At 40.0% G+C, this 72,089-nt stretch overlaps 1 long non-coding RNA gene across 1 annotated transcript; it reads left to right on the top strand.

The window, feature by feature from the left end:
- The first annotated feature begins 23,450 nt into the window (after positions 1-23,450).
- LOC140822337 (uncharacterized) lies at positions 23,451-58,606 on the top strand. Its single transcript, XR_012115954.1, has 3 exons — positions 23,451-23,567; positions 23,708-23,747; positions 57,851-58,606. It is a non-coding gene; the product is annotated as an uncharacterized lncRNA (long non-coding RNA).
- The last annotated feature ends 13,483 nt before the right edge of the window (positions 58,607-72,089 follow it).

Here is a 72,089-nt window from a genome sequence, read left to right as displayed (position 1 = left end):
AACCTAACGACTTCTCTAAAGAACAAATCCGCAATGTTTGAAGCATCATCGGTTTTATGGCAAGCTAGAAAATGTGCCATCTTAGAGAATCTATCCACAACAACAAAAATAGAATCCCTCCCCTTCTTAGTCCAAGGCAACCCCAAAATAAAGTCCACAGAAATGTCAATCCAAGTTCTTTTTAAGAATAGCACGCAAAAGTGTTCCCAAAGTTCTATTGACAACTTCAGTTTGTCCATCCGTTTGAGGATGAAAAGTAGTAGAAAACAACAATTTTGTGCCAAGTATAGCCCATAAAGTCTTCCAAAAGTAACTCAAGAATATAACATCGCGATCAGAAACAATAGTCCTAGGCGTGCCACGCAACCTAACGACTTCTCTAAAGAACAAATCCGCAATGTTTGAAGCATCATCGGTTTTATGGCAAGCTAGAAAATGTGCCATCTTAGAGAATCTATCCACAACAACAAAAATAGAATCCCTCCCCTTCTTAGTCCAAGGCAACCCCAAAATAAAGTCCACAGAAATGTCAATCCAAGTTCTTTTTAAGAATAGCACGCAAAAGTGTTCCCAAAGTTCTATTGACAACTTCAGTTTGTCCATCCGTTTGAGGATGAAAAGTAGTAGAAAACAACAATTTTGTGCCAAGTTTAGCCCATAAAGTCTTCCAAAAGTAACTCAAGAATTTAACATCGCGACCAGAAACAATAGTCCTAGACATTCCATGCAACGTAACGACTTCTCTAAAGAACAAATCCGCAATGTTTGAAGCATCATCGGTTTTATGACAAGCTATAAAATGTGCCATCTTAGAGAATCTATCCACAACAACAAAAATAGAATCCCTCCCCTTCTTAGTCCTAGGCAACCCCAAAATAAAGTCCATAGAAATGTCAATCTAAGTTCTTTTTAAGAATAGCACGCAAAAGTGTTCCCAAAGTTCTATTGACAACTTCAGTTTGTCCATCCGTTTGAGGATGACAAGTAGTAGAAAACAACAATTTTGTGCCAAGTATAGCCCATAAAGTCTTCCAAAAGTAACTCAAGAATATAACATCGCGATCAGAAACAATAGTCCTAGGCAGTGCCACGCAACCTAACGACTTCTCTAAAGAACAAATCCGCAATGTTTGAAGCATCATCGGTTTTATGGCAAGCTATAAAATGTGCCATCTTAGAGAATCTATCCACAACAACAAAAATAGAATCCCTCCCCTTCTTAGTCCAAGGCAACCCCAAAATAAAGTCCACAGAAATGTCAATCCAAGTTCTTTTTAAGAATAGCACGCAAAAGTGTTCCCAAAGTTCTATTGACAACTTCAGTTTGTCCATCCGTTTGAGGATGAAAAGTAGTAGAAAACAACAATTTTGTGCCAAGTTTAGCCCATAAAGTCTTCCAAAAGTAACTCAAGAATTTAACATCGCGACCAGAAACAATAGTCCTAGGCATTCCATGCAACGTAACGACTTCTCTAAAGAACAAATCCGCAATGTTTGAAGCATCATCGGTTTTATGACAAGCTATAAAATGTGCCATCTTAGAGAATCTATCCACAACAACAAAAATAGAATCCCTCCCCTTCTTAGTCCAAGGCAACCCCAAAATAAAGTCCACAGAAATGTCAATCCAAGTTCTTTTTAAGAATAGCACGCAAAAGTGTTCCCAAAGTTCTATTGACAACTTCAGTTTGTCCATCCGTTTGAGGATGAAAAGTAGTAGAAAACAACAATTTTGTGCCAAGTTTAGCCCATAAAGTCTTCCAAAAGTAACTCAAGAATTTAACATCGCGACCAGAAACAATAGTCCTAGACATTCCATGCAACGTAACGACTTCTCTAAAGAACAAATCCGCAATGTTTGAAGCATCATCGGTTTTATGACAAGCTATAAAATGTGCCATCTTAGAGAATCTATCCACAACAACAAAAATAGAATCCCTCCCCTTCTTAGTCCTAGGCAACCCCAAAATAAAGTCCATAGAAATGTCAATCCAAGTTCTTTTTAAGAATAGCACGCAAAAGTGTTCCCAAAGTTCTATTGACAACTTCAGTTTGTCCATCCGTTTGAGGATGACAAGTAGTAGAAAACAACAATTTTGTGCCAAGTATAGCCCATAAAGTCTTCCAAAAGTAACTCAAGAATATAACATCGCGATCAGAAACAATAGTCCTAGGCATGCCACGCAACCTAACGACTTCTCTAAAGAACAAATCCGCAATGTTTGAAGCATCATCGGTTTTATGGCAAGCTATAAAATGTGCCATCTTAGAGAATCTATCCACAACAACAAAAATAGAATCCCTCCCCTTCTTAGTCCTAGGCAACCCCAAAATAAAGTCCATAGAAATGTCAATCCAAGTTCTTTTTAAGAATAGCACGCAAAAGTGTTCCCAAAGTTCTATTGACAACTTCAGTTTGTCCATCCGTTTGAGGATGAAAAGTAGTAGAAAACAACAATTTTGTGCCAAGTTTAGCCCATAAAGTCTTCCAAAAGTAACTCAAGAATTTAACATCGCGATCAGAAACAATAGTCCTAGGCATGCCACGCAACCTAACGACTTCTCTAAAGAACAAATCCGCAATGTTTGAAGCATCATCGGTTTTATGACAAGCTATAAAATGTGCCATCTTAGAGAATCTATCCACAACAACAAAAATAGAATCCCTCCCCTTCTTAGTCCTAGGCAACCCCAAAATAAAGTCCATAGAAATGTCAATCCAAGTTCTTTTTAAGAATAGCACGCAAAAGTGTTCCCAAAGTTCTATTGACAACTTCAGTTTGTCCATCCGTTTGAGGATGACAAGTAGTAGAAAACAACAATTTTGTGCCAAGTTTAGCCCATAAAGTCTTCCAAAAGTAACTCAAGAATTTAACATCGCGACCAGAAACAATAGTCCTAGGCATTCCATGCAACGTAACGACTTCTCTAAAGAACAAATCCGCAATGTTTGAAGCATCATCGGTTTTATGGCAAGCTATAAAATGTGCCATCTTAGAGAATCTATCCACAACAACAAAAATAGAATCCCTCCCCTTCTTAGTCCTAGGCAACCCCAAAATAAAGTCCATAGAAATGTCAATCCAAGTTCTTTTTAAGAATAGCACGCAAAAGTGTTCCCAAAGTTCTATTGACAACTTCAGTTTGTCCATCCGTTTGAGGATGACAAGTAGTAGAAAACAACAATTTTGTGCCAAGTTTAGCCCATAAAGTCTTCCAAAAGTAACTCAAGAATTTAACATCGCGATCAGAAACAATAGTCCTAGGCATTCCATGCAACGTAACGACTTCTCTAAAGAACAAATCCGCAATGTTTGAAGCATCATCGGTTTTATGACAAGCTATAAAATGTGCCATCTTAGAGAATCTATCCACAACAACAAAAATAGAATCCCTCCCCTTCTTAGTCCTAGGCAACCCCAAAATAAAGTCCATAGAAATGTCAATCCAAGTTCTTTTTAAGAATAGCACGCAAAAGTGTTCCCAAAGTTCTATTGACAACTTCAGTTTGTCCATCCGTTTGAGGATGAAAAGTAGTAGAAAACAACAATTTTGTGCCAAGTTTAGCCCATAAAGTCTTCCAAAAGTAACTCAAGAATTTAACATCGCGATCAGAAACAATAGTCCTAGGCATGCCATGCAACGTAACGACTTCTCTAAAGAACAAATCCGCAATGTTTGAAGCATCATCGGTTTATGACAAGCTATAAAATGTGCCATCTTAGAGAATCTATCCACAACAACAAAAATAGAATCCCTCCCCTTCTTAGTCCTAGGCAACCCCAAAATAAAGTCCATAGAAATGTCAATCCAAGTTCTTTTTAAGAATAGCACGCAAAAGTGTTCCCAAAGTTCTATTGACAACTTCAGTTTGTCCATCCGTTTGAGGATGAAAAGTAGTAGAAAACAACAATTTTGTGCCAAGTTTAGCCCATAAAGTCTTCCAAAAGTAACTCAAGAATTTAACATCGCGATCAGAAACAATAGTCCTAGGCATGCCACGCAACCGTAACGACTTCTCTAAAGAACAAATCCGCAATGTTTGAAGCATCATCGGTTTTATGACAAGCTATAAAATGTGCCATCTTAGAGAATCTATCCACAACAACAAAAATAGAATCCCTCCCCTTCTTAGTCCTAGGCAACCCCAAAATAAAGTCCACAGAAATGTCAATCCAAGTTCTTTTTAAGAATAGCACGCAAAAGTGTTCCCAAAGTTCTATTGACAACTTCAGTTTGTCCATCCGTTTGAGGATGAAAAGTAGTAGAAAACAACAATTTTGTGCCAAGTTTAGCCCATAAAGTCTTCCAAAAGTAACTCAAGAATTTAACATCGCGACCAGAAACAATAGTCCTAGGCATTCCATGCAACGTAACGACTTCTCTAAAGAACAAATCCGCAATGTTTGAAGCATCATCGGTTTTATGACAAGCTATAAAATGTGCCATCTTAGAGAATCTATCCACAACAACAAAAATAGAATCCCTCCCCTTCTTAGTCCTAGGCAACCCCAAAATAAAGTCCATAGAAATGTCAATCCAAGTTCTTTTTAAGAATAGCACGCAAAAGTGTTCCCAAAGTTCTATTGACAACTTCAGTTTGTCCATCCGTTTGAGGATGAAAAGTAGTAGAAAACAACAATTTTGTGCCAAGTTTAGCCCATAAAGTCTTCCAAAAGTAACTCAAGAATTTAACATCGCGACCAGAAACAATAGTCCTAGGCATTCCATGCAACGTAACGACTTCTCTAAAGAACAAATCCGCAATGTTTGAAGCATCATCGGTTTTATGGCAAGCTATAAAATGTGCCATCTTAGAGAATCTATCCACAACAACAAAAATAGAATCCCTCCCCTTCTTAGTCCTAGGCAACCCCAAAATAAAGTCCATAGAAATGTCAATCCAAGTTCTTTTTAAGAATAGCACGCAAAAGTGTTCCCAAAGTTCTATTGACAACTTCAGTTTGTCCATCCGTTTGAGGATGACAAGTAGTAGAAAACAACAATTTTGTGCCAAGTATAGCCCATAAAGTCTTCCAAAAGTAACTCAAGAATATAACATCGCGATCAGAAACAATAGTCCTAGGCATGCCACGCAACCTAACGACTTCTCTAAAGAACAAATCCGCAATGTTTGAAGCATCATCGGTTTTATGGCAAGCTATAAAATGTGCCATCTTAGAGAATCTATCCACAACAACAAAAATAGAATCCCTCCCCTTCTTAGTCCTAGGCAACCCCAAAATAAAGTCCATAGAAATGTCAATCCAAGTTCTTTTTAAGAATAGCACGCAAAAGTGTTCCCAAAGTTCTATTGACAACTTCAGTTTGTCCATCCGTTTGAGGATGACAAGTAGTAGAAAACAACAATTTTGTGCCAAGTATAGCCCATAAAGTCTTCCAAAAGTAACTCAAGAATATAACATCGCGATCAGAAACAATAGTCCTAGGCATGCCACGCAACCTAACGACTTCTCTAAAGAACAAATCCGCAATGTTTGAAGCATCATCGGTTTTATGGCAAGCTATAAAATGTGCCATCTTAGAGAATCTATCCACAACAACAAAAATAGAATCCCTCCCCTTCTTAGTCCTAGGCAACCCCAAAATAAAGTCCACAGAAATGTCAATCCAAGTTCTTTTTAAGAATAGCACGCAAAAGTGTTCCCAAAGTTCTATTGACAACTTCAGTTTGTCCATCCGTTTGAGGATGAAAAGTAGTAGAAAACAACAATTTTGTGCCAAGTTTAGCCCATAAAGTCTTCCAAAAGTAACTCAAGAATTTAACATCGCGACCAGAAACAATAGTCCTAGGACATTCCATGCAACGTAACGACTTCTCTAAAGAACAAATCCGCAATGTTTGAAGCATCATCGGTTTTATGACAAGCTATAAAATGTGCCATCTTAGAGAATCTATCCACAACAACAAAAATAGAATCCCTCCCCTTCTTAGTCCTAGGCAACCCCAAAATAAAGTCCATAGAAATGTCAATCCAAGTTCTTTTTAAGAATAGCACGCAAAAGTGTTCCCAAAGTTCTATTGACAACTTCAGTTTGTCCATCCGTTTGAGGATGACAAGTAGTAGAAAACAACAATTTTGTGCCAAGTTTAGCCCATAAAGTCTTCCAAAAGTAACTCAAGAATATAACATCGCGATCAGAAACAATAGTCCTAGGCATGCCACGCAACCTAACGACTTCTCTAAAGAACAAATCCGCAATGTTTGAAGCATCATCGGTTTTATGACAAGCTATAAAATGTGCCATCTTAGAGAATCTATCCACAACAACAAAAATAGAATCCCTCCCCTTCTTAGTCCTAGGCAACCCCAAAATAAAGTCCATAGAAATGTCAATCCAAGTTCTTTTTAAGAATAGCACGCAAAAGTGTTCCCAAAGTTCTATTGACAACTTCAGTTTGTCCATCCGTTTGAGGATGAAAAGTAGTAGAAAACAACAATTTTGTGCCAAGTTTAGCCCATAAAGTCTTCCAAAAGTAACTCAAGAATTTAACATCGCGACCAGAAACAATAGTCCTAGGCATTCCATGCAACGTAACGACTTCTCTAAAGAACAAATCCGCAATGTTTGAAGCATCATCGGTTTTATGACAAGCTATAAAATGTGCCATCTTAGAGAATCTATCCACAACAACAAAAATAGAATCCCTCCCCTTCTTAGTCCTAGGCAACCCCAAAATAAAGTCCACTAGAAATGTCAATCCAAGTTCTTTTTAAGAATAGCACGCAAAAGTGTTCCCAAAGTTCTATTGACAACTTCAGTTTGTCCATCCGTTTGAGGATGACAAGTAGTAGAAAACAACAATTTTGTGCCAAGTATAGCCCATAAAGTCTTCCAAAAGTAACTCAAGAATATAACATCGCGATCAGAAACAATAGTCCTAGGCATGCCACGCAACCTAACGACTTCTCTAAAGAACAAATCCGCAATGTTTGAAGCATCATCGGTTTTATGACAAGCTATAAAATGTGCCATCTTAGAGAATCTATCCACAACAACAAAAATAGAATCCCTCCCCTTCTTAGTCCAAGGCAACCCCAAAATAAAGTCCATAGAAATGTCAATCCAAGTTCTTTTTAAGAATAGCACGCAAAAGTGTTCCCAAAGTTCTATTGACAACTTCAGTTTGTCCATCCGTTTGAGGATGAAAAGTAGTAGAAAACAACAATTTTGTGCCAAGTTTAGCCCATAAAGTCTTCCAAAAGTAACTCAAGAATTTAACATCGCGACCAGAAACAATAGTCCTAGGCATTCCATGCAACGTAACGACTTCTCTAAAGAACAAATCCGCAATGTTTGAAGCATCATCGGTTTTATGACAAGCTATAAAATGTGCCATCTTAGAGAATCTATCCACAACAACAAAAATAGAATCCCTCCCCTTCTTAGTCCTAGGCAACCCCAAAATAAAGTCCATAGAAATGTCAATCTAAGTTCTTTTTAAGAATAGCACGCAAAAGTGTTCCCAAAGTTCTATTGACAACTTCAGTTTGTCCATCCGTTTGAGGATGACAAGTAGTAGAAAACAACAATTTTGTGCCAAGTATAGCCCATAAAGTCTTCCAAAAGTAACTCAAGAATATAACATCGCGATCAGAAACAATAGTCCTAGGCATGCCACGCAACCTAACGACTTCTCTAAAGAACAAATCCGCAATGTTTGAAGCATCATCGGTTTTATGGCAAGCTATAAAATGTGCCATCTTAGAGAATCTATCCACAACAACAAAAATAGAATCCCTCCCCTTCTTAGTCCAAGGCAACCCCAAAATAAAGTCCACAGAAATGTCAATCCAAGTTCTTTTTAAGAATAGCACGCAAAAATGTTCCCAAAGTTCTATTGACAACTTCAGTTTGTCCATCCGTTTGAGGATGAAAAGTAGTAGAAAACAACAATTTTGTGCCAAGTTTAGCCCATAAAGTCTTCCAAAAGTAACTCAAGAATTTAAAATCGCGACCAGAAACAATAGTCCTAGACATTCCATGCAACGTAACGACTTCTCTAAAGAACAAATCCGCAATGTTTGAAGCATCATCGGTTTTATGACAAGCTATAAAATGTGCCATCTTAGAGAATCTATCCACAACAACAAAAATAGAATCCCTCCCCTTCTTAGTCCTAGGCAACCCCAAAATAAAGTCCATAGAAATGTCAATCCAAGTTCTTTTTAAGAATAGCACGCAAAAGTGTTCCCAAAGTTCTATTGACAACTTCAGTTTGTCCATCCGTTTGAGGATGAAAGTAGTAGAAAACAACAATTTTGTGCCAAGTTTAGCCCATAAAGTCTTCCAAAAGTAACTCAAGAATATAACATCGCGATCAGAAACAATAGTCCTAGGCATGCCACGCAACCTAACGACTTCTCTAAAGAACAAATCCGCAATGTTTGAAGCATCATCGGTTTTATGACAAGCTATAAAATGTGCCATCTTAGAGAATCTATCCACAACAACAAAAATAGAATCCCTCCCCTTCTTAGTCCTAGGCAACCCCAAAATAAAGTCCATAGAAATGTCAATCCAAGTTCTTTTTAAGAATAGCACGCAAAAGTGTTCCCAAAGTTCTATTGACAACTTCAGTTTGTCCATCCGTTTGAGGATGAAAAGTAGTAGAAAACAACAATTTTGTGCCAAGTTTAGCCCATAAATTCTTCCAATAGTAACTCAAGAATTTAACATCGCGACCAGAAACAATAGTCCTAGGCATTCCATGCAACGTAACGACTTCTCTAAAGAACAAATCCGCAATGTTTGAAGCATCATCGGTTTATGACAAGCTATAAAATGTGCCATCTTAGAGAATCTATCCACAACAACAAAAATAGAATCCCTCCCCTTCTTAGTCCTAGGCAACTCCCAAAATAAAGTCCATAGAAATGTCAATCTAAGTTCTTTTTAAGAATAGCACGCAAAAGTGTTCCCAAAGTTCTATTGACAACTTCAGTTTGTCCATCCGTTTGAGGATGACAAGTAGTAGAAAACAACAATTTTGTGCCAAGTATAGCCCATAAAGTCTTCCAAAAGTAACTCAAGAATATAACATCGCGATCAGAAACAATAGTCCTAGGCATTCCACGCAACCTAACGACTTCTCTAAAGAACAAATCCGCAATGTTTGAAGCATCATCGGTTTTATGGCAAGCTATAAAATGTGCCATCTTAGAGAATCTATCCACAACAACAAAAATAGAATCCCTCCCCTTCTTAGTCCAAGGCAACCCCAAAATAAAGTCCACAGAAATGTCAATCCAAGTTCTTTTTAAGAATAGCACGCAAAAGTGTTCCCAAAGTTCTATTGACAACTTCAGTTTGTCCATCCGTTTGAGGATGAAAAGTAGTAGAAAACAACAATTTTGTGCCAAGTTTAGCCCATAAAGTCTTCCAAAAGTAACTCAAGAATTTAACATCGCGACCAGAAACAATAGTCCTAGGCATTCCATGCAACGTAACGACTTCTCTAAAGAACAAATCCGCAATGTTTGAAGCATCATCGGTTTTATGACAAGCTATAAAATGTGCCATCTTAGAGAATCTATCCACAACAACAAAAATAGAATCCCTCCCCTTCTTAGTCCTAGGCAACCCCAAAATAAAGTCCACAGAAATGTCAATCCAAGTTCTTTTTAAGAATAGCACGCAAAAGTGTTCCCAAAGTTCTATTGACAACTTCAGTTTGTCCATCCGTTTGAGGATGACAAGTAGTAGAAAACAACAATTTTGTGCCAAGTATAGCCCATAAAGTCTTCCAAAAGTAACTCAAGAATATAACATCGCGATCAGAAACAATAGTCCTAGGCATGCCACGCAACCTAACGACTTCTCTAAAGAACAAATCCGCAATGTTTGAAGCATCATCGGTTTAATGACAAGCTATAAAATGTGCCATCTTAGAGAATCTATCCACAACAACAAAAATAGAATCCCTCCCCTTCTTAGTCCTAGGCAACCCCAAAATAAAGTCCATAGAAATGTCAATCCAAGTTCTTTTTAAGAATAGCACGCAAAAGTGTTCCCAAAGTTCTATTGACAACTTCAGTTTGTCCATCCGTTTGAGGATGAGAAGTAGTAGAAAACAACAATTTTGTGCCAAGTTTAGCCCATAAATTCTTCCAATAGTAACTCAAGAATTTAACATCGCGACCAGAAACAATAGTCCTAGGCATTCCATGCAACGTAACGACTTCTCTAAAGAACAAATCCGCAATGTTTGAAGCATCATCGGTTTAATGACAAGCTATAAAATGTGCCATCTTAGAGAATCTATCCACAACAACAAAAATAGAATCCCTCCCCTTCTTAGTCCTAGGCAACTCCAAAATAAAGTCCATAGAAATGTCAATCTAAGTTCTTTTTAAGAATAGCACGCAAAAGTGTTCCCAAAGTTCTATTGACAACTTCAGTTTGTCCATCCGTTTGAGGATGACAAGTAGTAGAAAACAACAATTTTGTGCCAAGTATAGCCCATAAAGTCTTCCAAAAGTAACTCAAGAATATAACATCGCGATCAGAAACAATAGTCCTAGGCGTGCCACGCAACCTAACGACTTCTCTAAAGAACAAATCCGCAATGTTTGAAGCATCATCGGTTTTATGGCAAGCTATAAAATGTGCCATCTTAGAGAATCTATCCACAACAACAAAAATAGAATCCCTCCCCTTCTTAGTCCAAGGCAACCCCAAAATAAAGTCCACAGAAATGTCAATCCAAGTTCTTTTTAAGAATAGCACGCAAAAGTGTTCCCAAAGTTCTATTGACAACTTCAGTTTGTCCATCCGTTTGAGGATGAAAAGTAGTAGAAAACAACAATTTTGTGCCAAGTATAGCCCATAAAGTCTTCCAAAAGTAACTCAAGAATATAACATCGCGATCAGAAACAATAGTCCTAGGCATGCCACGCAACCTAACGACTTCTCTAAAGAACAAATCCGCAATGTTTGAAGCATCATCGGTTTTATGGCAAGCTATAAAATGTGCCATCTTAGAGAATCTATCCACAACAACAAAAATAGAATCCCTCCCCTTCTTAGTCCTAGGCAACTCCAAAATAAAGTCCATAGAAATGTCAATCTAAGTTCTTTTTAAGAATAGCACGCAAAAGTGTTCCCAAAGTTCTATTGACAACTTCAGTTTGTCCATCCGTTTGAGGATGACAAGTAGTAGAAAACAACAATTTTGTGCCAAGTATAGCCCATAAAGTCTTCCAAAAGTAACTCAAGAATATAACATCGCGATCAGAAACAATAGTCCTAGGCATGCCACGCAACCTAACGACTTCTCTAAAGAACAAATCCGCAATGTTTGAAGCATCATCGGTTTTATGGCAAGCTATAAAATGTGCCATCTTAGAGAATCTATCCACAACAACAAAAATAGAATCCCTCCCCTTCTTAGTCCAAGGCAACCCCAAAATAAAGTCCACAGAAATGTCAATCCAAGTTCTTTTTAAGAATAGCACGCAAAAATGTTCCCAAAGTTCTATTGACAACTTCAGTTTGTCCATCCGTTTGAGGATGAAAAGTAGTAGAAAACAACAATTTTGTGCCAAGTTTAGCCCATAAAGTCTTCCAAAAGTAACTCAAGAATTTAAAATCGCGACCAGAAACAATAGTCCTAGACATTCCATGCAACGTAACGACTTCTCTAAAGAACAAATCCGCAATGTTTGAAGCATCATCGGTTTTATGACAAGCTATAAAATGTGCCATCTTAGAGAATCTATCCACAACAACAAAAATAGAATCCCTCCCCTTCTTAGTACTAGGCAACCCCAAAATAAAGTCAATAGAAATGTCAATCCAAGTTCTTTTTAAGAATGGCACGCAAAAGTGTTCCCAAAGTTCTATTGACAACTTCAGTTTGTCCATCCGTTTGAGGATGACAAGTAGTAGAAAACAACAATTTTGTGCCAAGTTTAGCCCATAAAGTCTTCCAAAAGTAACTCAAGAATATAACATTGCGATCAGAAACAATAGTCCTAGGCATGCCACGCAACCTAACGACTTCTCTAAAGAACAAATCCGCAATGTTTGAAGCATCATCGGTTTAATGACAAGCTATAAAATGTGCCATCTTAGAGAATCTATCCACAACAACAAAAATAGAATCCCTCCCCTTCTTAGTCCTAGGCAACCCCAAAATAAAGTCCATAGAAATGTCAATCCAAGTTCTTTTTAAGAATAGCACGCAAAAGTGTTCCCAAAGTTCTATTGACAACTTCAGTTTGTCCATCCGTTTGAGGATGAGAAGTAGTAGAAAACAACAATTTTGTGCCAAGTTTAGCCCATAAATTATTCTAATAGTAACTCAAGAATTTAACATCGCGACCAGAAACAATAGTTCTAGGCATTCCATGCAACGTAACGACTTCTCTAAAGAACAAATCCGCAATGTTTGAAGCATCATCGGTTTATAGACAAGCTATAAAATGTGCCATCTAAGAGAATCTATCCACAACAACAAAAATAGAATCCCTCCCCTTCTTAGTCCTAGGCAACTCCAAAATAAAGTCCATAGAAATGTCAATCTAAGTTCTTTTTAATAATAGCACGCAAAAGTGTTCCCAAAGTTATATTGACAACTTCAGCTTGTCCATCCGTTTGAGGATGACAAGTAGTAGAAAACAACAATTTTGTGCCAAGTATAGCCCATAAAGTCTTCCAAAAGTAACTCAAGAATATAACATCGTGATCAGAAACAATAGTCCTAGGCATGCCACGCAACCTAACGACTTCTCTAAAGAACAAATCCGCAATGTTTGAAGCATCATCGGTTTTATGGCAAGCTATAAAATGTGCCATCTTAGAGAATCTATCCACAACAACAAAAATAGAATCCCTCCCCTTCTTAGTCCAAGGAAACCCCAAAATAAAGTCCACAGAAATGTCAATCCAAGTTCTTTTTAAGAATAGCACGCAAAAATGCTCCCAAAGTTCTATTGACAACTTCAGTTTGTCCATCCGTTTGAGGATGAAAAGTAGTAGAAAAAAACAATTTTGTGCCAAGTTTAGCCCATAAAGTCTTCCAAAAGTAACTCAAGAATTTAAAATCGCGACCAGAAACAATAGTCCTAGACATTCCATGCAACGTAACGACTTCTCTAAAGAACAAATCCGCAATGTTTGAAGCATCATCGGTTTTATGACAAGCTATAAAATGTGCCATCTTAGAGAATCTATCCACAACAACAAAAATAGAATCCCTCCCCTTCTTAGTACTAGGCAACCCCAAAATAAAGTCCACAGAAATATCAATCCAAGTTCTTTTTAAGAATAGCACGCAAAAGTGTTCCCAAAGTTCTATTGACAACTTCAGTTTGTCCATCCGTTTGAGGTTGACAAGTAGTAGAAAACAACAATTTTGTGCCAAGTATAGCCCATAAAGTATTCCAAAAGTAACTCAAGAATATAACATTGCGATCAGAAACAATAGTCCTAGGCATGCCACACAACCTAACGACTTCTCTAAAGAACAAATCCGCGATGTTTGAAGCATCATCGGTTTAATGACAAGCTATAAAATGTGCCATCTTAGAGAATCTATCCTCAACAACAAAAATAGAATCCCTCCCCTTCTTAGTCCTAGGCAACCCCAAAGTAAAGTCCATAGAAATGTCAATCCAAGTTCTTTTTAAGAATAGCACGCAAAAGTGTTCCCAAAGTTCTATTGACAACTTCAGTTTGTCCATCAGTTTGAGGATGAGAAGTAGTAGAAAACAACAATTTTGTGCCAAGTTTAGCCCATAAATTCTTCCAATAGTAACTCAAGAATTTAACATCGCGACCAGAAACAATAGTCCTAGGCATTCCATGCAACGTAACGACTTCTCTCAAGAACAAATCCGCAATGTTTGACGCATCATCGGTTTAATGACAAGCTATAAAATGTGCCATCTTAGAGAATCTATCCACAACAACTAAAATAGAATCCCTCCCCTTCTTAGTCTTAGGCAACTCCAAAATAAAGTCCATAGAAATGTCAATCTAAGTTCTTTTTAAGAATAGCACGCAAAAGTGTTCCCAAAGTTCTATTGACAACTTCAGTTTGTCCATCCGTTTGAGGATGACAAGTAGTAGAAAACAACAATTTTGTGCCAAGTATAGCCCATAAAGTCTTCCAAAAGTAACTCAAGAATATAGCATCGCGATCAGAAACTATAGTCCTAGGCGTGCCACGCAACCTAACGACTTCTCTAAAGAACAAATCCGCAATGTTTGAAGCATCATCGGTTTTATGGCAAGCTAGAAAATGTGTCATCTTAGAGAATCTATCCACAACAACAAAAATAAAATCCCTCCCCTTCTTAGTCCAAGGCAACCCCAAAATAAAGTCCACAGAAATGTCAATCCAAGTTCTTTTTAACAATAGCACGCAAAAGTGTTCCCAAAGTTCTATTGACAACTTCAGTTTGTCCATCCGTTTGAGGATGAAAAGTAGTAGAAAACAACAATTTTGTGCCAAGTATAGCCCATAAAGTCTTCCAAAAGTAACTCAAGAATATAACATCGCGATCAGAAACAACAATAGCCCTAGGCATGCCACGCAACCTAACGACTTCTCTAAAGAACAAATCCGCAATGTTTGAAGAATCATCGGTTTTATGGCAAGATATAAAATGTGCCATCTTAGAGAATCTATCCACAACAACAAAAATAGAATCCCTCCCCTTCTTAGTCCTAGGCAACTCCAAAATAAAGTCCATAGAAATGTCAATCTAAGTTCTTTTTAAGAATAGCACGCAAAAGTGTTCCCAAAGTTCTATTGACAACTTCAGTTTGTCCATCCGTTTGAGGATGACAAGTAGTAGAAAACAACAATTTTGTGCCAAGTATAGCCCATAAAGTCTTCCAAAAGTAACTCAAGAATATAACATCGCGATCAGAAACAATAGTCCTAGGCATGCCACGCAACCTAACGACTTCTCTAAAGAACAAATCCGCAATGTTTGAAGCATCATCGGTTTTATGGCAAGTTATAAAATGTGCCATCTTAGAGAATCTATCCACAACAACAAAAATAGAATCCCTCCCCTTCTTAGTCCAAGGCAACCCCTAAATAAAGTCCACAGAAATGTCAATCCAAGTTCTTTTTAAGAATAGCACGCAAAAATGTTCCCAAAGTTCTATTGACAACTTCAGTTTGTCCATCCGTTTGAGGATGAAAAGTAGTAGAAAACAACAATTTTTTGCCAAGTTTAGCCCATAAAGTCTTCCAAAAGTAACTCAAGAATTTAAAATCGCGACCAGAAACAATAGTCCTAGACATTCCATGCAACGTAACGACTTCTCTAAAGAACAAATCCGCAATGTTTGAAGCATCATCGGTTTTATGACAAGCTATAAAATGTGCCATCTTAGAGAATCTATCCACAACAACAAAGATAGAATCCCTCCCCTTCTTAGTACTAGGCAACCCCAAAATAAAGTCAATAGAAATGTCAATCCAAGTTCTTTTTAAGAATGGCACACAAAAGTGTTCCAAAAGTTCTATTGACAACTTCAGTTTGTCCATCCGTTTGAGGATGACAAGTAGTAGAAAACAACAATTGTGTGCCAAGTTTAGCCCATAAAGTCTTCCAAAAGTAACTCAAGAATATAACATTGCAATCAGAAACAATAGTCCTAGGCATGCCACGCAACCTAACGACTTCTCTAAAGAACAAATCCGCAATGTTTGAAGCATCATCGGTTTAATGACAAGCTATAAAATGTGCCATCTTAGAGAATCTATCCACAACAACAAAATTAAAAATCCCTCCCCTTCTTAGTCCTAGGCAACCCCAAAATAAAGTCCATAGAAATGTCAATCCAAGTTCTTTTAAGAATAGCACGCAAAAGTGTTCCCCAAGTTCTATTGACAACTTCAGTTTGTCCGTTTGAGGATGAGAAGTAGTAGAAACAATAATTTTGTGCCAAGTTTAGCCCATAAATTCTTCCAATAGTAACTCAAGAATTTAACATCGCGACCAGAAACAATAGTCCTAGGCATTCCATGCAACGTAAAGACCGCAATGTTTGAAGCATCATCGGTTTAATGACATGCTATAAATTGTGCCATCTTAGAGAATCTATCCACAACAACAAAAATAGAATCCCTCCCCTTCTTAGTCCTAGGCAACTCCAAAATAAAGTGTGACACCTTGACCCAATTTAATAAATAACACAGCGGAATTTAAAATTTTTCTTACAAAATGGAAGGACGTTTCAAAATGCATTACCATAAAATCCTTAAAAGTAAATACATGATCATTTAAATGATAACACAAAAATACAAACTATCATTCATATGATCATGTCCAAAAATACTTGCAAAATAATCCTTCATCCTTCCAACTTCGTATGCATATGACTCCAATCCACCGTCAACGTCCTGGTCCGTCGCTCTTATCTGCATCACATGAAAATAACTGAAATGAGTATAAAACTGTAATGCCCGAGACTTAATTAATATAATCATACGTTGATTAATTGACATGATTGAGGTTATACAAACTTGAATGAAGAAGCTGAACATCTCCAAAGAAGTGACCGGCGCACATGCGCGAAGAAACACGCGCATATGCGCGAGGGGTCCAGAAGCCCTCGCGCATATGCGCGAGAAAAGGCGCGCATATGCGCGACAACTCCAGAATATTTGGCGCATATGCGCGAGATGAAGCGCGCATATGCGCGAGTGGGTTTTTGGCAAATTCTGGAGAAGCCACGTGTGATTTACATGCAAAGTATATATATAGGTATATACAAGCGTTAATCAGCAAGGAAAAAGAAAGAAACGAAGGAACTTTGGAAAAATGTGTCCGTGAAGCTTAGGATCGTGATTGTGCAAAATCCGTCCATCTGTTTTTGAATCCGGGTACAGTACTGTGTTCATATCAACGCAGGCTACAACTGGACGTAAGTTTTGTTACGTTTAGACATGTTTTGAATTTATGATATTTTCAGAATTGAATATGATTCAGATATGGCGTTTCTGCTACCGTAGACATTATAGAATGGAAGTCAGATTAAAGAACAGACCGTTTCTGTAATTGTTATGATTTTTGAAGTCGATTTGACTAAGATTTCATATCAGAATTGTATTGTTATTGAGATTATGACCGGTATGGTTATGGATTACGAAGTCTGATATTATATTTGTGATATTCAGATTAACGGGGTTATTCAGATTGTATTGTTATGCCGTCGAAACATCACTTGATTTAGATTAATCAGATTCAGATATGATTCAGATTGTATTGTGACATCGATGACATGAATTGAATTGTATCTTGTTCAGATATTGATCAGATTATGTACTGAGTTGAGTATTGATCAGAACAGATTGTGCATTGAGTTATTTACTGATACGGTGTATTCACTATTGTCATTTCAGATTGATATGGACAGATTTGAATACAAGACTTCGTTTTCGTCAGACAGGGACGACAAAGGTATAATTCATGTGATATTCGGGAAGCATAACTCAAATTAGAATAATTTGAGTTTCCCAATAAAATCACATACTAGATTATTGTTATATTGTTACCTGATTATGCTTTGATTATAGAATTGTATTCAAGCATGTAAGATAATTGTGATATTCAGTTATGAATATGATTATGCTTTGTTTACAGATTGTTATTCATTGCATTTAAGATAGGAAAGTCTTGACAGCCATTGTCAGACTTCTAGATGTTCGGTGTATCTCAGCTTAGGAGCAGCCCTGACTCCTATTGCAGTCGTTGATACAGCTCAGACCGAAGTCTAGGAATAAGACGTACATTCACCCCGAGTGAGAGGGTAGGTGACAGCCATTGACGTCTTATTCACATCGGGATCCCTAGAGTTATAGTTGAGTCGAGTCTAGACATGATTTGACTATAACTGCATGTGTTTAGAGATGTGGTTTCATAGAGTATGAAACCCATGTTTATTGCTTTCAGTATGATAGCATGTTTATATGATTTGATTTGAATTGCATGTTTATCTGATTGGAGCTGCATGCTTATTTTGATTTGATTTCATAGATTATGAAATCTATTATATTTAATTTTATTCATGATAGAACGTTTCATGATTTATTTTGTGTATATGCATGTTTACCATGTTTTATACTTGGATTTATTCTCACCGGAGTTATCCGGCTGTTGTCTTGTTTTGTATGTGTGCATGGCAACAGGTGGGACAAGATCGGGGTCGAGAAGATGATGAGAGAATATGAGGTTAGCGTGGTGATTCCGGACTTGGATAGATTTAGGTTTTATTACTTGAACTTTAGTAGTTGAACCTTAGATCAGTTAAAAGATTGATGTATCTTTATACTGAATTGTAGTTTATACAGATATGTATAATAGAATAATGCCATGACCTTCCGCACTTGATATTTTAAAAGAAAAATTTTTAGACCCTGTTTATTAGAACTGATAATTAAATCCCCAAAGATTAATAAGAAAGATCAGCGTCCGGGTCCCCACAACAGGTGGTATCAGAGCGATAGATCCTTTAGATTGAGATAGTCAGAGTTGATAGATCCTTTAGACTGAGATAGAAGAGAACGAGCGGGGTAGATTGAATTTTCTTTACTTGCATGTGATTGCTAGCATGAGAATTATTTCAATGCTGACTTGCATGATGTGTGCTAGCATGATTTATTGTTTTCCCTATTACATGTTGCTTGTTATCTGAGTTGATTGCAGCGTGTAATTACTAAGCCTGGATCAGAACCGAGTCTGAATCAGAGGTATATGATCAGAGGAGGGCTGAGACAGATTGTATAGACTGTGTACTAACCGAATTGATATTCAGATATACCGCCTCGAAGAATTTCAGAAAAGGGCAGTACTTCGTCTGAACAGAGATATGTATCAGAAACTCAGTTAGAAGAAAAGATGAAAGAATTTGAGTTATTACAGCCGCCGGTTCTGAATGGTACCGAGACATCTGAAGACTGTCAGAACTGGTTTGATGATATAGAAATCTTGTTTGATTTACTTGACTGTACAGATGAACAGATGGTTAAAATGGTGCCTTATCAGTTACGAGAAGCCGCCAGGAGTTGGTGGATTGCCAGTAGAAGAATGTGGGCACAGAGAGGTACAGTGATGTCGTGGGAAATATTCAGAACTGAATTCTATCGAAGATTTTTCTCAGCTTCGTACCGAGAGGACAAGAAATTAGAGTTTGAGAATTTGAGCCAAGGGCAGCTGAATATTGACCAATATATTGCTAAATTCTCTACTCTACTGCATTTTGCTCCTCATTTAGCTGGAAATGATGAAGCTATAGTGAATCAGTTCATCAGATGGTTGAATTCAGAGGTAGTTGCATTTATGAACTTGCAACGACCTTACTATTTTGCTGACATCCTAAGTAGAGCAAAGAGAGCTGAGGCGAGTCTGATTAGGCAATTGACAAGGTTGTGTGTAAAGCCACTTCAGGCACAGCAATCCCCTCTTCGATATGATCACGGCAGTACGAGCGGGAAGCAAGATTTGCTGAAAGTTCGGAAGAAGCCATTCAAGAAGTTAGGAAGTGGTTCCTCGAGTTCCAGTAGTTCTTGTCCGAGCTATACTGGAGTGTATTGCAGGAGTTGCGGAGGGAGACATTCCACCGAACAATGTCAGGGAGTAACTAGTAGATGTAATATTTGTGGACAGCCGGGACACTTTGCTAAAGTCTGTCCCCAGAAGCGTTCCCGAAGATCGTAGAGAACAGAGTTCACCTGAAAACACAGATCCAGAACTTACAACAGGTACTATTCTTTATTATTCTATTGCATACGTATTGATATATACTAATGCAACACGGGAGTTGGGCGTCATTCCAAATGGAGTTGCTCCTATCCCGGTGATGTGTGACAACACGGGAGCCATAGCTCAGGCGAAGGAGCCAAGGTCTCATCAGAAGTCCAAACACGTACTGAGAAAGTACCACATCCTCAGAGAGATCGTGGAAAGAGGAGATGTCACGATTGACAAAGTCGGCTCCGCAGATAATGTTGCTGATCCACTAACTAAGCCTTTACCAGGACCATCATTCGAGAAGCATCGCGAATCAATGGGTCTAAAGAGTATAGGTAGTTGGCTCTAGTGCAAGTGGGAGATTGTTAGAGTAGGTGCACGTCGAGCCAAGTGTTGGCCGACTGTTCACGATGAAACTCTTTGTATAAACGATCTTTATTTTAATAATATTTGAATTTATTAATTTGGCGCATCTTTATCTTTATACCCATGCTAGCTGCATAGATAAAGCCCTTGAATATACAAATAGTAGAAAGAATATGAGATGCTCATATGATGAGTATCATGAAACTCATATTTGTAATACTGTATATTCTAAACCGTTCCTAGTCGATTCAGCCGCCACTAAGAAGGATAAAGGCCGCTCGAGTTAGAGACTAGTATCTGCGATGTGAGTACCATGTTTCATTGGTAGGGGACATTGTGATGTCCGAGCATGCAGATAGGTGCTCCTGGTAGAGTGCACTGAACAACCCTCCATAAAAGGACTTTCCAAGTGGTTCTCACTTATCGAGTGGAAAAGTCCTGGTTTATGGTTGTACACCATTAGTCCTTATGACCCGGGACAACATTGAGACTCTATGTGCTAGCGTTTCACTTTGACTTGTTTACCGACTCTTATGGGGTCATTAGGTGGCAAGATTGGGTGTTACGGCGAAACATATAGGAGTCGATGCATTGTAGTCGGGGATTCACCGCTTACCTACGGGTATGGATATCCTATGTGTTTTTCATGTATGTGTGGGTTGAAATCTCTGATCAGAGTATGGTGGTAATTATGAAAGGGGTTTCATAGATTACACCATCGATGCAACCACGACATGACACATAGTATCGATTCATTGACAACTCTCGATAGACCAATAGTTGTCGAATCGGTCGGGATATATGAGTTGAAGGGACCGTACTGTACGCTAACCATAATTGAATGGTTCTTGCAGGCACTATCATGTGATAACTAGGGAATCACGTAAGCGATGCTGCTAGGCGTTTAACGTGATTGGTTGGGTACTATCAGACTTGAGTTCTGACGTTCTTGCTATCAAGGAGTTGATAAGTAAGAATGGAGCAATTGGGGTATGCTCGTATAAGGACATGTTTAGTCCGAATCACATAGAGATGTGAACCCACGGCTAGTTGTATCAATGAACCATTGAGGGCCACACAAGTACTTGCTTAGTAAATCCCGAAGAGAAGTAAAATAGTTCAATGTGTTGAACGGCTTATAAATGTGTTTATAAGCGTAAAGAAAATTAGAAGTATGACTTCTATGAGAGAAATATAAATTTTAATTTATGGAAGTGTTCCTAAGATTAAAATTTGGCCAAGTAAATAATGTAGTTGAAAATTGTGATTTTCATAAACATTATTGGGGACTAAATTAAATTAATTCAAGTGTTGAATTAATTAAACACTAGTGGACCTAGTAGAGTCCAAATAATTAAATATAATTCAAGTGTTGAATTAATATTATTGAGTCTAGTAGAGCTCAATTAAAATAATTATTTAACTAGTGGGACTTGAATAAATTCAAGTAGTATTTAATTAATCTCAAATGTGTTTGAGATAATTAAAATTTAGTCTATGGTTTTTAATGTGTTAAAAACTATATTATATGCATGTCATTCTAGGGTTTGCATGCTTTGGGGAGGTGAAGGGTTGGAGACTAGGCATGCAACTTTTTGTTGCTTTTGAGAGTTGCTTTTCTCACAACCTAGACTCAACTTCACTCCTCATTCTACACCTCCATTTGGCCGAAATCTTGAAACTTTTCTCTCCCAAAATTTCTTCTTGTTTTGTTCTTCAATTTGTTGAGAACAAAATTTCTCTTTGAAAAATCCTTTTGATTTTCTAGTGCAAATCAAGAGGGGATTTACATAGCTAAGTGGTGGGCCTAATTCTTGAAGGAGAAAAAGGTGTGCTTGTAGATTTGTCTACCAAAGAAGAGCTAAAGTATTCATACTTTAGTTGGAGCCATTTCATCAACTCTAAGGGGTTGATAGGTAAATCACTAAAACATCCTATGCATGTTTTTGTTATTTTTGTAAATATTGCACAAATAATCAAGGTGGCCGAAATTTCATGTCATTTTTGAAAATTTATGCTTCCGTTGCGTTTCCGGCCACCGTAACCGGTCCGCTTTCAAGTGGTATCCGAGCTTAGGTTACGGTTTTTGTGCTATATTTACGTAATATTGTATTGAGATCGATTTCTAACCGCTTGAGAATTTTTTGTGCAAGATTTTCATAGGGCCGAAAATTCTATTTCAAAAACAAAAAAAAATAAATAAATTTTCGGGCAGCATGTTGCTGCCCGAGGGCTGCCCGAGCTGCCCGGAAATTTCGGGCAGCAAAGGGCAGCCCGAGGGGGCTGCCCGAAAATGCAGTTTTTTAAAAATAAAAATAAAAAAAAAAATTTTTTGTTGCCGGAATCCGGCGACGGCGATGACGGCTAGGGTTTCCAAAAGTGTTTTGGACAATCTTAGTGTCATGGGCCTTGAGTTGTTGGGCCATTAGATGGTCAACATAATTTTGTGAAATTTAAATGGGCCAAACTATTTTTGTTGAAAAATGAGTTTTGGGCCCTTAAGTTTAAATTTACAATTGTTGCACATATTTTCTCATAAAATAAATAATTGAAGTAGGACTTTAATTATTTATAGTAAATTGTGATTTATAAGAAATTCGATTATAAATAAATTAATTTGAAAGTTGTAATAGCCGAACCCGGTGTACGGTATGGTTTAAGATTTTGTATGATTATTGGCTATTTGGGTAAGTTTAAGTATAGTTTGGATGTTAAGAGTTTCGATTTATGATTTTAGTATGGTTGGTTATAGATGATGTGCAGTGTTTTTGTAGCGGCGTTACGATTAAATTCATGATAAATGGTATATTGATCCAAATGAGGTGAGGCCAATTGGAGTGGTTAGATAAGACATAAGGCTATAACTTTCGTATTTTGAGTTTTGTTCAAATCATTGTGGAAGGTAAGCCAAAAGTGTCCCGAAGTGTGTCGTGTGATTCGACGTTCCTCCAGTGACACAGGTTGGGAGATTTAGCATAACTTTTTACTCAGACATCCAAATGATCTGAAATTTTGAGGGAGTCAAGATAAGACATAGAGCTACAACTTTGTAGTTTACCACTTTTTCTAATTCGGACGGGAAGAGGCGTTTCTGAAGCGATCTTTGTAGAAGCTGTGCGCAGAGTAAGATTTGGTCCGAAGGTAGAGCGCACCCGCGGTCATGTAAGGACCGCACCCGCGATCTCAGTGGTTCAGAAAATGGTTTTTGGTCGTAGGCTTGGCGCACCCGCGGTCCTTGGAGTGCCGCACCCGCGGTCTTGCTTTTTGGAGGTATGGTCGAGATTTAAAGTAACTTTTTGGATGATTTGACTTCATTTCTCTTCTTCTTTCCCCTTCAATCTCGTTTTTCTCTCTAAGGAGCAAGGGTTTTCTTCCATTTCATCCATTTCCTACCTTTGATTCTTGGATCTAGTTCGATTTTCGACTTGAGATCGAGGTTCTCCTTGGTGCTAGGAAGCTTAGGTAAGTTTTTGGTTGAGTTCTATCATGGTTTTGGAAATGGCATGCTATAGGTTGGAGTATTGGTTGGTTCTATGGATTATTTAACTTGTATTTTTGGATATAGAGTTGATTTTGGTGTTGTTTATGGATTATTGTTGTAGGTGGTGAACCAAGAGCTTATTTGAGGTGTTCTATTGGGTTGTAAGTGGAATTTCATCCTTTTTGCTCACATGATATTATATGTATTGTGTTTTAAATGTTTCAAAGTGTTATTCCCTTCAATTGATCCATTGTTATGTATTGATTTCATTGATTATCTATTGGAGGCATTGATGTCTCACTATTGTTAAAAAGGGAATACAAGTGATATTATGAGATTGCGAAACGACGGCTTTAAATGATATTCAGAGTTCAAATGTTTTATTGGATTGATTAATCATAGTCAGAGCATTGCATGCAATTAGATGATCATCGACCATAGGCTTTTATCCCCTCACAGTTATCGATTTATATCGATGGGATATTGGCAACCATAGTCACAGATACTATTGATATCAATCCAACCATAGAAAAGAGAATACCATCGTATTGCTATCTATTGCTATGCTATTGCTACAGTTATTGCTACAGTATTCATGTTTCAGAGTTGATGGTATTTATGATTTCAAAGTCATGTTTTACAGAGTATACTATGTATCATTGCTATGTAGAGTTCCACTTGCTGAGTTTTTATACTCATTTCAGTTATTTCATGTGATGCAGATCAGAGTGGCGGCCCGGGACGTTGACTGTGGACAGGGAGTCATATGCATGCACCGTTGGAAGGATGATTTTGATGGCATGATCATAGGACTGATGTTTTGTATTTTATTTTACCTTTGGAATGATCATGTATTTATTTTGGTTGTTAAATGTTTAAAGAAAATGTATTTTGAAACTCCTTCCATATTTTAAAGAAAAATTTTTATTCCGCTGCGTATTTTATTTAAAGAGGTCAGGGGTGTCACAAAAGTAGACAAAGGTGTTTGTATACTTTGTTAATTTAATTTATAATTGTGGCGGTTAGTGATTGGATCAAGATATATAATATTGGATCAATTAATTATAGTGATAATTAATTGATGGTGTATGATATATGATATTGTGCATGAAGGATGATCAAAAGCCCAAGCTCAATTTGCTAGGTGTATGCTAGGATATTTGTGTTGTATGATTGTAATAATTATCAATTTAAAGTGGGCTTGGTTTATGGCCCGTTCCCACCCCATGAGATGTATCCCTATGTGCCATGGATATTTAATTGTAAATATTAGAATAGGGGAAGATCAAGATTGGAAGATGGTGGCCTTGGTGATTATGAAGATCGAAGACATGTAATATTGGATGCTAATGTAATAGTATAGTTGCATTGCATCCCGTGCATTTACCCTAGGATTGGACCTAGGCCTGTGTTTAGCTCACACGGGCCATTAGTGTTGGGGCAATTGATCATCCTTATACTGTTTTCTATTTATAATATATGCATGATATGTTATAAATAATGAGTATGTGCGTTATTATATTATAATAACAAAGTTGCATGAATCCGGCAAACATACGATCAAACATGGCGAGCTTTTAAAATAAAATTAATGATGAGACCTTTCAAAATTAAAAACCCTCATTTTGAATTAGATTCAAAATTAATATCAAGTCCGAAAAGGGGAATTATAAATTTGTTTATAATTTCCTTGTCTTCCATCGACAATGGGTGCATGATGAACGCTACCCGTACTCGGGACTCGGCTCAGATAATTGAGGGGGCCCTGGGTGCCGGAAAGCTGTGACATCCATTGACATAGTGATGTGAACTACGTGGAACTCCCATGACTTCGGCTCAGATAATTGAGGGAACTCATGGCGACCGTCCATTAAGGTTCAACATCGATGGGTAAGGCTTGACACGTAAAGATGAACGACGTCTATAATGGGTCCTAATCAAACGTGAGACAAAAGTTTACGTTAAGGGTTGCATTGTGATGCAATTGGGAAACTACCTTTTAGGAATTGTGATTGACTGTATAAACGGGATCATAATTCGCTAATTGGACCTTACGTACCTACTGAGGAAAGGAGTTTCCCGTTTTCACTAGAGGGTAGTGAAAGATGTCAAAACAGTGGGAGTAATTATTTATAAAGTAAAAGTCCAAACTTTATATCTTATGAAATATTTTGAAATAGTCATTAACATTTATCTGTTTTACTTTTCAGTACAAATCTTTGACATGTCATCATTTCGCAACCCGTTTTCCGTCATTCTCGAAAAACACATTCTAACCGGACCAAACTATATCACTTGGCTAAGAAATTTAAAGATCGTCCTAAACTCGGAGAGAATCGCATATACACTGACTGAGGCGCCCCCTGCTGAGGCTCCTAAGGGCTGCACTCCTGAGGAATTGCAGACCCACAAGGAATGGTGTGACCATGACTTGAAGGCCAAGTGTTATATGCAGGCTTCGATGAACGATGAGCTGCAAAGGCGATTCGAGGATGCTAAGAATGCTGCTGACATTCATATGCACCTCAAGGAGCTCTTCGGTGAGCAGACTCGGCCTTTGAGGCATGCCACAGTAAAGGAGCTCATCACTTTACGCATGCGAGATGGGACTTCGGTCCATGAGCATGGCCTAAAGTTGATTGGGCTCGTGGACAAGCTCGTAGGCATGGATTTGGTGTTGCCTTCGGAGTTGACCACTGATGTGTTACTGCTGTCGCTGCCTAGCTCTTTCGATCCTTTCGTTGTGAACTTCAATATGAACAAGCTCGAGCCCAGCCTTGAAGAGTTGGTGAACATGCTTGTGACCTTTGAGTCCACAATCAAAAAGGAGAAGCAGGTTCTTTATGTGGGCTCTTCATCTGGCACGAAGACCGGTCCACCTGGGAAGGGAAAGAAGCGTTCTTTCCAGCGTACCAAGAAGAGCGAGCCCTTGAAGAGGCAGACTTCGAGTCCCGTTGTGGCAGCCGCGCCAGTGAAGGCTGAAAAGACTGTTGACATCTGTCACCACTGCAAGAAGCCTGGACATTGGAGGCGTAACTGTAGGGAATATCTTGCGCAGAAGGGTTCTGGCAAAGGTATGTTCTTTATTGAAGTAAATATCTCGATTAACTCTACTTCTTGGGTATTGGATACCGGCTGTGGCTCACATCTCTGTAATGATTTGCAGGCGATGGGAAGAAGTAGGAGGCTCCGAGAGGGTGAGACCTTCTTGAAGATGGGCAATGGAGCAAGAGTTGCTGCCAAAGCCGTAGGAGATGTTTGTTTAATTTTGAACAATGATTTTAAGCTTATTTTGAGAGATGTTTTATTTGTACCAGACTTGATTAAAAACATTATTTCCATTCCTATGCTTGATATCGATGGATTTTCTTGTTTATTTGGCAAAGGTGTTTGCAATATTTACAAGAATGAATGTTTAGTTGGTACCGGTGAACTTGAAAACAATCTCTACACCTTAAAATTAAAAGATATTCCACTTAACAATGTCCAAACGATAACAACAACAAATAAGCGCAAACAAGATACTCTTAATGCGGCACAATTATGGCATGCTCGATTAGGTCATATTTCCTCAAGAAGGATGAACAAGCTAGTGGGAGTTGGCATGTTTGATATGTCTGATATTAATGCTCTCACGACTTGTGAATCCTGTCTGAAAGGAAAGATGACCAAAATTCCCTTTAATGGCCATGCGGAGCGAGCCAAAGGGTTATTGGATTTGATCCATACCGATGTGTGCGGTCCGCTTAGCATCACCACTAATCATGGACATGCCTACTTCATCACCTTTACCGATGACTATTCGAGGTATGGGTATGTGTATTTGATGAAATACAAGTCTGAAGCCTTTGAACGGTTCAAAGAATTCAGAAGTGAAGTAGAGAAACAATTGGGACGAAGCATCAAGACACTTCGATCGGATCGAGGTGGCGAGTTCCAAGAGTATCTAAGGGAGAATGGGATTCTCTCGCAGTGGACTCCGCCCGCTACACCGCAGTTGAATGGTGTATCGGAGCGTCGTAACCGGACCTTGATGGACATGGTTCGGTCTATGATGGGGTTCACGGAGTTGCCGCCATCCTTTTGGGGATATGCGCTTGAGACAGCGGCACTGTTGTTGAACCATGTCCATACAAAAGCAGTTGATAAGACACCATATGAGATATGGATGGGTAAGCCACCCAAATATTCTTATTTTAGAATATGGGGGTGCCCTGCTTATGTGAAGCAGGTAGTGGGAGATAAATTGGATAGTCGATCCATTTTATGCTACTTTGTGGGATATCCAAGGAATTCAGCTGGATATTATTTCTATCATCCTCAAGAAAAAAAGTGTTTGTTTCTAGGAACGCAACCTTTTTGGAAAAAGAATTTCTATTGGATAGAAAAGGCGAGATGATAGAACTCGAAGAGGTTCGAGAGACACCCACAGTTGTAGAACCCACACCCGAGAAGCCAAGTGAGGAGATACAAGCTCCTAGAAGATCCGAGAGAGTCTCGAGACCACCTATGAGGTATGGTCTGCTTCTTGAAGAGGGCCATGATGAGCCTAATCTTGGATGTGATCCAAGGACCTTCAAGGAAGCGTTATCTGATGCCGATTCATCCAAATGGCTTGAAGCAATGGAATCTGAGATGAATTCCATGCATTCGAACCAAGTGTGGAATCTCGTGGATCCACCTGAGGGAATTGTTCCCATAGGGTGTAAATGGATTTACAAGAGGAAACTTGGGGCGGATGGGAAGGTATTGACCTTCAAGGCGCGACTGGTTGCAAAAGGATATACTCAAAGGCAAAGTGTTGACTATGAGGAAACCTTTTCTCCAGTTGCGATGTTCAAGTCCATTAGGATTTTGCTAGCCATAGCTGCATGGTATGACTATGAGATATGGCAGATGGATGTCAAGACTGCCTTCCTTAATGGGGATATTAAGGAAGAGATTTACATGTCTCAACCTGAAGGGTTTACATCCATCGGAAGTGAGCATATGGTATGCAAACTTCAAAGATCTATTTATGGTCTTAAGCAGGCATCTAGGAGCTGGAACCTCAGATTCGATAGTACGATCAAAGAGTTTGGTTTTACTAAGAATCCTGAGGAACCCTGTGTGTATAAGAAGGTCAGTGGGAGTGCTGTGACATTCCTTGTTCTTTATGTTGATGACATTCTACTCATTGGGAATGATGTAGGAATGTTGCAATCAACAAAGATATGGTTAGCAAGTAAGTTCTCAATGCAGGACTTGGGTGAAGCATCTTTTGTATTGGGAATACAGATCTATAGAGATAGATCAAAAAGATTGCTTGGTCTCACCCAGTCCACATACATTGATACCATCGTGAAGCGGTTCTCGATGGACGAGTCCAAGAAAGGACATCTACCAATGTGTCATGGCGTGTCCCTATCCAAGTCTATGTCTCCCAAGACTGATGCAGAGATAGCGGCGATGACACGAATTCCGTATGCTTCGGCTATTGGTAGTATCATGTATGGGATGATATCTACACGTCCTGACGTGGCTTTTGCACTAAGTGTAGTGAGTAGATATCAATCCAACCCTGGTCTTCCACACTGGAAAGCTGTGAAAGACATCCTCAAGTATTTGAGAAGGACCAATAAGTTGTTCTTGGTCTATGGGGGTGGAGAACTAAAATTGGAAGGCTATACCGACTCTAGCTTCCAAAGCGATGTTGATGACTCGAAGTCAACCTCCGGATTCATATTCATGCTCAATGGTGGTGCTGTCTCTTGGAAGAGTTCCAAGCAAGACAGTACTGCGGATTCCACCACTGAGGCAGAATACATTGCTGCATCGGCTGCAGCAAAGGAGGCCGTTTGGATTAGGAATTTCGTCCAAGAGTTGGGCGTCATTCCAAATGGAGTTGCTCCTATCCCGGTGATGTGTGACAACACGGGAGCCATAGCTCAGGCGAAGGAGCCAAGGTCTCATCAGAAGTCCAAACACGTACTGAGAAAGTACCACATCCTCAGAGAGATCGTGGAAAGAGGAGATGTCACGATTGACAAAGTCGGCTCCGCAGATAATGTTGCTGATCCACTAACTAAGCCTTTACCAGGACCATCATTCGAGAAGCATCGCGAATCAATGGGTCTAAAGAGTATAGGTAGTTGGCTCTAGTGCAAGTGGGAGATTGTTAGAGTAGGTGCACGTCGAGCCAAGTGTTGGCCGACTGTTCACGATGAAACTCTTTGTATAAACGATCTTTATTTTAAAAATATTTGAATTTATTAATTTGGCGCATCTTTATCTTTATACCCATGCTAGCTGCATAGATAAAGCCCTTGAATATACAAATAGTAGAAAGAATATGAGATGCTCATATGATGAGTATCATGAAACTCATATTTGTAATACTGTATATTCTAAACCGTTCCTAGTCGATTCAGCCGCCACTAAGAAGGATAAAGGCCGCTCGAGTTAGAGACTAGTATCTGCGATGTGAGTACCATGTTTCATTGGTAGGGGACATTGTGATGTCCGAACATGCAGATAGGTGCTCCTGGTAGAGTGCACTGAACAACCCTCCATAAAAGGACTTTCCAAGTGGTTCTCACTTATCGAGTGGAAAAGTCCTGGTTTATGGTTGTACACCATTAGTCCTTATGACCCGGGACAACATTGAGACTCTATGTGCTAGCGTTTCACTTTGACTTGTTTACCGACTCTTATGGGGTCATTAGGTGGCAAGATTGGGTGTTACGGCGAAACATATAGGAGTCGATGCATTGTAGTCGGGGATTCACCGCTTACCTACGGGTATGGATATCCTATGTGTTTTTCATGTATGTGTGGGTTGAAATCTCTGATCAGAGTATGGTGGTAATTATGAAAGGGGTTTCATAGATTACACCATCGATGCAACCACGACATGACACATAGTATCGATTCATTGACAACTCTCGATAGACCAATAGTTGTCGAATCGGTCGGGATATATGAGTTGAAGGGACCGTACTGTACGCTAACCATAATTGAATGGTTCTTGCAGGCACTATCATGTGATACCTAGGGAATCACGTAAGCGATGCTGCTAGGCGTTTAACGTGATTGGTTGGGTACTATCAGACTTGAGTTCTGACGTTCTTGCTATCAAGGAGTTGATAAGTAAGAATGGAGCAATTGGGGTATGCTCGTATAAGGACATGTTTAGTCCGAATCACATAGAGATGTGAACCCACGGCTAGTTGTATCAATGAACCATTGAGGGCCACACAAGTACTTGCTTAGTAAATCCTGAAGAGAAATAAAATAGTTCAATGTGTTGAACGGCTTATAAATGTGTTTATAAGCGTAAAGAAAATTAGAAGTATGACTTCTATGAGAGAAATATAAATTTTAATTTATGGAAGTGTTCCTAAGATTAAAATTTGGCCAAGTAAATAATGTAGTTGAAAATTGTGATTTTCATAAACATTATTGGGGACTAAATTAAATTAATTCAAGTGTTGAATTAATTAAACACTAGTGGACCTAGTAGAGTCCAAATAATTAAATATAATTCAAGTGTTGAATTAATATTATTGAGTCTAGTAGAGCTCAATTAAAATAATTATTTAACTAGTGGGACTTGAATAAATTCAAGTAGTATTTAATTAATCTCAAATGTGTTTGAGATAATTAAAATTTAGTCTATGGTTTTTAATGTGTTAAAAACTATATTATATGCATGTCATTCTAGGGTTTGCATGCTTTGGGGAGGTGAAGGGTTGGAGACTAGGCATGCAACTTTTTGTTGCTTTTGAGAGTTGCTTTTCTCACAACCTAGACTCAACTTCACTCCTCATTCTACACCTCCCTTTGGCCGAAATCTTGAAACTTTTCTCTCCCAAAATTTCTTCTTGTTTTGTTCTTCAATTTGTTGAGAACAAAATTTCTCTTTGAAAAATCCTTTTGATTTTCTAGTGCAAATCAAGAGGGGATTTACATAGCTAAGTGGTGGGCCTAATTCTTGAAGGAGAAAAAGGTGTGCTTGTAGATTTGTCTACCAAAGAAGAGCTAAAGTATTCATACTTTAGTTGGAGCCATTTCATCAAATCTAAGGGGTTGATAGGTAAATCACTAAAACATCCTATGCATGTTTTTGTTATTTTTGTAAATATTGCACAAATAATCAAGGTGGCCGAAATTTCATGTCATTTTTGAAAATTTATGCTTCCGTTGCGTTTCCGGCCACCGTAACCGGTCCGCTTTCAAGCTCTTCTGTCTCGACTGCGCTGTCTTCATCCTCTCGCGAATCACAACAACCACATCAGCAGTCTGTTGGACCAACTCTGGTCCCAACATCTTCCTCTCACCTACTTCATCCCAATACAAGGGCGATCTGCACTTCCTGCCATACAATGCTTCGTAAGGTGCCATGCCAATCGTCGCCTGGTAACTGTTATTGTACGTGAACTCAACCAAAGGCAACTTGGAATCCCAGCTACCTGGATATTCAATAGTACAAGCTTTGAGCATATCCTCTAGAATCTGGATGACTCTCTCTGATTGACCGTCGCTCTGAGGGTGATAAGCTGTACTGAACGCTAACCGCGAACCCATAGCTCTGTGAAAACTCTTCCAAAACAATGAAGTAAACCTGGGATCACGATCAGACACGATCGACACTGGAACTCCATGAAGTCTAACAATCTCTGCAATATACTCTTCGGCATACTGGTTCATGGAATACGTCATCTTGATTGGGAGAAAATGCGCTGACTTGGTCAATCGATCAACGACAACCCAAATAGAGTTAAAACCTTTCTGCGTTCTGGGAAGACCAGTCACGAAATCCATCGTAATATGCTCCCACTTCCACTGAGGAATCGGCAATGATAGCAATGTCCCAGCAGGTCTCTGATGCTCGATCTTCACCTGCTGACAAGTAAGGCACTGAGAAATGAACATGGCAACATCTTTCTTCATACCTGGCCACCAATAGAGTCGACGAAGATCCTGATACATCTTCGTACTGCCTGGATGAATCGAATATGGTGCGGTATGAGCCTCTGACAGAACGTCTCGCCGAATGTCATCACCAACAGGAACACAAATACGGCCTCTGAAAGTCACCAAACCATCTCCATTCGTCGCAAACTCTGAATTACCTCTCTCCTCAGCTCTAGCTCTCAACTCTGCCAACTGAACATCGTCAGCCTGCTCTCTACGGATCCTGTCCGTCAACGTAGCCCGAATGACCAACGCTGAAAGGCGAGCAATGGTCCCCGGAACCACCAAAGAAATCTCCTCTCTCTGCAAATCCATCAACAATGGCCTCTGAATCAAAGAACTCAAGGAAGAACTCGATTTACGGCTCAAAGCATCAGCCACAACATTCGCCTTCCCTGGGTGATAACTGATAGTCACATCATAATCCTTGACTAGCTCTAACCACCTCCTCTGTCGCATATTGAGCTCTTTCTGGGAAAACAAATACTTCAAGCTCTTGTGGTCCGTGAAGATCTCACACTTTTCGCCATACAAGTAATGTCTCCAAATCTTCAGGGCGAAAACCACAGCTGCCAGCTCTAAATCATGCGTCGGATAATTCTTCTCATAATCTTTCAACTGGCGAGAAGCATAGGCAATGACCTTACCTCGCTGCATCAACACTGCACCGAGACCCTTCTTCGACGCATCGGTATAGACAACAAAATCCTCTGAACCATTAAGCAATGCAAGAATGGGAGCTGTCGTCAATCTATCTTTCAACTCTTGGAATGCACTCTGACAATCATTGGACCACTCGAACTTCACAGTCTTCCTCGTCAGATTGGACAATGGCAGGGCAATCTTGGAAAAGCCTGAAATGAAACGACGATAATAACCCGCCAAACCAAGGAAACTGCGTACCTCTGATACAGTAGTAGGAATAGGCCACTTCTGAACTGCCTCTATCTTCACTGGATCAACAGCGATACCATCTCTCGAGACAACATGGCCTAGAAAAGAAATCTGATCCAACCAAAACTCACACTTCTTCAACTTGGCAAACAACCTCCTCTCTCTCAATAACTGAAGAACAACTCTGAGATGCTCTGAATGAAGCTCTCGGGTCTTGGAATAAATCAGGATGTCATCGATGAAGACAATGACGAAGCTATCCAAATATGGCTTGAACACACGGTTCATCAGGTTCATGAATACTGAAGGGGCATTGGTCAGACCAAAAGACATCACAAGAAACTCATAGTGACCATACCTGGTCCTGAACGCCGTATTAGGGATATCAGACTCCCTAACCTTCAACTGCTAGTAGCCAGACCGAAGATCAATCTTCGAGAATATGGTGGCACCATGAAGCAGATCAAACAAATCATCTATCCGTGGCAACGGATACTTATTCTTGACAGTCACTTTGTTGAGCTCTCTGTAGTCGATACACAGACGCATCGACCCATCTTTCTTCTTGACAAAAAGAACCGGAGCTCCCCAAGGCGAAGAACTCGGACGAATAAAACCCTTTTCTAAAAGATCCTGCAACTGCGTCTTCAACTCTTTCATCTCGGTAGGAGCCATCCTATACGGAGCCTTAGAAATAGGAACCGTACCTGGAGCAAGATCAATCACAAACTCCACATCTCTGTCCGACGGCAAACCCGGAACATCATCTTCAAACACATCAGCAAACTCCCTCACCACATCAATATCATCTATATTCAACTTAATTAATCTATCAACATCCACAATCGAAGCCAGAAACACCTCACAACCTCTACACAACAGCTTCTCAGCCTCAATACAAGAAATAAAAGGAAGGACCAGCGAAGTACCTGCACTGGCGAGCGAACCTCCCTTATTGCTATCATCTGTAAAAGTCACCGTCTTAGCAATGCAATCGATCACTGCATGATAAGTCGATAGCCAATCCATGCCAAGAATAACATCAAATGCAACCATCGGGATAACAATCAAATCAGCATAGACCTCTCGCCCATCAATAAGAACAGAACATACATACACAATAGATGTCGGGCACAACACATCCCCCGAAGGTAAAACAACATTAAACTGGAGGGGAATAGCAGAAGGAACTAAACCCAAAGATCTCATAAACAATTCAGACATAAATGAATGAGTAGCACCAGTATCAATCAAAGTCGTAGCTACCCTGCCTGAAATTAAAATAGTGCTAGAGATCACAAAAGAATCATGGTTTATACCTTCCTTGGTCATCGTAAAGATACGACCCTGCACTTTATCCTTGCTCCCTCCTCTTGGACAATCTCGGGCAATGTGGCCTGCTGTGCCACAGCGATAACAAGAATGAGTGCCAAATCTGCACTCTCCTCGGTGATGTCTGCCACACTTAGGACACAGTGGCTTCTCTGGATCAACTGGAACTGACGGCGGTTTAGGACTCTGATCCACCTTGCCTTTCCCTTTGAAATGATCTTTGCATCTCTGACTCGAACTCTGAACCCTCTGAGCAACGAACTGCTGCCTCGCTTGCCTCTCCCTGGCAATATCCTTCTCGTCCTGCTCGGCCAACAAAGCCTTGGACACGATCTCTTTGAAAGTCACGGCCTTGGACATGTTGATATCTCGTCTGATCTCTGCTCTAAGGCCTCAAATGAAATGAGCGCCTTTATCCTTGTCGTTTGATGCGATGTACGGAGCAAACAAACAACCCTCTTCAAACTTCAAAATATATTCATCCACGTTCATGCCTCCCTGACGAAGCTCCAAGAACTCCGTAACCTTCCTCGCTCGAAGTGCGTCAGGAAAATACTTGTCGTAGAACAGCTCAGTAAACTCTGACCACTTCAATGTTGAAACATCAACTCCAACCTTGGTCGCATTCCACCATATGCGAGCAGCCTTTACCAACATGAATACAGCACAACTGATTCGGTCTCTGTCTTCGTAATGGAGATGATCGAAAATCGCCTCTAGAGCCTTGATCCACTCTACAGAAACAAAAGGATCGGTGCTCCCTGCATACTCTGGTGGATCCATTCTTTTGAAGGCAGAAAAGATAGCATCGGTACCAACAACCTGAGCAACTTGCCCTCTCCCTTGACCTCTGCCCTGACCTGCTCCTTGCAATTGAAGCAACTGCTGGATCTGTTCGCTGTGAACTTTGGCCTGCTCTTTCAATAACTTGCCGAACTCGTCGACAACTCTTGAGGAAGAACTATCCTCACCCTCTACTGCTTTCCTCTTAGGTGGCATCCTCTACTCTACAATGTGCTCACAAAACACCAATCAATAGATAACAATAGATAGATGCAAAGAAAACATACCCGGACAGTTGAAAACAGACGAAGTCATATGCATTGGTCCGAAGAACACGGCTCTGATACCACTAAATGTGACACCTTGACCCAATTTAATAAATAACACAGCGGAATTTAAAATTTTTCTTACAAAATGGAAGGACGTTTCAAAATGCATTACCATAAAATCCTTAAAAGTAAATACATGATCATTTAAATGATAACACAAAAATACAAACTATCATTCATATGATCATGTCCAAAAATACTTGCAAAATAATCCTTCATCCTTCCAACTTCGTATGCATATGACTCCAATCCACCGTCAACGTCCTGGTCCGTCGCTCTTATCTGCATCACATGAAAATAACTGAAATGAGTATAAAACTCAGCAAGTGGAACTCTTACATAGCAATGATCATATCATACTCTGAAAACATAGCTTTGAAATCATTAAATACCATCAACTCTGAAACATAAATATCATAGCAATAGCATAACAATGAGATGGTATTTCACTTTACTCTGGTTGGATTGATATCAATAGTAACTCTGTCTGTGGTGCTCGTATCCCATCGATATAAATCGACAACTCTGAGGGATATAAGCCTATGGGCGTTGATCAACTAATTGCATGCAATCTCTGACTATGTATCTATCAATCCATAAATCATTTGAAATCTCTCTTTGGCATTTTATCAAACACTTTGAATACACTATTCTCTTGTATTCCCTTTTTACACAATTGAGACATTCAATTGCCTCTAATATACCAACAAGTATATCAATACATAATATGAATCAAATGGAAGGGAATAACATGTTAAAACCATTGAAACACAATACATATACTATCATGTAAGCACAAGAATGAGATTCCACTTACTACACTTGAAATCTCTTGATTCTAATCTCTTTGATAGCAATCCTACAACAATAACCCATAAATAACACCATCAATAACCCAATAATCTAACAACAATATCATTAAATCCAATATACCAACACAATCCACAAACCCAAGAAATCTCCCAACACCAAACCAAGAAATAACCAAACCAAAAGCTTACCTTAGCTTCCTTGATCCCAAAATAACTTAGTTCCCTCAACAATAATCCACCAAGAGCTTGAATCAAAGAAAGGAATTGAAAAGAAATTGGAACCCTAGTCTCCCAATGTCACACCCTTACTCTATACTTGACATGATTAATGATACTTATACTTGTAATCAAAATAAGGTTTGAATGATATAACTATAGTATGAAGTAAATCAAAACAAGAGGCATCACTTTGATGGTTTATAAAAATTTTGGCATGATGTCCCTATATTTTGTATACACCAAAACTCAAACAATACTATTCATACACATTTATAAACATATTCTCATATACCAACATACTTTGTATCATCATACATAACATGGAACTTGTTTCAAACCCTCATATAAAATTTACTACAATACATATGTGGAAGCTATACAATAAGAAGTCCCGGTTCTTGTCGAGGTAGGGCACGTCACTAGCATCCATTGGCGAACAGGCATCCTAGGCATCTTCACTACCTGATCCTTTAACACATGAGCTACATGAGTTTATAAAACTCAATAAGTTGGCACTTGTACGTATCAATATCTTCGAAGGAACATACATATCAAGTCGTGATCAATAATGAATCTTAAAAACATGTCATACCGTAGCATATATTCAATGTTCATTTTGTACTTGAGCCTCATTAGTTGACCTGTACTACTGTGCTTGCTTTATTATATAGCTACTACTGTGTTGGACGTCAGGGAGCAACCTTTGGCAACCCCACGCCCCATGAATATATATTGGCCAATAGCTTTGGTGGACTTAAAACCACCCATGATGTGGGGACCCGGACGCTAATCCTCTTCTTAATCATCGTTGGGATTTAATTATCAGTTCTGATAAACAGGGTCTAAAAATTTTTATTTAAAAAAATGTAAATGCGGAAGGTAATGGAATCTAAATAATATACATCTCTGTATAACAACTACAATTCAGTAGAAAAGTACAATACTGTACAACTTCAGTCTAAGATTTAGTTACTAAGTTCAAGTAATAAAACAAGTCTACAGTAAGTCCGGAATCACCACGCTATCTAGTCCAGCCTCTTTCTCATCTTGACCCTGATCCAGCCCCATCTGTTGTCATGCACACATACAAAACAAGACAACAGCCGGATAACTCCGGTGAGAATAAATCCCAGTATAAAACATGGTAAGCATGTATAGAAACAATCTAAATCATAAAACATGCTATTATGAATATATTCAAAGCAATAGATTTCATAATCTATGGAATCTACTCAAAATAAGCATGCGACTCAGTTCAGATAATCATGCAATTCAAATCATATCATATGAACATGCTATCATATCTGAAAGCAATAAACATGGGTTTCATAGTCTATGAAACCACTTCTGTAAACACATGCACTTCTAGTCAAATCATGTCTAGACTCGACTCACTATAACTCTAGGGATCCCGTGATGAATAAGACGTCAATGGCTGTTACCTACTCAACCGATCGTGGTAACTGTACGTCTTATTCCTAGACTTCGGCCATGGCTGTATCGTGGTGCTACAATCGGAGGGTGTCTGCTCCTATGTACGATACACCGAACGTCTAGAAGTCTGACTATCTGTCAAACTTTCCTATCTCAAATGCAATGTATAACAATCTGTAAACAAAGCATGCTCATTTCCAAAAGAGTTGAATATAAAGTCTATAAACAAATCATAATCATATCAAAAGACAAACAATAATCAAGTATGTGATTTTATTGGGAAACTCAAATGAGATCTGATTTGAGTTGTATCTTACCAGATATCACATGAATTATACCTTTGTCGTCCCTGTCTGACGAAGACGATGACCTGTATTCAAATCTGTCCATATCCAATCTGAAAAGACAATATCGAATACGCGGTGTCAGTGAATAACTCAATACACAATCTGTTCTGATCAATACTCAACTCAGTACCTAATCTGATCAATATCTGAACTAGATACAATTCAATCCATGTCATCGATATCACAATACAATCTGAATCATATCTGAATCTAATTAATCTAAATCAACTGATGTTTCGACGGCATAACAATACAGTCTGTATAACCCCGTCAATCTGAATATCACAAATATAATACTGGAACTCATAATCTGTGTCCACATAATTCATACTCTGAATATTAACACAATTCTGATATAGAATCTCAGTCAATATCTTTCAAAAATCATAACAATTACAGAAACGGTCTGTTCTTTAATCTGACTTCAATTCTATAATGTCTACGGTAGCAGAAACGCCATATCTGAATCATATTCAATTCTGACAATATCATAAATTCAAAACATGTCTAAACGTAACAAAACTTACGTCCAGTTGTAGCCTGTGTTGATAGGAACACAGTACTGAAGTCGGATTCAAAATCAAACGGACGGATTTTGTAGAAACCCCAAATCTACGAATGAAAAGGCGTAAGGATTCTTAGAGGAAATCCTTGGCTCTTGATAATAGCTTCTGAGGGAAACCAAACGTTTATATATATCAATCTTGCATGAAATTGAAACGTGGCTTCCTTTCACAAAACTTAAGTGGCGCTCGAGCGGTTAAACAATACCGCTCGGGCGCGCACTCGGCGCTCGGGCGGTCAAGATCTGCCGCCCGGGCACAAGGCGTTCTGTCTGCACACCCTATGCATTGGCGCTCGGACGGTCATACATTACCACCCGGGCGCCACACCTTCTGCCCGAACACTCTCCTTGATGAACATTGCCGCTCGGGCGGTCGTCACCTACCGCTCGGGCGCCACTATTTCTGTCCAAAGTTGAATAACTAACTTGCTTTGCCCAGACTGGTCTTGTAATGGCCCGGCTTCTTTATTCAAATTCGTATAACTTTGATCATATCGATTAATCAACGTTTGATTATAATAATTAAATCTCGGGCATTACACATGATGTCAACAAGCTCTATATCATGTAAAAATCAGTCATTTTTCTTTCATGTTCATGTTCCATTTCTTGACATAGCACCCATCTTCAATATTCATGAGTTCCTTACATATTTAATACATAACAATGGGATATGGTGCTATGTTTCAACAATAAATATACTAACAATGTACATATATCAATAATCAATGAGAATCATTTGAAATCATAATATTACTCATGTATTACTTCAAGAACATGCCAACTTACCGTCCAATCGTACGAATACTTGTTTGAGACGATGTTTCTCGCTCCTATACTGTCAAATATACCAATAATTCAGTCACTATTGCATAAACTAGATGAAAATCATTCCTTTATTGTCACCTACATGTACCATAACTAAAAGAGAAGAAAACTTACACCCTTATGATGTTCTTGTGATGGAGAACTAAGATCTATCTTCAAAATGATGAAGGAAAGGAAGAAGGGAGCTTTGGGAGGAAGTTTTCTTGATTTCTTTCGTGTTTTGCTGGAGAAGGGATGAAGAAAGCTGATGGAAATGTTCAGAACTTCGAAACTTATCATCTTATATAAAAGGCGGCGCTCGGGCGGTCGTAAATTACCGCTCGAGCGCGGAACATTCTGTCCGAGACCAGATTTCCAGAACCATTGGCGCTCGGGCGGTGAAATCCTACCGCTCGGGCGCCACTCATTCTGCTTCTGCGCACTGGTTCCTCAAAGATTGCTCCGGAAACGTCTCTTCCCTTCATAATTTGGAAAAGTGGTAAACTAGAAAGTTGTAGCTCTATGTCTGGGCTTGAATTTCCCATTGGTTTCATGTCATTTGGAGGTGTGAGTCAAAAGTTATGCCCATTCTCCCAACATGTGTCATTGTAGGAGTGACGATACACACAACTCACTTCGGGGCGCTTTTGGCTTGTCTTCCACAATGATTTGGACAAAACCCAAATCGTGAAAGTTGTAGCATTATATCTTAGCTTCCTAATGGTTAAGGCCTCCCACAATTTGGATCAATATTCAACTCATTATGCTAAAACCCGTACGAACTACCATATTTACATCTCATTTCCCACAACTTCCATTACACTATCATTACCTACACATCTTACTATCACTATTTTAACACATATTCATTCTCAATACACCATGGACAATATAAAAATCATGTTCAATCTCAATATTGATACCTCAATCATCATGTGAAATCTAATGAGCTAAATAACTACATAATAAACGACATAAACGCATTATTATCATTTGTACGAGTAACCGGGCATTACAATTCTCCCCTCCTTCAAAGAATTTCGTCCTCGAAATTTGACGTACCATATAGTTTGGGATATCTCTGTTGAATCTCGTCTTCTCGCTCCCAAGTTGCTTCTTAGATTGCATGATTTCGCCATAACAGTTTCACCAAGGGTATTTCCTTGCCTCGTAATACTTTTGATTTCCTATCGAGGATTTGGACTGGTCGTTCGTCATACGAGAGATTCGATGCAAGCTCCAATGGTTTGTAATGAAGAACGTGAGAAGGATTGGCCAAATACTTTCGTAGCAAGGAAACATGAAAAACATTATGAACATTTGACAAGTTGGGAGGTAAAGCAACTCGGTAGGCTCTGTCTCCTATTCTTTCCAAGATTTCAAATGGACCGATATATCTTGGACTCAATTTTCCCTTCTTACCAAAACGCAAAATGCCCTTCAATGGTGATATCTTTACAAATACATGGTCACCAACCTGAAATTCCAATCGACGACGTCGCACATCAGCATAGCTTTTCTGTCGACTCTGAGCAGTGTGCATTCTTTCTCTGATCTTGGTTACCAATTCAGCTGTCTGTTGTACCAATTCAGGGCCTAATAATTTCCTTTCTCCTATTTCATCCCAATGTACTGGAGATCGACATTTTCTACCATATAATGCAGTATATGGTGCCATTCCAATGCTTGACTGATAGCTATTGTTATATGTAAACTCAGCCAACGCTAGTTTACTGTCCCAACTACCTGGGAAGTCAATAGTACATGCCCTCAACATATCTTCTAAGATCTGATTCACTCGTTCTGATTGTCCATCAGTTTGAGGGTGGAATGCTGTGCTGAATGACAATCGAGTTCCCATAGCATGATGCAAACTCTTCCAAAATGCTGAGGTAAATTTTGGATCTCTATCAGATACAATGGACACTGGTATGCCATGAAGCCTCACTATCTCCTTGATGTATTCTTCAGCATATTGATTCATCGTGTATGTGGTCTTCACCGGAAGAACGTGAGCCGATTTTGTAAGTCGATCGACAATAACCCATATAGCATTGAATCCTCTTTGAGTTCTTGGCAAACCAAGAATGAAATCCATCGTGATGTGTTCCCATTTCCATTCAGGAATGGGTTGTGGTTTCAGGAGCCCAGCTGGTCTTTGATGTTCAATTTTGACCTGTTGACAAGTTAGACATTGTGTAACAAATTGAGCAATGTCCTTTTTCATACCTGGCCACCAAAATAATGGTTTCAAATCCTTGTACATTTTTGTGCCTCCTGGATGGATCGAATAGGGAGTAGCATGAGCATCAATAAGAATGTCGTTCCTGATCGTTCCTTGTTTTGGTACACACAGTCTCCCTCGATATGTCCATATTCCTTACCCATCCAATTCAAAATTCAAATTTCCTTTTTCTTCATCTCGCTGCCTCAATTGTTGTAATTCATTATCTGTGTTTTGTTCGACCTTAATCCTGTCTGCAAGCGTTGGTCGAACCATAAGAGATGATAGATGAATTGCAGCTCCCTTTGGAATAACATCAAGTTTCAAGTTCTGCAAATCCCATAGGATTTGTTCTTGTACTTGCATTGCAGCAATAGAACTGGACTTTCGACTTAACGCATCTGCAACAACATTGGCTTTGCCTGGATGATAATTAATAACACAATCGTAATCCTTCACCAATTCCAACCAACGTCGTTGTCTCATATTCAGTTCTTTTTGCGTGAATAAGTATTTCAGACTCTTGTGGTCTGTGTAAATTTCACACCGTTCACCATACAGATAATGGCGCCAAATTTTTAACGCAAATACCACTGCTGCCAGTTCTAAATCATGTGTGGGATAGTTCTTTTCATATTCTTTCAATTGCCTAGAGGCATAAGCAATCACCTTCCCGTGTTGCATCGAAACTGCTCCTAAACCTTGTTTCGAAGCATCACTGTACACTACAAAATCTCCTGATCCTTCTGGAATAGCAAGGACCGGTGCTGAAGTCAATTTTGCCTTTAACTCTTGAAAACTGCGATCACATGCTTCGTCCCATACAAATCTCACATTCTTTCGAGTTAAAGCAGTTAAAGGCAATGCTATCTTAGAAAATCCCGCTATAAACCGACGGTAATAACCAGCTAGCCCAAGGAAACTACGTACCTCGGTAACAGTGGTAGGTCGTAGCCAGTTATTAACAGTTTCAATCTTGCTTGGATCCACTGATATGCCTTCTTTTGAGATAATATGGCCTAACATAAAAATTGTCACACCCTTACTCTATACTTGACATGATTAATGATACTTATACTTGTAATCAAAATAAGGTTTGAATGATATAACTATAGTATGAAGTAAATCAAAACAAGAGGCATCACTTTGATGGTTTATAAAAATTTTGGCATACAAATGTTTATCTTTCAAAGTTTGCAAAACTAATTGCAAATGTAACACAATCACGAACTTGTCTAGAAATGGCTTGAAAATTCTGTTCATTAAATCCATGAAAGCAGCTGGTGCATTTGTTAGTCCAAATGGCATTACAAGAAATTCATAATGCACGTACCTGGTTCGGAAGGCAGTCTTAGAAATATCATCTGACTTCACTTTTAATTGATGATAGCCTGATCGTAAATCAATCTTCGAAAAGATGGCAGCTCCTTGTAATTGATCAAACAAATCATCAATTATGGGGAGTGGATACTTATTCTTGATTGTCACTTTGTTCAAATCCCTATAATCGATACACAGACGGAGGGTACCATCTTTCTTTTTAACAAACAAAACAGGTGCACCCCACGGTGAAAAGCTCGGTCTAATAAACCCTTTATCAAGCAACTCCTGTAACTGTTCTTTTAATTCTTTCATTTCTGTAGGAGCTAATCGATAAGGAGCTTTTGAGATCGGATGAGTTCCTGCCACAACATCGATGACAAATTCGATCTCTCTATCTGGGGGTAAGCCTGTTACATCATCAGGAAACACTTCTGGAAACTCACAAACAATATCTGTATCTTTTAATTCACGAACTGGTGGATCAATAACTAAAACAGATGCTAAATATCCTTGACACCCCTTCTGTAATAATTTACAAGCCTTCATACAAGAGCTTATCCGAAGAGGTAAGGATATACCTGCACTTGCTACTGTGAATGGTTCAGCTCCTACTGGTGCAAACTTGATCATCTTCAGGCCACAGTCAATATTAACTCTGTACTTCGAGAGCCAATCCATTCCCAATATCACATCAAAATCGTTCATTTTCAAAACAATCAATTCAGCATACATCTGATAGCCTTGGACATATATTGGACATCCTCGCACAATCTGATCTGTATGTAATTCTTGTCCGGAAGGTAAGGCTATGGAGAGTTGTGTCTCAGTTGTACTTGCTGTAATGCCCAGTCTCCTTACAAACGATTCCGAAATAAAAGAATGCGTGGCTCCTGAATCTAGTAAAACAATAGCAGTAATACCAGAAATCAAGAACATACCCGTGATCATCGATGTATCCGCATCCACTTCTTCTTTGGTCATGGAGAAAAGGCGTCCCTGCACTTTCTCAGAACTCCCTGGACAATTCTTGGCGAGATGCCCTGGCTTTTTGCAGCGATAGCTGTAACGACCCATTACAGGCCCATCTAGCTCAATTGGTACCAGGATTGTGCCAAGTATCTATATATCCATGTGATCTTGGGTTCGATCCTGGGGAGGCACAAACTTAAGTTCATGGGCTTAAGAGTTCTATGAGTAACCCATACGACGCCTATGGAAAGCCCGTGAGTGACACCACAGGGTGGGCAAGCCCACTGGGCCTACGGGCCAAGTCACAAGATCGGGATAGCCTTGGGTCGATTGGGGCAGTGGGCCGTATGGGCGGTCCACTGGGCCTGTAATGGGTCTTTACAATAGCAAACATTGGAACCTTGCATACACTCCCCGCCATGGAGTTTGCCACATTTAGGACAAGGTGGCCTGTCCTGTTCTTTACGTGGAGGGGGACCCTTGCCACGGGGTTCCTCTGGTCTAGTACCCCTGCTATCAGTCTTTTTGCCTTGTCCTATTCCTTGGCTCTTCTGAAAGTACTGCTGCCTTCATTGTTGCCTGTCCCTGTCAATGTCATGTTCATCTTGTTCTGCCATAAGTGCTCTTTCTACTATCTCCCCATACGTAGCAACTTTCGACATTCGTACATCTCTTTTAATATCCGAGCGAAGTCCTCGCATGAAATGTTCGCCCTTACTGGTGTCATCTTGTGCAATATATGGTACATATTGGACTCCGGCCTCAAATTGTTGTATGTATTCTGTCATTGACATAGTTCCTTGCTTCAGGTTAAGGAAGTCGCTGGCTTTCTTAGCTCGTACGTCTTTACTGAAATACTTGTTGTAAAACACGGTTTTGAAAGTTTCCCACGTCAATGGTCCAACCGGTAATGCGACCCTTGCACTCTCCCACCAAATTCTTGCATGTTTTGTTAAGAGAAAGATGGCACAAGTCACTTGGTCAGCATCATCCATATGAAGGTAGGAGAAGATGGACTCCAATGACTTAATCCACTCTTCTGCTACTGCTGGATCGGTGCTTCCCATGAATTCCGGAGGATTCAAACGTCGAAACCGATCATATACGTCTGTCTGAACCGCCACATGTCTGTGTACTATGGCTTGAGCTTGTGCCTGTTCATGAGTAGTCCGTTGCATCTCCAGTAGCTGCTGGATTTGTTCACCATGGACCTTTGCTTGTTGTTGGAGTAATTGGGCGAAGTCATCTACAGGTCGTGGCGCGCTACCTTCACCTTCGACTGCTGGGGCCTTGCCCTTAGATGACTCTCCCTCATGTACTTTACGTTTCGGTGGCATCGTTGCTTATCTTAACCTACATGTAGGTCACGTAGAAACACATAACTTAGCATAAACTATGGAATACAATGATACTTACTTGCCGAGTTCTCCATGTGGATGTAAGTGCAGTGTCTTCCCTGTCAAAGAACCTGGCTCTGATACCATAAAAATTGTCACACCCTTACTCTATACTTGACATGATTAATGATACTTATACTTGTAATCAAAATAAGGTTTGAATGATATAACTATAGTATGAAGTAAATCAAAACAAGAGGCATCACTTTGATGGTTTATAAAAATTTTGGCATGATGTCCCTATATTTTGTATACACCAAAACTCAAGCAATACTATTCATACTGTAATGCTCGGAAAATTAATCCCAGTAATCAGTAATTATTGAATTATAAGTTGATATGATTATGAAAGGATTCATCGGGACATGAAATACACGTATGTGTGAAAAGTGTGTGTATGTGCAAAGGAGACAGCACGCACATGCGCGGACAATGCGCGCATTAAATAGAAGGGTTCGCGCATATGCGCGAGTGATTGCGCGCATATGCGCGAAGGGGACAGTAGCCCCCCTAAATTTCGATTGGACCTCGCGCATATGCGCCGATAGCGTGCGCGCATATGCGCGAGGCGAGGTGCCAGTCACGCGCCGAGACAGAATGTCTCGCGCATATGCGCCGAGGAAGTCGTGTTTGGCTGAGAGTTCGCCATTTGCCCTTGTGCATGCGGGAGTTGTATATATATATATATAAACATGCAAACATTTCTTCAGAAACGGAAAAGGGAAATTGAGAGGAAATTTTGGAATTCGATTTCAATTTCAATCGTGTGATCAATCCGTCCGTCCGAATTGTAATCCGACTTCGGTAGTGGGTTCCTATCGACGTAGGCTACACTTTGACGTAAGTTTTGCTACGTTTTGACATGCTTTGAATTTATGCTATTGTCAGAATTGAATAAGATTCAGATATGATGTTCTTGATATGTTAGACATCATAGAATCGAAGTCAGATTAAGAAATAGACTGATTATGGAATTGTCATGATTTTATGATTATAATCAGTTAATACCGGACAGATTTGGATTATGGATTGATTATAGAATGTATTGGATATGGGTTATAGATTGTAACTATTATCTGGTGAATTGGTATAGACGGGGATATTGGAATTGTACCGTTATACTGTTGATTTTGAATTAATTCCAGATTGATCAGATTATTATGGAATTGAATGGTATATTGACATGAGATTATCGATATTGTCAGTACCAGACAGATTGTGAGTTCAGGACTTCGACTGAGCCAGAAACCGACGAAAGAAAGGTATAAGTCAATGTGGTATTGGGAGATGGACTTGAGTCGGTTTAGACTTGGGTTTCCCTAAATCACATACTTTATTTTATGGCATGGATATTTGCATTACATTGATTAATGTACTTGTTCTCTTGTATTTAGATGACAGGTATTAGACAAGTTATCTTGTGACAGAAGTGCCGGATAGTGGTGGTATCGCCACGGCACATTGCACTATGTCTCAAGATAGGATGCTAGTGATAGAGCTACAGTCCTTGACGGTTAGGTCAGGACAATGGATGTTTGGTTATATCGAGTAATGGAATCTATTACGGAATTCGATATAGGAACACCATATTTGGTTATATCGAGTAAAGGGTATTGGAATTCTTCTATTACGGAATTCGATATAGGAATACCAGGGCACTGGTTATATCGAGTAATAGATATTATGGTTCCATCCTTTACGGAATTCGATATAGGAATACCACATCTGGAAACCGGGATCCCTAGACTAGGATTGAGTCTAGTCTGAATTATGATTGATGTCGACAGTTTGATTTGATATTGTTTATGTTTCAGATTTTGATACGTATTCATGTTACCTGATTACATGCTTTATATTGTTTATATAATTGCATGTTTCATTGATTTATACTGGGGATTATATTCTCACCGGTATATCCGGCTGTTGTCTTGTCTGTATGTGTACTTGACAACAGGTGGGACAGGTCCAGGGTCGAGGAGATGAAGAGCTAGATCGTGATTAGAGTGGTGGCACCGGACTTGGACTAGATGTAGGGTTAAACACTTGACCTTAGTTTTAAACCCTAGTTTGAATAAATGTTGAAATACAGGATTTGTATTTTATATACTGATATGTATATATGTTGTATGTCACTACATTCCACATATAAAAAAAAAAAAAAAAAATTTAGACCCTGTTCTAATTGATTAATTAGTCCCAATGATGATTAAGAACTTGATTAGCGTCCGGGTCCCCACAACAGGTGGTATCAGAGCGATAGATCCTTGAGATTGAGATAGGAGATAGTGAGCGGGGTAGAATGTGTTTTCCTTCCTGCTTTTGATTGCTAGCATGATTCCTGTTTTAATACATGTTACCTGACTTATCTGCTATTGATATGGTATTGTGTATTATTGGAATGGATCAGCTGTAAGATGATCCAGGGAGGCTTGAAATAGGATTATTGTTGGAACTGCTAACCCTTTTGGTTATCAGATATGCCTCCGAGGAGAATGCCAGAACAGGGGAGTACCTCGAATCCTCCCATGGATGTGACACCTACAGCAATGGAGAAATTGCTGAAACGGTTTCAGTCATTTCATCCACCGACTTTGAAAGGAACAGAGAACTCCGTGGAATGTGAAAGTTGGTTGGACGATATTGAATCACTGTTTGACTCTTTGGAGTATACTGAGGAAAAGAGGGCGAAACTGATAATACACCAGTTGCATGACGTTGCTAAACACTGGTGGATCACGAATAGAAGGGCATTGGAACAGAGTGGTATGGCCATTACCTGGAATGTGTTTAAGACTGAATTCTATCTACGGTTCTTTCCAGTTTCTTATAGGAAGGACAAGGGAGCCGAGTTTGCGAACCTGAAACAAGGCCAGTTGAACATTGAGGATTATGTGGCTAAGTTTTCTACTCTGCTCCGATTTGCCCCTCATGTGGCAGGAAGTGATGAGGCCGTAGCAGACCAGTTCATAAATGGCCTAAATCCTGAAATTTTTACTCTGGTGAATACTGGGAGGCCCAACAACTTCACCGATGCCCTAAACAGAGCCAAGGGAGCTGAGGCAGGCCTGATGAGGCAGAGAGAGGCTTCGTTTGTGCTTCCGGCACCGGGACAACAACCACCTCCTCGATTTGAAGGGGGCAGCAGCAGTAGTACCGGGAAGAAGGATTTCTTGAAGGCTAGAGGAAAGCAATTCAAGAAATTAGGGACTACCTCGTCCAGTTCGAGTGGCTCTAGACAGACCGGTCAGAGCCAGAGCTATGCAGGACCATACTGTGGTACTTGTGGAGGGAGACATTCCACAGATCAGTGCCGAGGAGTAGTTGGCAGCTGTCGTATCTGTAAACAGCAGGGACACTTTGCCCGAGTGTGTCCCCAGAGGAGTGCCCAGGGATCACAGGCAGCTGCGTCATCGGGATCCGTGGCTCAGGCAGGGAGACGATCTTCTGCCGTTCATTCCTTTCAGCCAGCACCGTCTACTCTGTCACAGCAGAGGCCAGGAGGGGGCCAGATCGTGAGCCAGCCTCCGAGACAGCAGGCCAGAGTTTTTGCTTTGACCGAGGAGCAGGCACAAGATGCACCTGATGATGTAGTTGCAGGTAACTGTTTTATTTCTGGTTATCCTGCTTATGTATTGATTGATACTGGTGCATCACATACTTTTATGTCTGAGCGATTTGCTTTAATGCATGCATTGCCTGTTGAGTCCTTAGCTACTGTAGTATCTGTCACGTCTCCGTTAGGAATAGGTTTGATATCGGTGAAATCTGTGAAATCGTGTATACTGCAGTACGACGGGCATACGATTGATTTAGACTGTATTGTTCTTGGTTTATCTGATTTTGATTGTATTGTCGGCATCGACATGTTGACCAAGTACCGAGCTACAGTCGATTGTTTCCACAAGATAGTTCGATTCAGACCTGAGATGGCTGAGGAGTGGAAATTTTATGGTAAGGGTTCTAGGGCTAGAATTCCTTTGATATCTGCAATAAATATGACTCGATTATTGCAGAAGGGAGCGGATGGATTCCTGGTATATTCAGTTGATTTACTGAAAACGAGCCCAACATTGACAGATTTGCCAGTGGTGTGCGAGTTTACTGATGTCTTTCCAGACGAGATTCCTGGATTGCCTCCGATTCGAGAGATAGACTTCAGCATTGAATTGATGCCAGGAACCGTTCCTATTTCGAGAGCTCCTTACAGGATGGCACCGATCGAATTGAAAGAATTGAAAGAACAGTTGGAGGATTTACTGGCCAAGGGATATATCAGACCGAGTGTATCTCCTTGGGGTGCTCCAGTACTGTTCGTGAGGAAGAAAGATGGGTCGATGAGACTTTGTATCGACTACCGACAACTGAACAAGGCAACGGTAAAGAATAAATATCCATTGCCTCGTATTGATGATCTGTTTGATCAGTTGCAAGGTTCATCTGTGTATTCCAAGATCGACTTGAGATCTGGATACCATCAACTGAGAGTCAGGGATTCTGATATCTCCAAGACAGCATTCAGAACCAGGTATGGACATTATGAATTTATTGTCATGCCATTTGGTTTGACGAATGCCCCGGCGGTATTTATGGGATTGATGAACCGCGTCTTTCAGAAATACTTGGATGATTTTGTTATCATATTCATTGATGATATATTGATTTATTCGAAGAATATGATTGAGCATGCTAATCATCTGAGGATGGTGTTGAGAATTTTGAGGGCAGAGAAACTGTATGCTAAATTGTCAAAATGCGAGTTTTGGCTGAAACAGGTTGTGTTTTTGGGTCACATTATATCGGGAAACGGTATATCAGTTGATCCCAGTAAGGTTGAAGCAGTGATTTCTTGGCCGAGACCTACATCTGTGCCGGAAATCCGCAGTTTTATGGGTTTGGCAGGATATTATCGTCGATTCATTAAAGATTTTTCGAGTATTGCCAAACCGATTACGCAGTTGACTCAGAAGAATGCTCCGTTTAATTGGTCTGAGGAATGTGAGACCAGTTTTCTTGAGCTAAAGAAGAGATTGACCAGTGCGCCTGTGTTGACGATTCCTTCAGGTACTGGTGATTTTGTGGTTTATTGTGATGCATCTCATAGAGGACTGGGATGTATACTGATGCAGCGAGGGCATGTCATTGCCTATGCCTCGAGACAATTGAAACCACATGAGACCCGTTATCCAATTCATGATCTTGAATTGGCAGCCATAGTCTTTGCATTGAAGATATGGCGACATTACCTCTACGGTGAGAAATTTGAAATCTATTCTGATCATAAAAGCTTGAAATATCTGTTTTCACAATCAGAGTTGAATATGAGACAGCGGAGGTGGCTTGATTTATTGAAAGACTTCGATTGTGAAATCAAGTATTATCCAGGGAAATCCAATGCAGCAGCAGATGCACTGAGTCAAAAAGTATGTGCACTATCCTTATCGACGATTGGTGTCTCGAATTTGATTGAAGATTGCTGTTTGTCTAGATTAGTATTTGAGACATATCGTCAGCCTCTGAGATTGTGTGCTGTTCGAGCTGAACCAGAGCTACTTTTGAAAATTAAAGAAGCTCAGAAAGTTGATCAGAATGTACAGAATTCAACTGCGATGGTCAGAGCTGGACATCGATCGGAATATCAGGTTCGTGATAATGTCTTGTATGTGAATAATCGTATTGTTGTGCCAAATGTTTCAGAATTGAGACAACGAATACTGACAGAAGCGCACAACAGTCGTTTTAGCATTCATCCTGGTGGTAGGAAAATGTATAATGATTTAAAGACACAGTATTGGTGGAAACAAATGAAATCTGATGTGACTAAATTTGTAGCCAAGTGTCTGAATTGCCAACAGGTGAAGGCTGAAAGAAAGAAACCAGGAGGATTATTACAAAGTTTGTCCATTCCTGAATGGAAATGGGATCACATTTCCATGGATTTTGTGACACAGTTACCGAGATCCTCCCGAGGTTGTGATGCGATTTGGGTCGTGATTGATCGATTGACCAAATCTGCATGTTTTATTCCATACAAGATGACATATAGATATGATCAGATGGCCAATATCTATGTTCGAGAAGTGGTGAGACTGCACGGAGTGCCGAAGTCGATTGTTTCAGACCGTGACCCTCGATTTACTTCGCACTTCTGGCAGACCCTGCAGCAAGCTCTTGGTACGAAGTTACATTTAAGTACCGCATATCATCCACAGACTGATGGACAGTCAGAGCGTGCGATACAGACATTGGAAGATATGCTGAGAGCTGTAGTGCTGGATTTTAGCACTAATTGGCAAGAAGCATTGCCACTTTGTGAATTTTCGTACAACAATAGCTATCAGACTAGTATTGAGATGGCTCCATTTGAAGCGTTGTATGGAAAGAAATGTCGATCCCCTCTTTACTGGGATGATATCTCTGAAGTTCCTGAGACTGGACCGGATATGATCAGAGATATGACTGAGAAAGTAAAGCTGATTCAGAAGAAAATGAAGGCAGCTCAGGACAGACAAGCCAAATATGCCAACCTCAGACGACGACCGTTGGTATTTGAGGCTGGAGACCAAGTGTTCCTGAAAATTTCACCTTTCAGAGGAGTTGTCAGATTTGGCAAGAAAGGGAAGTTGTCTCCACGATACGTCGGTCCATATGAAATTCTAGAAAAGATAGGAGATCGTGCCTAACGACTAGCATTGCCGCCTTCATTATCTGGAATACATGATGTTTTTCATGTATCGATGCTGCGGAAATATCTCCTTGATGATTCACACGTGATTCAACCAGACGAGGCAGAACTTGATGAAAATCTGAGTTATATTGAAAAACCGATCCAGATTATCGATCGTAAAGAAAAACAGCTCAGAACGAAAATGATTCCATTGGTGAAAGTTCAATGGACTCGTCATGGTGTTGAAGAAGCCACGTGGGAGACTGAATCTGATATGAGACAGGAATTCCCAGCATTATTTCACTGATGTAAATATGTACTAGTTTGTGATTACATTCCTTCTTAATGATATGATTTGATTGCCTGTGATTTCGAGGACGAAATCGTATCTTAGAGGGGGAGAAATGTAATGCTCGGAAAATTAATCCCAGTAATCAGTAATTATTGAATTATAAGTTGATATGATTATGAAAGGATTCATCGGGACACGAAATACACGTATGTGTGAAAAGTGTGTGTATGTGCAAAGGAGACAGCACGCACATGCGCGGACAATGCGCGCACATGCGCGCATTAAACAGAAGGGTTCGCGCATATGCGCGTGATTGCGCGCATATGCGCGAAGGGGACAGTAGCCCCCCTAAATTTCGATTGGACCTCGCGCATATGCACCGATAGCGTGCGCGCATATGCGCGAGGCGAGGTGCCAGTCACGCGCCGAGACAGAATGTCTCGCGCATATGCGCCGAGGAAGTCGCGCATATGCGCGAGACGTGTTTGGCTGAGAGTTCGCCATTTGCCCTTGTGCATGCGGAAGTTGTATATATATATATATAAACATGCAAACATTTCTTCAGAAACGGAAAAGGGAAATTGAGAGGAAATTTTGGAATTCGATTTCAATTTCAATCGTGTGATCAATCCGTCCGTCCGAATTGTAATCCGACTTCGGTAGTGAGTTCCTATCGACGTAGGCTACACTTTGACGTAAGTTTTGCTACGTTTTGACATGCTTTGAATTTATGCTATTGTCAGAATTGAATAGGATTCAGATATGATGTTCTTGATATGTTAGACATCATAGAATCGAAGTCAGATTAAGAAATAGACTGATTATGGAATTGTTATGATTTTCTGATTATAATCAGTTAATACCGGACAGATTTGGATTATGGATTGATTATAGAATGTATTGGATATGGATTATAGATTGTAACTATTATCTGGTGAATTGGTATAGACGGGGATATTGGAATTGTACCGTTATACTGTTGATTTTGAATTAATTCCAGATTGATCAGATTATTATGGAATTGAATGGTATATTGACATGAGATTATCGATATTGTCAGTACCAGACAGATTGTGAGTTCAGGACTTCGACTGAGCCAGAAACCGACGAAAGAAAGGTATAAGTCAATGTGGTATTGGGAGATGGACTTGAGTCGGTTTAGACTTGGGTTTCCCTAAATCACATACTTTATTTTATGGCATGGATATTTGCATTACATTGATTAATGTACTTGTTCTCTTGTATTTAGATGACAGGTATTAGACAAGTTATCTTGTGACAGAAGTGCCGGATAGTGGTGGTATCGCCACGGCACATTGCACTATGTCTCAAGATAGGATGCTAGTGATAGAGCTACAGTCCTTGACGGTTAGGTCAGGACACTGGATGTTTGGTTATATCGAGTAATGGAATCTATTACGGAATTCGATATAGGAACACCATATTTGGTTATATCGAGTAAAGGGTATTGGAATTCTTCTATTACGGAATACAATATAGGAATACCAGGGCACTCGTTATATCGAGTAATAGATATTATGGTTCCATCCTTTACGGAATTCGATATAGGAATACCACATCTCGGAAACCGGGATCCCTAGACTAGGATTGAGTCTAGTCTGAATTATGATTGATGTCGACAGTTTGATTTGATATTGTTTATGTTTCAGATTTTGATACGTATTCATGTTACCTGATTACATGCTTTATATTGTTTATATAATTGCATGTTTCATTGATTTATACTGGGGATTATATTCTCACCGGTATATCCGGCTGTTGTCTTGTCTGTATGTGTACTTGACAACAGGTGGGACAGGTCCAGGGTCGAGGAGATGAAGAGCTAGATCGTGATTAGAGTGGTGGCACCGGACTTGGACTAGATGTAGGGTTAAACACTTGACCTTAGTTTTAAACCCTAGTTTGAATAAATGTTGAAATACAGGATTTGTATTTTATATACTGATATGTATATATGTTGTATGTCACTACGTTCCGCATATAAAAAAAAAAAAAAAATTTAGACCCTGTTCTAATTGATTAATTAGTCCCAATGATGATTAAGAACTTGATTAGCGTCCGGGTCCCCACACATACACATTTATAAACATATTCTCATATACCAACATACTTTGTATCATCATACATAACATGGAACTTGTTTCAAACCCTCATATAAAATTTACTACAATACATATGCGGAAGCTATACAATAAGAAGTCCCGGTTCTTGTCGAGGTAGGGCACGTCACTAGCATCCATTGGCGAACCGGCATCCTAGGCATCTTCACTACCTGATCCTGTAACACATGAGCTACGTGAGTTTATAAAACTCAATAAGTTGGCACTTGTACGTATCAATATGCTTCGAAGGAACATACATATCAAGTCGTGATCAATAATGAATCTTAAAAACATGTCATACCGTAGCATATATTCAATGTTCATTTTGTACTTGAGCCTCATTAGTTGACCTGTACTACTGTGCTTGCTTTATTATATAGCTACTACTGTGTTGGACGTCATGGAGCAACCTTTGGCAACCCCACGCCCCATGAACATATATTGGCCAATAGCTTTGGTGGACTTAAAACCACCCATGATGTCAACAAGCTCTATATCATGTAAAAATCAGTCATTTTTCTTTCATGTTCATGTTCTTGTTCTTGACATAGCACCCATCTTCAATATTCATGAGTTCCTTACATATTTAATACATAACAATGGGATATGGTGCTATGTTTCAACAATAAATATACTAACAATGTACATATATCAATAATCAATGAGAATCATTTGAAATCATAATATTACTCATGTATTACTTCAAGAACATGCCAACTTACCGTCCAATCGTACGAATACTTGTTTGAGACGATGTTTCTCGCTCCTATACTGTCAAATATACCAATAATTCAGTCACTATTGCATAAACTAGATGAAAATCATTCCTTTATTGTCACCTACATGTACCATAACTAAAAGAGAAGAAAACTTACACCCTTATGATGTTCTTGTGATGGAGAACTAAGATCTATCTTCAAAATGATGAAGGAAAGGAAGAAGGGAGCTTTGGGAGGAAGTTTTCTTGATTTCTTTCGTGTTTTGCTGGAGAAGGGATGAAGAAAGCTGATGGAAATGTTCAGAACTTCGAAACTTATCATCTTATATAAAAGGCGGCGCTCGGGCGGTCGTAAATTACCGCTCGAGCGCAGAACATTCTGTCCGAGACCAGATTTCCAGAACCATTGGCGCTCGGGCGGTGAAATCCTACAGCTCGGGCGCCACTCATTCTGCTTCTGCGCACTGGTTCCTCACAGATTGCTCCGGAAACGTCTCTTCCCTTCATAATTTGGAAAAGTGGTAAACTAGGAAGTTATAGCTCTATGTCTTGGCTTGAATCTCCCACTGGTTTCATGTCATTTGGAGGTGTGAGTCAAAAGTTATGCCCATTCTCCCAACATGTGTCATTGTAGGAGTGACGATACACACAACTCACTTCGGGGCGCTTTTGGCTTGTCTTCCACAATGATTTGGACAAAACCTGTAATAGCCGAGCCCGGTGTACGGTACGATTTAAGTTTCGTATGTTATTTGGGTTTTGTGATTAGATGTTTAGAGTTGTGTTTTGGACCATAGTATTATTGGTTATTGTTTTATTGAGGTGTTTGCTGGTGTTGATTGTTCGTTTCAGTGTTTCGGATCGATTTTAGTTGATTTAGTACTGTTCATTGCCGTGACTTGAGTGCACCCGCGCTCTTAGAGGAGTGCCCCCGCGGTGTACTATTCATCATTTTGGATTTGGAAGACCGTGGCATCACCGCACCCGCGGCATTGTAAGCACCGCACTCGCGGTGAGACCGCACCCGCGGTAATTGTAGCACCGCACCCGCGGTCTTAGTGGTCAAGGAAATGTTGGTTTGGTCGAAGGCATGGCGCACCCGCGGTCCTTGGAGTGCCGCACCCGCGGTCTTGCTTTTTGGAGGTATGGTCGAGATTTAAAGTAACTTTTTGGATGATTTGACTTCATTTCTCTTCTTCTTTCCCCTTCAATCTCGTTTTTCTCTCTAAGGAGCAAGGGTTTTCTTCCATTTCATCCATTTCCTACCTTTGATTCTTGGATCTAGTTCGATTTTCGACTTGAGATCGAGGTTCTCCGTGGTATAAGGAAGCTAAGGTAAGCTTTTGGTGCGATTCTTTTAAGGTTTTGGGTAAGAGTTGACTTGGGTTGTTGTTCTTGTTGGATTTATGGATTAATTAGCTTGTAATCTTGGATATTGAGTTGATGTTGGTGTTATTTATGGATTATTGTTGTAGGTGGTGAACCAAGAGCTAAGTTTGAGGTGTTCTTTTGGTTTGTAAGTGGAATTTCATCCCTTGTGCTCACATGATGTTATATGTATTGTGTTTCAAAGGTTTTAATGTGTTATTCCCTTCAATTGATTCATCGTTATGTATTAATTCCATTGCTATGTATATTGGAAGCATTTTATGTCTCACTATTGTTAAAGGGAATACAAAAGAAAATATGAGATTGTGAAAGGACGGTTTTAAATGCTATTCAGAGTTCAAATGTTTCTATTGGATTGATAAATATATAGCCAGAGAATTGCATGCAATTAGTTGATTAACGACCATAGGCTTTTATCCCTCAGAGTTATCGGTTTATATCGATAGGGATATTAGCACCAGAGCAGAGATACTATTGATATCAATCCAACCAGAGAAAAGAGAATACCATCTTATTGCTATCTATTGATATGCTATTGCTACAGTTATTGCTACAGTATTCATGTTTCAGAGTTGATGGTATTTATGATTTCAAAGTCATGTTTTACAGAGTATACTATGTATCATTGCTATGTAAGAGTTTCACTTGCTGAGATTTATTCTCATTTCAGTTATTTCATGTGATGCAGATCAGAGTGGAGGCCCGGGACGTTGACTGTGGATAGGGGTCATATGCATACACCGTTGGAAGGAAGATTTTGGCATGATCATAGGAATGATGATTTGTATTTTGTTATGTCATTTAAATGATCATGTATTGTTATTTTGTAAAGATGTTTAAAGAAATGTATTTTGAAACTCCTTCCATATTTTAAAGAAAAATTTATTTCCGCTGCGTATTTTTATTGTTACGGGTCAGAGGTGTCACATTTAGTGGTATCAGAGCCCCGTTCTTCGGACCAATGCATATGACTTCGTCTACTTTCAACTGTCCGGGTATGTTTTCTTGCATCTATCCATTGTTATATATTGATATGTCTTTTGTGAGCACATTGTAGAGTAGAGGATGCCACCTAAGAGGAAAGCAGTAGAGGGTGAGGATAGTTCTTCCTCGAGAGTTGTCGACGAGTTCGGCAAGTTACTGAGAGAGCAGGCCAAGGTTCATAGTGAGCAGATTCAGCAGTTGCTCCGATTGCAAGGAGCAGGTCAGGGCAGAGGTCAGGGTAGAGGGCAGGTTGCTCAGGTTGTTGGCACTGATGCCATATTTTCTGCGTTTAAGAGGATGGATCCGCCAGAGTTTTCAGGGAGCACTGATCCTTTAGTTGCAGTTGAGTGGGTCAAGGCTTTAGAGGCGATCTTCGATCATCTCCACTATGAGGATAGAGACCGTATCAGCTGTGCTGTATTCATGTTGGTTAAAGCTGCTCGCATCTGGTGGAATGCGACCAAGGTTGGCATCGATGTTTCGACATTGAAGTGGTCAGAGTTTACAGAGTTGTTCTATGACAAGTATTTCCCCGACGCACTTCGAGCGAGGAAGGTTACGGAGTTCTTGGAGCTTCGACAGGGGAGCATGGATGTTGGTGAGTATATCCTGAAGTTTGAGGAGGGTTGCCTATTTGCTCCTTCTTACATTGCATCCAATGACAGAGATAAAGGCGCTCATTTCATTCGAGGCCTTAGAGCAGAGTTTCGTAGAGATATCAACATGTCCAAGGCTGTGACTTTCAAGGAGATTGTGTCCAAAGCTTTGTTGGCCGAGCAGGACGAGAAGGACATTGCCCGGGAGAGGCAAGCGAGACATCAGGCTAGTGCTCAGAGGAGCCAGAGTTCGAGTCAGCAAGGTGGAGATCGATTCAAAGTGAAAGACAAGATGGATCTGAGTCCTAGACCATCGACAGTCCCATCTGATCCCGAGAAGCCATTGTGTCCCAAGTGCGGCAGACACCATTGGGGAGAGTGCAGATATGGCACTCATACTTGTTATCGTTGTGGCACGGCAGGCCACGTTGCCAGAGATTGTCCTCATGGAGCTAGTCAAGAGAGAGTGCAGGGTCGTATCTTTTCGTTGACCAAGGAAGATGATGGCGATAGGGGAGGTATGCTCGCCAGTGCAGGTACTTCGCTGGTCCTTCCTTTTACTTCTTGTTTTGAGGCTGAGAGATTGCTGTGTAGAGGTTGTGTTGGGTTTTTGGCTTCTTTTTTTTTTTTTTGTTGATGTGGATAGTAGGGTTAAGTTGAATATTGGTGATATTGATGTGGTGATAGAGTTTGTTGATGTGTTTGAGCTTGATGTGCCGGGTTTGCCTCCGGACAGAGATAGGGAGTTTGTGATTGCTTTGATGGTCCCTGGAATCATTGCTCGTTTATCAGCGTTGGTTATTAGGGCTACATTGACGGACAGGATCCGTAGAGAGCAGACTGTCGTGGTTCAGTTGATAGAGATGAGAGCTAGAGCATAGGAGAGAGTTACCTTAGAGTTTAGAGTGTATGGTGTTGGTTTGGTGACCTTTAGAGGTTGTATTTGTGTTCCTTCAGAGTTTTGGAAGAGTTTGCATAGAGCTATGGGTTCGCGGTTAGCATTTAGTACAGCTTATCACCCTCAGAGCGACGGTCAATCAGAGAGAGTCATTCAGATTCTAGATGATATGCTCAGAGCTTGTACTATTGATTATCCAGGTAGCTGGGATTCTATGTTGCCTTTGACAGAGTTCACAATGTGTTTCATGTTTCGATGCTCAGGAGAGTATATTGCGAATCTTTCCCATGTTCTTCGCCACGAGCCATTGGACTTGACGCCGAATTTGGCATACCAAGAGATTCCGATTCAGATTTTTGAATCGCAGAGTTAGAGTTTTGACCAACAAAGAGATCGGAATTGTTAAAGTCCTTTGGAGGAATCATTTGATAGAAGAGGCTACGTGGGAACCAGAGGTTGAGATGAGAGAGAGGTATCCTGAGTTGTTCGTGCAGTGACGTCAATTTCGCGGACGAAATTCCTTTAAGGAGGGGAGATTGTAATAGCCGAGCCCGGTGTACGGTACGATTTAAGTTTCGTATGTTATTTGTGTGACACCCTGACCCGTAACAATAAAAATACGCAGCGGAAATAAAATTTTCTTTAAAATATGGAAGGAGTTTCAAAATACATTTCATAAAAATGTTTACAAAATAAATACATGATCATTCAAATGACATACAAAATACAAAACAATCATTCTTATGATCATGTCCCAAAATATTTGCAAAATAATCTTCCTTCCAACGGTGTATGCATATGACTCCCATCCACGATCACTGTCCTGGTCGGTCACTCTTATCTGCATCACATGAAAATAACTGAAATGAGAATAAATCTCAGCAAGTGGAACTCTAACATAGCAATGATACAATATACTCTGTAAAACATGACTTTGAAATCATAAATACCATCAACTCTGAAACATGAATACTGTAGCAATAACTGTAGCAATAACTGTAGCAATAGCATATCAATAAGATAGCAATAAGATGGTATTCTCTTTTCTCTGGTTGGATTGATATCAATAGTATCTCTGCTCTGGTGCTAATATCCCTATCGATATAAACCGATAACTCTGAGGGATAAAAGCCTATGGTCGTTGATCAACTAATTGCATGCAATGCTCTGACTATGATTAATCAATCCAATAAAACATTTGAACTCTGAATATCATTTAAAGCCGTCGTTTCGCAATCTCTATCTTTTCTCTTGTATTCCCTTTTTTAACAATAGTGAGACATACAATGCCTCCAATAGATAATCAATGAAATCAATACATAACAATGGATCAATGGAAGGGAATAACACTTTGAAACCTTTAAAACACAATATATATATCATCATGTGAGCAAAGGGATGAAATTCCACTTACAAACCAATAGAACACCTCAAACTTAGCTCTTGGTCACCACCTACAACAATAATCCATAAATAATACCAATATCAACTCTATATCCACAAATACAAGTCAAATAATCCATTAATCAACTCAAACATCAAGCCCAAGTCAACCCTTAACTCAAAACCTTAATAGAATCGCACCAAAAACATACCTAAGCTTCCTTATACCACGGAGAACGTCGATCTCAAGTCGGAAATCCAAATAACTCCAAGAATCAAAGGTAGGAAGCAATTGAAATGGATGAAAACCCTTAAGAAATGAGAGAATCTCGAAATGAAGAGGAAAGGATAAGATAAAGTATGGCCAACCACTCCCAAAAGCAACTAAATATCTCGCCCATACTTACACCGCGGGTGCGGTCACACAAGCACCGCGGGTGCGCTAAGCTCACGGCCAACCAAAATAATTCCCATGCACGATGACCGCGGGTGCGGTGCTACAATTACCGCGGGTGCGGTCCTTGCACTGCCGCGGGTGCGGTGATGCCACGGCCTTCAAATTCCAAAATGATGAACAGTACACCGCGGGGGCACTCCTCTAAGAGCGCGGGTGCACTCAAGCCACGGCAATGGACAGTACTAAATCAACTAAAATCGATCCGAAACGCTGAAACGAACAATCAACACCAATTAACACCTCAATAAAATAATAACCAATAATACTATAGCCCAAAACACAACTCTAAACATCTAATCACATAACCCAAATAACATACGAAACTTAAATCGTACCGTACACCGGGCTCGGCTATTACAATCTCCCCTCCTTAGAGGAATTTCGTCCGCGAAATTGACGTCACTGCACGAACAACTCAGGATACTTCTCTCTCATCTCATCCTTTGGTTCCCACGTAGCCTCCTCGATCAAATGGTTCCTCCAAAGGACTTTAACGATGCCGATCTCTTTGTTCCTCAATACTCTAACTGTGCGATCCAGAATCTGAATCGGAATCTCTTGGTAAGTCAAATTCGGCGTCAAGTCCAATGGCTCGTGGTGAAGAACATGGGAAGGATTCGCAATATACTTCCTGAGCATCGATACATGAAACACATTGTGAACTCTGTCAAGATCAGGCGGTAGGGCTAATCTGTAGGCTCGGTCCCCAACTCTGTCCAATATCTCGAATGGACCAATGAATCTAGGACTCAACTTGCCCTTCTTGCCAAATCTCATCACACCCTTGAGAGGTGCAATCTTCAGAAATACATGATCGCCAACCTCGAACTGCAAAGGTCTACGACGAACATCTGCATAGCTCTTCTGTCTGGACTGTGCTGTCTTCATCCTCTCTCTGATCACAGCAACAACATCGGCCGTCTGCTGGACCAACTCTGGTCCCAATATCTTCCTCTCTCCAACCTCATCCCAAAACAAAGGGGATCTGCACTTCCTGCCATAAAGTGCCTCATACGGTGCCATGCCAATCGACGCCTGGTAGCTGTTGTTGTACGTGAACTCCACAAGTGGCAATTTAGAATCCCAGCTACCAGAATAGTCAATAGTACAAGCTCTGAGCATATCCTCAAGAATCTGAATGACTCTCTCTGACAGACCGTCGCTCTGAGGGTGATAAGCTGTACTGAACGCTAACCGTGAACCCATAGCTCTGTGCAAACTCTTCCAAAACTCGGAGGTAAATCTGGGGTCACGATCAGACACAATCGACACAGGCACACCATGAAGTCTAACAATCTCTGCAATATAATCCTCGGCATACTGGTTCATGGAATACGTCGTCTTGACTGGGAGAAAGTGCGCTGACTTGATCAATCGATCAACGATGACCCAAATGGAATTATAACCTTTCTGCACTCTGGGAAGACCAGTCACGAAATCCATCGTAATGTGCTCCCACTTCCACTGAGGAATCGGCAATGATAACAATGTCCCAGCAGGTCTCTGGTGCTCAATCTTCACCTGCTGACAAGTAAGGCACTGAGAAATGAACAAAGCAACATCTTTCTTCATACCTGGCCACCAGTAGAGTCGACGAAGATCCTGATACATCTTCGTACTGCCTGGATGAATCGAATAAGGTGCGGTATGAGCCTCTGTCAAGACATCTCGTCGAATATCATCGCCAATAGGAACACAGATACGGCCTCTGAAAGTCACCAATCCATCACCATTCGAACCAAACTCTGAATTACCCCTCTCCTCAGCTCTAGCTCTCAACTCTAGCAACTGCACATCAGTCACCTGCTCTCTACGGATCCTGTCCGTCAAAGTAGATCGAATAACCAACGCTGAAAGACGAGCAATGGTACCTGGAATCACCAGATCAATCTCCTCTCTCTGCAAATCCATCAACAATGGCCTCTGAATCAAAGAACTCAATGAAGCACTCGACTTGCGGCTCAAAGCATCAGCCACAACGTTCGCCTTCCCTGGGTGATAACTGATCGTCACATCGTAATCCTTGACAAGCTCTAACCACCTCCTCTGCCGCATGTTGAGCTCTTTCTGCGAAAACAGATACTTCAAGCTCTTGTGGTCTGTGAAGATCTCACACTTTTCGCCATACAAATAATGTCTCCAAATCTTCAGGGCGAAAACCACAGCTGCTAGCTCCAAATCGTGCGTCGGATAATTCCTCTCGTAATCCTTCAACTGGCGAGAAGCATAGGCAATGACCTTACCTCTCTGCATCAGCACTGCACCAAGGCCTCTCTTCGACGCATCGGTATAGACAACAAAATCCTCAGAACCACTGGGCAATGAAAGAATAGGAGCTGTCGTCAATCTATCCTTCAACTCCTGAAATGCACTCTGGCAATCGATGGACCACTCGAACTTCACAGTCTTCCTCGTCAGATTGGACAATGGCAGGGCAATCTTGGAAAAATCTGAAATGAAACGATGATAGTAACCCGCCAAACCAAGGAAACCGCGTATCTCTGAAACAGAAGTAGGAATAGGCCAATTCTGAATCGCCTCTATCTTCAACGGATCAACAGAAATGCCATCTCTCGAAACGACATGGCCTAAGAAAGAAATCTGATCCAGCCAAAACTCACACTTCTTCAACTTGGCGAACAACCTCTTCTCTCGCAACAACTGAAGAACCACTCTGAGATGCTCAGCATGAAGCTCTCTGGTCTTGGAATAGATCAAGATATCATCAATGAAGACAATGACGAAGCTATCCAGATAGGGCTTGAACACACGGTTCATCAGGTCCATGAAGACTGAAGGGGCATTGGTCAGACCAAAAGACATAACCAGAAACTCAAAGTGACCATACCTGGTCCTGAAAGCCGTCTTAGGGATATCAGACTCCCTAACCTTCAACTGATAATAGCCAGACCGAAGATCAATCTTCGAAAATATAGTGGCACCATGGAGCTGATCAAACAAATCATCTATCCGTGGCAACGGATACTTGTTCTTGACAGTTACTTTGTTGAGCTCCCTGTAGTCGATACACAGACGCAAAGAACCATCCTTCTTCTTAACGAATAGAACCGGAGCTCCCCAAAGCGAAGAACTCGGTCGAATGAAACCCTTGTCCACTAGATCCTGCAATTGCGCCTTCAACTCCTTCATCTCGGTAGGAGCCATTCGGTACGGAGCCTTAGAAATAGGAACCGTACCTGGAGCTAAATCGATCGAAAACTCAACATCCCTATCCGGCGGCAAACCCGGAACATCATCCTCAAACACATCAGCAAACTCCCTCACAACATCAATATCATCAATATTCAACTTAACCATACCATCAACATCCACAATAGAAGCAAGAAACCCATCGCAACCTCTACACAGCAATCTCTCAGCCTCAAGACAAGAAATAAAAGGAAGGACCAGCGAAGTACCTGAGCTGGCGAGAACTCCTCCCTGGCCATCATCTGCAAAAGTCACCTTCTTAGAAACACAATCGATAACTGCACGGTAAGTCGAAAGCCAATCCATGCCAAGAATAACATCAAAGGCAACCATAGGGATAACAATCAAATCAGCGAAGACAACTCGCTCCTCAATACGAACAGGGCACGCAAACACAATCGACGTCGGGCACAACACGTCCCCCGAAGGCAAAACAACACTAAGCTGGAAGGGAAGAATAGAAGGAACTATACCCAAAGATCTCAAAAACAATTCAGACATAAAAGAATGAGTAGCACCAGTATCTATCAAAGTCATAGCTACTCTGCCTGAAATCAAAATAGTACTAGAGATCAATGAAGAATCATGATTAATACCTTCCTTGGTCATCGAAAAGATACGACCCTGCACCTTCCCTTGGCTAGCACCTTGAGGACAATTCCTGGCAACGTGGCCTGCCGTGCCACAACGATAACAAGTATGAGTGCCAAATCTGCTCTCTCCCCTATGACGCTTGCCACACTTCGGACACAGCGGCTTCTCGGGATCAACTGGAACTGGCGGTGGTCTAGGACTCGGCTCCATCTTGCCCTTGCCCTTGAAACGATCCCTGCCCCTCTGATTAGAACCCTGGCCTCTCTGAGCAACAGCTTGATGCCTCTCTTGCCTCTCCCTGGCAATGTCCTTCTCATCCTGCTCGGCCAACAAAGCCTTGGACACGATCTCCTTGAAAGTAACAGCCTTGGACATGTTGATATCACGACGAATCTCAGCTATAAGGCCTCGAATGAAATGAGCGCCTTTATCTTTGTCATTGGATGCAATGTAAGGAGCAAACAAGCAACCCTCCTCAAACTTCAGAATATACTGACCGACATCCAAGCTCCCCTGACGAAGCTCCAAGAACTCCGTAACCTTCCTCGCTCGAAGTGCATCGGGGAAATACTTGTCGTAGAACAGGTCAGTGAACTCTGACCACTTCAGTGTCGCAACATCAACTCCAACTTTCGTGGCATTCCACCAGATACGTGCAGCTTTAACCAACATGAACACTGCACAGCTGATCCTGTCTTTGTCCTCATACTGGAGATGATCAAAGATAGCTTCAAGCGCCTTGACCCACTCGACAGCAACTAGAGGATCGGTGCTACCTGCGAATTCCGGTGGATCCATTCTCTTGAAAGCAGAAAAGACGGCATCAGTGGCAACAGCCTGAGCAACCTGACCTCTCACTTGGCCTCGACCCTGTCCTACTCCTTGCAATCGGAGCAACTGCTGAATTTGATCGCTATGAACTTTGGCCTGCTCCTTAAGCAACTTGCCGAACTCGTCGACAACTCTCGAGGAAGAACTATCCTCACCCTCTGCCGCCTTACGCTTAGGAGGCATACTCTACAATTGCTCACAAGACACCAATCAATATATAACAATGGATAGATGCAAGAAAACATACCTGGACAGTTGAGAGTAGACGAAGTCATATGCATTGGTCCGAAGAACACTGCTCTGATACCACTAAATGTGACACCCTGACCCGTAACAATAAAAATACGCAGCGGAAATAAAATTTTCTTTAAAATATGGAAGGAGTTTCAAAATACATTTCATAAAAAAGTTTACAAAATAAATACATGATCATTCAAATGACATACAAAATACAAAACAATCATTCTTATGATCATGTCCCAAAATATTTGCAAAATAATCTTCCTTCCAACGGTGTATGCATATGACTCCCATCCACGATCACTGTCCTGGTCGGTCACTCTTATCTGCATCACATGAAAATAACTGAAATGAGAATAAATCTCAGCAAGTGGAACTCTAACATAGCAATGATACAATATACTCTGTAAAACATGACTTTGAAATCATAAATACCATCAACTCTGAAACATGAATACTGTAGCAATAACTGTAGCAATAGCATATCAATAAGATAGCAATAAGATGGTATTCTCTTTTCTCTGGTTGGATTGATATCAATAGTATCTCTGCTCTGGTGCTAATATCCCTATCGATATAAACCGATAACTCTGAGGGACAAAAGCCTATGGTCGTTGATCAACTAATTGCATGCAATGATCTGACTATGATTAATCAATCCAATAAAACATTTGAACTCTGAATATCATTTAAAGCCGTCGTTTCGCAATCTCTATCTTTTCTCTTGTATTCCCTTTTTTAACAATAGTGAGACATACAATGCCTCCAATAGATAATCAATGAAATCAATACATAACAATGGATCAATGGAAGGGAATAACACTTTGAAACCTTTAAAACACAATACATATATCATCATGTGAGCAAAGGGATGAAATTCCACTTACAAACCAATAGAACACCTCAAACTTAGCTCTTGGTCACCACCTACAACAATAATCCATAAATAATACCAATATCAACTCTATATCCACAAATACAAGTCAAATAATCCATTAATCAACTCAAACATCAAGCCCAAGTCAACCCTTAACTCAAAACCTTAATAGAATCGCACCAAAAACATACCTAAGCTTCCTTATACCACGGAGAACGTCGATCTCAAGTCGGAAATCCAAATAACTCCAAGAATCAAAGGTAGGAAGCAATTGAAATGGATGAAAACCCTTAAGAAATGAGAGAATCTCGAAATGAAGAGGAAAGGATAAGATAAAGTATGGCCAACCACTCCCAAAAGCAACTAAATATATCGCCCATACTTACACCGCGGGTGCGGTCACACAAGCACCGCGGGTGCGCTAAGCTCACGGCCAACCAAAATAATTCCCATGCACGATGACCGCGGGTGCGGTGCTACAATTACCGGGGGTGCGGTCCTTGCACTGCCGCGGGTGCGGTCCTTGCACTGCCGCGGGTGCGGTGATGCCACGGCCTTCAAATTCCAAAATGATGAACAGTACACCGCGGGGGCACTCCTCTAAGAGCGCGGGTGCACTCAAGCCACGGCAATGAACAGTACTAAATCAACTAAAATCGATCCGAAACGCTGAAACGAACAATCAACACCAACTAACACCTCAATAAAATAATAACCAATAATACTATAGCCCAAAACACAACTCTAAACATTTAATCACATAACCCAAATAACATACGAAACTTAAATCGTACCGTACACCGGGCTCGGCTATTATAATTTGGGTTTTGTGATTAGATGTTTAGAGTTGTGTTTTGGACCATAGTATTATTGGTTATTGTTTTATTGAGGTGTTAGCTGGTGTTGATTGTTCGTTTCAGTGTTTCGGATCGATTTTAGTTGATTTAGTACTGTTCATTGCCGTGACTTGAGTGCACCCGCGCTCTTAGAGGAGTGCCCCCGCAGTGTACTATTCATCATTTTGGATTTGGAAGACCGTGGCATCACCGCACCCGCGGCAGTGTAAGCACCGCACCCGCGGTGAGACCGCACCCGCGGTAATTGTAGCACCGCACCCGCGGTCTTAGTGGTCCAGGAAATGTTGGTTTGGTCGAAGGCATGGCGCACCCGCGGTCCTTGGAGTGCCGCACCCGCGGTCTTGCTTTTTGGAGGTATGGTCGAGATTTAAAGTAACTTTTTGGATGATTTGACTTCATTTCTCTTCTTCTTTCCCCTTCAATCTCGTTTTTCTCTCTAAGGAGCAAGGGTTTTCTTCCATTTCATCCATTTCCTACCTTTGATTCTTGGATCTAGTTCGATTTTCGACTTGAGATCGAGGTTCTCCGTGGTAGAAGGAAGCTAAGGTAAGCTTTTGGTGCGATTCTTTTAAGGTTTTGGGTAAGAGTTGACTTGGGTTGTTGTTTTTGTTGGATTTATGGATTAATTAGCTTGTAATCTTGGATATTGAGTTGATGTTGGTGTTATTTATTGATTATTGTTGTAGGTGGTAAACCAAGAGCTAAGTTTGAGGTGTTCTATTGGTTTGTAAGTGGAATTTCATCCCTTGTGCTCACATGATGTTATATGTATTGTGTTTCAAAGGTTTTAATGTGTTATTCCCTTCAATTGATTCATCGTTATGTATTAATTCCATTGCTATGTATATTGGAGGCATTTTATGTCTCACTATTGTTAAAGGGAATACAAAAGAAAATATGAGATTGTGAAAGGACGGCTTTAAATGCTATTCAGAGTTCAAATGTTTCTATTGGATTGATAAATATATAGCCAGAGAATTGCATGCAATTAGTTGATCAACGACCATAGGCTTTTATCCCTCAGAGTTATCGGTTTATATCGATAGGGATATTAGCACCAGAGCAGAGATACTATTGATATCAATCCAACCAGAGAAAAGAGAATATCATCTTATTGCTATCTATTGATATGCTATTGCTACAGTATTCATGTTTCAGAGTTGATGGTATTTATGATTTCAAAGTCATGTTTTACAGAGTATACTATGTAGCATTGCTATGTAAGAGTTTCACTTGCTGAGATTTATTCTCATTTCAGTTATTTCATGTGATGCAGATCAGAGTGGAGGCCCGGGACGTTGACTGTGGATAGGGGTCATATGCATACACCGTTGGAAGGAAGATTTTGGCATGATCATAGGAATGATGATTTGTATTTTGTTATGTCATTTAAATGATCATGTATTGTTATTTTGTAAAGATGTTTAAAGAAATGTATTTTGAAACTCCTTCCATATTTTAAAGAAAAATTTATTTCCGCTGCGTATTTTTATTGTTACGGGTCAGAGGTGTCACAAAACCCAAAACATGAAAGTTGTAGCATTATATCTTAGCTTCCTAATGGTTAAGGCCTCCCACAATTTGGATCAATATTCAACTCATTATGCTAAAACCCGTACGAACTACCATATTTACATCTCATTTCCCACAACTTCCATTACAATATCATTACCTACACATCTTACTATCACTATTTTAACACATATTCATTCTCAATACACCATGGACAATATAAAAATCATGTTCAATCTCAATATTGATACCTCAATCATCATGTGAAATCTAATGAGCTAAATAACTACATAATAAACGACATAAACGCATTATTATCATTTGTACGAGTAACCGGGCATTACACCCAAGGAGAGAAAAAACGAAAAGGAGGAGGAAGAATGAGAAAAGTGTGACCAACTCTTCTATTTAAACACTAAAAATCGCCAAAACACGCTTATATTGTGCCCGGCGCTCGGGCGGTCGAAAATTACCGCTCGGGCGCCAATGTTTCTGCCCGAAATCCAAAAATCCAGAAGTGGTGGGCTCGGGCGGCCAACCATTATCGCCGGGCGCCACTCTGCGCACTGCCTCGTTAAAGATCTCTTCAGAAACCCCTCTTCCAGTCCGAATTAGAAAAAGTGGTAAACTACAAAGTTGTAGCTCTATGTCTTAGCTTGAATCCCTCAAAATTTAAGATCATTTGAAGGTCTGAGTAAAAAGTTATGCCCATTCTCCCAACATGTGTCACTGGAGGAACGACGAAACACACGACACACTTCGGGGCTCTTTTGGCTTATCTTAAACAATGATTTGAACAAAACTCAAAATAAGAAAGTTACACCTTTATGTCTTATCTATTCACTCCAATTGGCCTCATACCAATTGGCTCAACATACGAATTATCATGAATTTAATCGTAACGCCGATACAACTGCACCACCCGTCATCTATAACCAACCTCACTATAAATCCTAAATCGAAACTCTTAACATCCAATGTAGTGCCCAAATTTAATACACGTATAACCCATGCATTCATTTAATTATTAAATCATCTAAATTAATTTTAAATGAGTTTTGGCGATGCATGATTTATTTAAATGCATTATTTTAAATTATTTATGTTTATGTGATGCACGTTAAAATGTCTTTCGAGCTTAATGTTTCAGGCGATTATTCGAGGCGAGATCGAGGAAGAGACCGGTGACGATTGTGACCATTTAAAATATGGTATTTTATTTTAAGTTGAGTTTGAGGGCATTTTAATTAATTTAGTGAGTTTTAGCATTTTTGAATCCTAAATTAATTATTTTGTGAGATTATGATTTTAGAACTTTTATAGTCTAGTATGGTGTGTGTTATATTTTAATTAAAGAGTTTTATTTAAAGAGGAGTAAGGATAGTATTTTAATTAAATTGTTATTTGAGTCAACCTTTTTAATTAGCATCTTGATTAGCATTGTTAATTATTAATTAGCAAATTTTACTCCTCCTAATTATCTAACACACGCACACACACATTCTGCACACACTAAACTCATGCACACACACACTTTTACACACACCGATGCACGCTCAAACACACACACTTCATCCATTCTAGTTTTATTATTTTGAAAGAGAAAAGGTTAGGGTTCTTGTGCACATAGCAGCCGTCCCCCTTCCCTCTCAAATTCCAGCAATTTTCGTAATTTATTTCAAGGAAAATCGGTGCCACGTTCGTCCCGGATCAAACCTCGCTCCATCTCCGCTTCGGTGTCGTCGTACGGTATTTTAAATATCAAAAAGTCACGTATAATCTGTTCTTGCTGTGTCGATCAAGTCATATATTGTATTGCATTGTTTTTATGCGTAAAAGTTATGTATGATTATAGTAGTTTGAGAGGATCATGAATCGGATCAATTTCGAAGGAAAATTTTTAGATCTAAAACTCGTTTTTACTGTTCATGTCAAAACTGCGATTTTTCTGTTCATATTTTGGGAAAACTTTCAACGGCAAAGTCGTAGAGCGTTTCGATACTTCGATTTGATATATGATTCGAAATTTTTGGACAAAAATTGAGTGAGTTATGGCGTTTTTCGTGGGACTGCTCAAACTGCGACTTTTACGTAAATTATGTTCTTGAAGTTTTATGTTGCAGGCCTCGTTGGGGATCGACGGGTGATCGTTGCATCGTATAGGTATATTATTTATGATGTTGGGATGTATAATGAAGCGTCGTTTCTTGTCATTAGGCGCTTGGGAGATTGAATGTCGTATAGAACCGTTTGTTGTCAAAAAGTCTCGTTCACGGGTTTGTTGGGTTGATTGTGATTTTGGGTTGTTTTGGGACAATTGTTTAGGCTTGGGTCATTGAATTAGTAGCCTAAGATGAGCTCGTGGTGTCGATTCGTAGTCCGTGCAATCGAGTCTAGAAAGTTAAGCGAAACATGTACAAAATTTTCGTTGGTTCGCGTTCACAGTAGGTACACGGACCCACACCCGGACCTCTACACGGGGTCCGTG

The sequence above is a fragment of the Primulina eburnea genome, unplaced genomic scaffold, assembly GCF_022965805.1.
Source record: "Primulina eburnea isolate SZY01 unplaced genomic scaffold, ASM2296580v1 ctg802, whole genome shotgun sequence".
Lineage (NCBI taxonomy): Eukaryota > Viridiplantae > Streptophyta > Magnoliopsida > Lamiales > Gesneriaceae > Primulina > Primulina eburnea.
The sequence above is the reverse complement of the archived record's forward strand: the minus strand, read 5'-3'. Positions and strand labels throughout refer to the sequence as shown.